Consider the following 71,883-nt stretch of genomic DNA (forward strand, 5'->3'; position numbering starts at 1 on the left):
CAAGTGTTTTTCTTCTTGCCTATCTTGAATAAAGCCTGTCCCTTATTTATTTATTTAAAGTGATAAGGTCTTACTCTGTTGCCCAGGATGAAGTGCAGCAGCATCATCATAGTTCACTGTAACCTTGAACTCCTGACCTCAGGTGATCTTCCCACCTCAGCCTCTGAATAGCTGGGACTACAGGTACATACCACCAGGCCCAGCTAATTAAAAAGAACAATTTTTTTTAAAAAAGAGATGGGGTCTTGTGCTGCTGCCCAGGCTGTTGTCCAACTCCTAGTCTCCCAAAGTGCTGAAGCTACAGACGTAAACCTCTGCGCCTGGCCTGAAATCCGTTGTTTGTCTCCTTTACCAAAACAGCCTGCATAACTTGGGGTTGGAGAGCAGCCCACTGTGCTTATTTCTCCCTGTTCTGCCCTTACCTCCCAGCAACCCGAGTAGGATTCTCTGCAACCTCAGTTGCTACTGGTGGCTGCTTTTCTTGCCTGTGACTCTACCTTCTGGCCCATCCTTCCCATTTCCCTTCTATGAGAGGTCAGAAGTGACCTGCTGCTGGCCCTGGCTTTCAGAGAATTTAAATGTAAACATTTAGGTATTATTCACAAGTACAGTTGTATGAGGCAATATGTAAAGTATATATAAAAAAAAAGTATATATAAAAAAGCCCTCCACAGCACAGAATAATATGAGTTTATCACCCAGGATCTGAGAAGCTGAAAAGAAATGCAAGTGCTTTCCCATGCTTGGTTTCCTGTCCCTCAGATGGGGCATTCCCACTGGGTAATGCCTTGTTGGCTAATTGGTACATTCTGGGGTTTCATAGATAAGGGTAGAAACAATCTTCTCTAAGCTCCTATGTACTCTGCACCGTGAAGATTAACATATCTGGAGTCAGATTGAGACCAAACACGCAAACACAAATATAGTAGCTATTTGTATTTTAATCGAGAATTACTAGTAGCCCTTGGGTAAGTATATCTGTAGTACAGACAGTTTTAATTTGGAAGACAAAATCCCTCCTAAGGAAGTCAAGAATTTCAAATGCAACTTTTAATTTACATCTTCTAAGAGCACCCATGTTCAAGTTTTCCTAGAAAAGGAAAGCTCTTTTTATTTCTAAGTATGAGAAACTGTTAATGTTCCTTCCTTTGGCTTCCTACACCCCTCACCACAAACAAAAAAAGCTAGAAAGAGGGCAGCAAGTGCAAGATAAAAAAGAAAACCTAAATAGTATGAAATTAGCTTTTATTTTTACCTCAAAATAAATGCTTAACATTTTTCCAAAATCAAAACTGAAGGTGAACACTTAGCAACAAGGGTAGAAGGATATTTTTCCCTTTTCCGGGTAAACCAGTAAGGGAGATGTCTACTGTGGCTTGGTGTCTTCCATGGGACTAGTCTTCACAAACAAAACAAAACAAAATCTCTTCTCATCTTTATTGTCAGTTCTATCTACCGGAACTGTGTCTGGTAAGAAAACCCCCCAAATAACCCTTCCCCTGAAACACAACACAAAATAAGGGATTTAAAAAGCTGGGAAAAATCTTGTAACTCGTTCATGTAAAATCCTCTGAGGAGATTTAGTGAAGGTTCTACTCATCAGCAACTGAGGCGAGCTTTCTGCCTGTGAGTCGGTGTGCGAGCACAGTAGGTGAACTGACACCGGAGTCACTGGGTACCTGAGCCTTGGTCACAATTCACCAGAGGGATGTCTTAAAATTGAACTTCAGTTTCAGCAGATACTTCAGATTTACCTGAGCAATATCATAGACAATGTACCTGAGGGGAAGCTGGTCAAGGAGCCAATGGTGCACAATGTTAAGTACACGTTCCCACACGTTCCCCCAGCTAAAGGATGCTCAGGGCCTGCCCCAAAGTTACTCTCAGGGCTACTTCATGGGGCTGTCTTGGTGCCCCTCAGTAGATAAAGGAGAAGAGATAAGACTCGGAAATTAGGAAAAGCTCATGCCCACATGAGCAATTAAGTCTTCTCACTCTATACAAGGAGAGACTGCTAAGGGCAGTCACCAAGACACACTACAGGACAGTCCCTACTCACTGTCCCAAGTCACCTGGCTGCATTGAAGCAGCTCTGCACATTCCTTCATACTCACACAGCACACTCATGAAAGGATACTCGTTATACAGTAGACATGTGTCGTTAATGCCGGATGAGATCCCAGTTCCCAGGGGAACCTCCACACCATCCAGAGTAATACTAGCTGAGGGGTCAGGGGTAGTTTTGCCCAAACCTACAAGACAAAAGGCACAAGCAAAATGAACCACGAGGACAGACGCTGAAACTGTCCCAGGGAGATGACGTCCATTTTATGTTGCGTCTATGTGCTCATTTAAATTAGCAATAATCGTACCTCAGATGATAAACCTCATTGGTTATGATGCTGCCGCTGTCCAAAGCCACATGCTCTTTTTACGGATATACAAATCCCATATTCTATTCTCCTTCAGATACTTGTATAAAACTCCAGGATACCAATTAAGGTTCCCAGGGCAACCTTAATCAGTTAAAACCTTAACTGATTTTTATGAGAATAGTAGCAGATTCCTATGGGCATCACATGTATACTGAACAGAATCCCAAAGCAGTTACTTCAACCAGACAGATGAAGGCCCTAAATCATGCTGCAAATCCTGCTATCCATGATGCTCCAGGTGCCACCATGTCCCAAGAGCCCCGCTCACCGCTGTAGCTTAGAGAGCTACTTGAACTTAGTGGTATCCACACACTCACACTCTTGTATAGCATTTGTGATCCTGGCTGCAGCCACAGAGTGAAATTTAAAAAATTGGACCTCCACCTGTTTAACAACCAGCCATAAGGGGATAGCATTCTGACAAAAGAAAAGCCCCCTTCCATGTTGTCCAGGGTACTTGGGGCTGTAGCAGCAGCTTTGGAAACACATTACCTTTGACACTGTGCTTGCCCTTGGGCAACTTGCTGATGTGTGAAGCATGCTTCAGTTCATACCTAGTCAAGAGAAGGCAGTCTCAGAAGAGGGCAGTTACCTTGGAGGACACTGGGTTCTCAAAATCACCAGTCTAATTAGCAGAACATGGTCACTTACAGAAATGAGATAACTAACAGCTCACAGAATCCAGCCCATCTTCATGGCTAGAAGTTCCCTCCCATTTCTCGAACTGCTCCAGAACCTGATGATGCAGTTCTTTTTAAACATAATTTGTTTCCATTAATCACTTCTATGGGCCATTTTCAGTTTCTGCCCACCTTCCACAGCCTCTGGACCCATGGCCTGTTATACAACCTCCTGTTTTTGGTTATAGTTTACAGGACCAGGAACCAGAACCAACCTAGACTAATCAGAATTTTTTCTGTGGAGAATGTAGAACTGAGACTAAGATTCCAGTTCCATCTGGGCTGGTCTCATAAAATCTAAACATTTTAGATGTTTAGGAAGCCATGAGGTGACCATCTTTTATGCAACTAAATCTCTGCTTCCCACTCCACAGTAGGAACAGACACTGCCAGCTCCTGAGTCCTGGCTGTGTTCCTTTCCTTGTGTTTTGTGAAGTCTCTCTCTACCTGCCTTATTTCCTTAAATTCAATTTCTTCCTGCTACTTATAAGCTAAGAGTCTTTACTGGGGGTCCAGTAACCATGGTGGAGAATTTCAGTGATTATCTTGTAGTCAAAGGAGCATTCTCCTGCCTACAACCCACTCCACCTGTCCCCATTTTGCCACCAGCTCCAGAGCCAGATGTACTCACATGTTTCCAAGGGCAACTTCTCCCAACAAGATCAAGCCTATTGGGTCTCCCTGAGATGTATGGCAGTAGTTGGCACTCTTGGAGACCATGTCAGCAAAATAGATCCCTTTACCAAACATGTAGCCTGTCTGGAGGGTTGGAAAAGGGTTAGTTGAAAACCTTCTAATAGGGAGTTAAGAACAGTTATTTACTGAGTGCTGACTTGAGCCCCCAACAAAGTGCCACAATCCACCATTTCTACTTCTCACAGTGCCTCTGGTGAGGAAACACTAAAGTTTGAGCTCATAAGCCAGGATTTTCAGACCTGAGGGGCTGCAACTAAGTTTCTTTAACTTCCCTGGACTCTTCTATCTACTGGGGGAAAATAACTCCCAGGGGGCTGCTGTGAAGATGAAACGAGAAAAGAGACATTACTCAGACTAGTGCCTGGTACATGTAATCATCCAGCGAATGCTGGCTACTGTTTTTCTTTCATTTTGTAAGTGAAACATTAGGTTCAGAGAGGTGAGATGACACACACTAGGGCCTGGCACTAGTGACGTCCTTAAACCTCGCTCTTTACAATCAAAATGAGGAGCTTAGAAGTCCATCTCTCAGGTCTAGTCCAGCTGGACACTTCTATAATCCAGCAGGTGACCCAACACTCCTCGTGTCTGGGTAAGGCTTTGCTCATTTATCACATTTCACTGATGAAGACACCTATGCTAATGGAGGTCACCTGGCTGGGAAGCGGTAGAGCCTACACTTAGCTTGGACTGTGGCCAATGCACCCACTTAGATTCATAGCAACCGCCAGCCTGGACACTTTACTTCCTTTGTCCCAGCATCTATGTCTGATCACATGCAGCTGACCCTCTGATGGGATTAAGGCTGGGAGGCTGAAGGTGAAAGTACCACTTGAGGGCTGTAACCCAGCGACTAAAGTAAGGATGTGGTGGATTCCCCTCTTTAGCCACAGCCAACACCCACATCTCACACAAGGCCTCTTTTCAGAACTCTTTTTTTTTTTTTTTGTAGAGACAGAGTCTCACTTTATGGCCCTCGGTAGAGTGCCGTAGCCTCACACAGCTCACAGCAACCTCCAGCTCCTGGGCCTAAGCGATTCTCTTGCCTCAGCCTCCCCAGTAGCTGGGACCACAGGTGCCCGCCACAACGCCCGGCTATTTTTTGGTTGCAGTTCGGCCGGGGCCGGGCTTGAACCCGCCACCCTCGGTATATGGGGCCGGCGCCCTACCGACTGAGCCACAGGCGCCGCCCCTTTTCAGAACTCTTTACGCAGACACCTGCAGAGACAGGCACATACCACGGGTGCTTCAGGAGGGGCTATCCGTAGACCCTGGGACAAGATTCCAGCAAAGTTGGTAGTCCTGGAGCCGTGCCACAGCAATCTTCGGTTATGAAGCTGCTTAAAAGGTTTGTAGCGCTGGCTTTCCCCTTCACGCTCTATCTTAAAGATCTGGTTGGGGTATTAAAGCAGAGGGGCAAAAAAAGTCATTTGTTATTCTGGTTGACTGAAGGATCAGAAAGGATACAGGAGAACTGACCAGCTGTTCCCATAGCTAGAAAACTCAAGAGTTTGCTCCACTATGAAGATATTTTCCATCCAGCCAGGATGGAGTTCTCTACCTTGTCAAGGTCCCACCAGGCAGAGACCAGCTATTATAATCAGTTTTACTGTACAGATGTACGCTAGAGAAACTTTATCTTGGACCTCTGACAATCATGTTTTCTGATTCTAAAACCAGGTTTGGTCTGGGCACAGTAGCTCATGCCTGTAATTCCAGCACTCTCGAAGGCTGAGGCTGGTGGATTGTTTAAGCTCAGGAGTTTGAGACCAGCCTGAACAAGAGAGACTCCCATCTCTACTAAAAACAGAAAAAACTAGGTAGGCATTGTGGCAGACACCTATAGTCCCAGCTACATGGGACATGGGAGTTTGAGGCAAGAGGATTGCTGGAGCCCGAGAGTTTGCGGTTGCTGTACGCTATGATGATGCCGCGGCACTCTACCCAGGGCAATAGACTGAGACTCTGTCCCAAAAACAAACCAGTTTAAAGACAGGAAATGTCCTTTAAAACAGAACAAAAAGCCATCCCTAAACTACCATGAGATCACTTATTTTTCTGTTCAATAAATGAGTCATTTCCTCTACTTGTTTAAAATAAACTATTCTCTCCTACTCAGGCCCAGGCTGGAGGAGTGGGCAGAGGAAAGTTGGCAGGACACAGAAGAGGGTGGGACAGAAGGATTCTTACATCAACAACCTGCAAGTCATACGCATTGTGTGTGGTGGCGTGAGTGTTCTTAACGTATTTCCTGATGATCTCGGCTTCTTCAGAATCTTTGTCAACCACCTAGGTAAAAGACATCTTGGGATTAGAGTGAGGGAGAGCCCACGAAGACCATCACACAGGCTCAGCTGATGCACAGATCAGTACCACACTCCTCAACGGAGCCTCAGACAGGACCCAGAGCCAGTGCTTCCACTTCCCTGCCTCTTAACCTACTTGGGTTGCTAGTATCAGGGTTGCCTTCTGTCTTAAAATTCTATGCTTTGGGGGTCTTAAGAAAGGTAAAATGTGGGGCTCACTGTCAGTGAACAAGGAATCTTTAGAACAGGGAACGGGCTCTGGAGTAAGAGTCTAACTCATCACAAATTAAAACATAATAGGCCCGAAGATGTTACACAGCGAAGAATTGCAATTAAAAGCAATAAGGACCAACTGTTTTGAAGACAGACAAATGCTATTTTTTTTTGAATCTTTAGGGTCATTCATTTTCTGGCGGGCTCAAAACACACACTCAACAACCATCAAGTAGTTAATAAAATATATGCTAAATAAACCCTGTATTAGAGTGAAAGCTATCCATATTCTCTTATATATATATTTATTTAGCATGCATATATATATATTTTTAGCATGCATACATATATATATATATATATAAAGACTTACCATGTCACCCTCGGTAGAGTGCTGTAATGTCACAGCTCACAGCAACCTCTAACTCTGGGCTTAAGCGATTCTCTTGCCTCAGCCTCCTGAGTAGCAGGGATTTTCAGGCACCCGCCACAATGCCCGGCTATTTTTTGTTGTAGTCAATTGTTGTTTAGCAGGCCCAGGCTGGGTTTGAACCCGCAGCCTCAGTGTATGTGGCCGGTGCCCTAGTCACTGAGGTAAGGGCACTGAGCCATGTTTTCTCTTATATAATTTTTACATTCTTATTCAAAGTTTAGATATCTAAGAATTCGGGTCTATCTCACTGCCTCTTAATTAAAAGTCTTCAGAATTGTAAACCAAGAGATTAAGAATCCCTTAAGGTACCCCAGAAACAAAACAAATGACTTTTGGTGTTTCATCTTGCTTGGACTCATAGATCTATGCAGTGTCCCAGGCAAGGAGCCAAGGCTTTTCTTTGTGATGTACACACAGTACCATGCTCAACAGACTGTGGTGGACTGTAACCCTTGGAATACTGCAGGGAAGGAATAGGGGCTGAGGAAAGGTGGGGAACATGGGTGATGAGATGAGGCTCAAAGGCAGGGCAACTTAGAAGCTGAGGCAAACATCACCCTGATGGCTTACCTAGGTGTCCAACAAACCCAAATTCAGGGAGTTATGTGTGCTGATATGCACAACTTCAGCTCTAGAGAAAAACTCAAGCATTGTGTTTTCATCCAGCATTTCTACTTCTCAAGTGGGTGCGGATAATAAGTTTTTTAAAAGTTCATGCCTGGCCGGAAGCAGTGGCTCACGTCTGTAATCCCAACCCTTTGTGAAGCCAAAATGGGCAGATTGCTTGAGCTCAGGAGTTGGAGACCAACCTGAGCAAGAGTGAGACTCCATCTCTAAAAACAGCCAGGGGTTGTGGTGGGTGTCTGTAGTTCCATGTACTTGAGACAAGAGAATCACTTGAGCCCCACTGCACTCTACTGAGGGCAACATAGTGAGATTCTGTCTCAAAAAAAGAAAAAGAAAGGTTCATGCCTCAAGAATCTTAAAAATCAGAGGTCCTCTTTAAACTGAGGAGAAAAAAAGGGAACTTTTAGTAAGATCCCTCAAAAACCAATATTTACACCAACCCAAGGTGCTGGCTTGGAAGGTTGCCTTGCAAACGAAGTGCATTATGCATAGGTGAGATTCTCAGAAGTTCTCAAAGACCACCAGCAACACTAGGCAGAGGTTTATTAGAAAGGCAAATTCTTAGGCCCAGCTATCTGTGTTTAATAAGCTTTCCAGGAGATCTGGACATACACTCAAGTTCAGGATTATTACTCTTGGGATGAGTGATTAGTCATACCTGAGGAAGGGCCAACCCAGTTACCTTAAAATTTTTTTTTTTAATGAGACAGAGCCTCAAGCTGTCGCCCTGGGTAGAATGCCGTAGCATCACAGCTCACAGCAACCTCCAACTTCTGCAAGTGATTCTCCTGCCTCCACCTCCCAAGTAGCTGGGACTACAGGCACCCACCACAATGCCTGGCTGTTTTTTTTTTGGTTGCAGCCGTCATTGTTGTTTGGGAGGCCCAGGCTGGATTTGAACCTGCTGGCTCAGGTGTATATGGCTGGCGCCTTAGCCGCTTGAGCCACAGGCACCGAGCCAGTTACCTTAATGTTGGTTTTGAGCTTCTCATAGTTGACATCGATGGGGTCCTTGCTGCTATCATCAGACCCACCCCTGAGCAGACTGTAGGCCACCTCAATGTCTAGCAGGTTGTCCAGCATTTCTACCTTGGCCTGGAAGAATATAGAAAAAGCCCTTAAGTACCACAGTTCAGGAGACAAACTCACCCAGTTTTGGCAAAGAAACACTACGTGAATATAGTGTTCGCTACAATAAAAGGGGGAATCTCCCCTCCAGAGGAGGACACTCTGTCACCTGTTGCACACAATGAACATTCACAAGTTGTTCCTGGAATACTAATGAGGCCTCCCTTAGTGCCTGCGAGGAGGTGGAGGTTAAGGGGTGGAAGTAAGAACCATCCTTCCTCTCATACACTCTGATAATTGGGGACTTAGGTCAAAGAAACTACCAACAAACCATTCCTGAACCACCGGCTTTTCTAGGCTGCCTTATGAGGCATGGTGGGAGGCGAGGGGGAAATGGGGAGGAAAATGCTATTATAAGGAAAGGGATTCTTCCTCCCCAATAGCTTTTCCCTACTAGCTTGGTAGAACAGGAACAGGAAAAACAGTTCTGCCTCACCAATGTGGATAGAAGTCCCACTTCAAAACAAGGCTGGGCAGTGGGCCTGGCCTTAGGGCTCATGATTTGGAAGGATGGTGGCAAGGGGGTAATGTCCCAGCCTAGCAGATTTGTGGCTCCCTTCTGAACCTCTGTGCTACCTGCACGCTGCCTGCGTTGTTCAAGAGTGGAGGTTTCTTCATCCCAAAGTCATGGGGGATCAGGGTGTAGAAGCGATTTGACAGATCCAGAATCTGGGAGTCACTGCTGCCCTGGGACACTGCCTGGAGAAGAAAGGAAGGAAGGAACACAAGAGTGAGGCGGCAGCTCTAAGTATCCCTCATGTGGCCCTTTCTCCTAGAAGGTGGATGCTGCAGCCAAGTCAAGAGGCAGCTTGCTGTGTAAGACACGTAAGAAATGACCAGAAGCCTACTTTTCTCTTGATGTTCCATCACCAAACAGAGGCAGGACCCCCTGTCCTCCAGGATCACAGCTCATATGAATTTTCATCTGTACAAAGAACTGAGCAGTTACAGATACACAATCCCCCCAATTACTATACAAAATATTAATTGTAAAATGTAGGTGGTAGGCTCCTGGCTAAAAAGTTCTTTCACTTTTTATATGTTTGAAAAATTTTCATAATAAAATGTTAAAGGGGTTAATCTTTGCAATAAAATTCAGGCAGGCTCCCTTTATCCACTGACATTCATCTTTGAGGAGGGGAATTACTTTTTACTGCATCTGGAGATCCAGGTGGCCAGGCAAAGATGCTCCTATTGCCATAGTGCCTCTTGGTGCTTGCTGTATAAATGCAGAAAGAGATAGGACAGCCTGACCACTGGGACAACGTGTATTTTGGCAGAGAGCCTAGGCGACCATAGAAGGGTCACCCTGCAGGCCCAGAGCCCCAGCGTCTGCCTCTCACTGTGGTGTAGACTTCACCCTCTGGTAGGACTTCTACCTGTGCTGCAGCTGGCTCTGTGCAATGGAGTAGGATGGTATTCTAGCTCTTCCACACAGGGATTCCAGAACAGAAAGAAGACCTTAGGCTGAAGAAACGCTTGCAAGTTCTCAGCCAGTTGGAAACAAGGAAAAGTCACGGCTTAGAACCAGCTGTAACTGGACTTAACTTGGTACTCTTCCTCAGCATCAGCCAGAAAGTCTGGTTCCTGGCTTTGCTTTTTGTGTGCTTTAAAGCCAAGCCTACATCTCACCTATAAATACAGGGGAATCCAATAGCTCCTCCAGGTAGTAGCTTAAAGGCCAAGACTGGGAGACCTTGAAAGACGCTCAAAGAACATTGTATGAACATGAATACCAGGAAAAAGTTTTCCATTTGATGACTTCCTAGTAACTATGTGACTTAAGTTCACATAAAATAACAGTATAGTTGACCCTTGAACAACAAGGGCCCACTTATAGATTTTTTTTCAATAAATACCGTCAGCTTTTTGTGTCTGCTGAGTCAACGAAAGGCAGATTGAAAATACAGTATTCTTGGGATTTGAAACTGGTGGACGCAGAGTGGTGGCTTTTTGTACCCATGGGTTTCATAGGGCCAACTATGGGACTCAAGCATATGTGAATTTTGGTATCCATGGAAAGTCCTGGATTTACCTAGAGATGACTGTATTTTAAAGAGATATGGTAACCAAATTCCTAAGTACACAGGAGTTTACTACATACCTGATAACTGAAAGCAGCATGCACTAGCCAGTCACATTTCTTGAACTGGAAAAACCTGAGTTCTCATGAATAGCAGTTCAGCACTGTGTTTCATTAACCTTGAACATCTCCTAGGTGAGAAGTCAGCCAGGCCCCTTGCTTACCTGCTGGACCTCACTGAGAATGGAGTACGCGGCCTGGATCTGCCTCTTGCTCAGCTTCCCCAAGGGCATCTTCTGGAGGTCAATCTGAAGAGACAGGGGGTTTCCCCCTTTGTAAGCTGGGCACTGTGCAGCATGATGACAGGAGAGTGGGGCCAAACACCCCTCAGGCCCCCAGGGGAAGCCGTCATAAGCCTCTCCAGTTTCCTGAAGAGACCCCTGACCCCACTTCAGAGTCTGTAACCCCACCTGCCCCACAAGGAATAGGGGTGTACCTGGAAGAAGACTCTGGCTCAACTTGTATTAGCCACTATATGGCTCCTTTGCCCCTAGGCTCCATTTCAAATAGCCCAGCCCTTCTGGAAGAAGGTACAGTACAATTCCCAAGTGAGGATGAGGGCCCCTCATTCCTCGTTCCCCACATCAGCACACCTGTATACCTCCTATCCCTCTTTGGAGACTCAGAGCCAATGCAATAATGCACCCCTCCTTGAGCTCCCAGTTGGATAATACTCCAGTAGCAAACATAATTTATTTATTTATTTATTTATTTATTTATTTTTAGCAGGAGAGATAGAGAAAGATAAACAGGTTTTATTATCATATTATTATTTTTAGAGACAGAGTCTTACTTTGTCGCCCTCGGTAGAGTGCTGTGGTGTCACAGCTCACAGCAACTTCCAGCTCTTGGGCTTAGGTGATTCTCTTGCCTCAGTCTCCCAAGTAGCTGGGACTATAGGCACCCGCCACAACGCCTGGCTATTTTTTGTTGCAGTTTGGCTGGGGCCAGTTTTGAACCTGCCACCCTCGGTATATGGGGCTGGTGCCCTACTCACTGAGCCACAGGCGCCGCCCAGCAAACATTTATTTTATTTATTTATTTTTTTGTAGAGACAGAGTCTCACTGTACCGCCCTCGGGTAGAGTGCCATGGCGTCACACGGCTCACAGCAACCTCTAACTCTTGGGCTTACACGATTCTCTTGCCTCAGCCTCCCGAGCAGCTGGGACTACAGGCGCCTGCCACAACGCCCGGCTATTTTTTGGTTGCAGTTTGGCCAGGGCTGGGTTTGAACCTGCCACCCTCGGCATATGGGGCCGGCGCCCTACTCACTGAGCCACAGGCGTTTGAACCTGCCACCCTCGGTATATGGGGCTGGTGCCCTACTCACTGAGCCACAGGCGCCGCCCAGCAAACATTTTTTTTAAAAGGACACACTCCTGAACTTATGTACTTATATTCAAATCAATGCCGTCCCTTTGAACGAGTCACCACAAAAAGCTTAACATTTGTTACAATGATATTGCTACCACACGTTACCTTGGGTATTGCCATCAAGAAAGGCTGCACGCTGCAGTGGAAGCAGCAGACTTGTGGCCAGAGGAAGACCTGATCACTACTTAGCCAGTGCGGCAGCCCCTTTCAGCCTTAGTTTTCTTTTCTTTTTAATTGAGACAAAGTCCTATTTTGTCCTCCTCGGTAGAGTGCTATGGTGTCATAGCTCACAGTAATCTCAAACTCCTGGGCTCAAGCAATTCTCTTGCCTCAGCCTTCCTAGTAGCTGGGACTACAGGCACCTGCCACAATGCCTGGCTATTTTTTTTTGTTTTGTTTGTTTAGCAAGCCCAGGCTGGGTTTGAACCCACCAGCCCCGAAATGTGTGGCTGATGCCCTAACCACTAAGCATAGGCACTCAGACAGCCTTAGTTTTCTATTTATAAAATGGGGCTACCTCCCTTAAAAGGTACCCCACTTACTTCTGAGAGTGACCCTATCTGTGCTGCTTACTTAGCCCCAAGTTGGAGACACCAGTGTATCAGGTGACCCCATGCTCCATCCCAAGGCATGTGCCTGTGGGACTTTCCCAGGAGATCCTTCCGAGCTCCCATCTTTGCCTGCCTAGTACTTCCTACAGTGCCTGGAACAAAGATGGAGCTGAACAAGAATTTCAAAAATGGAACTGCTGGCTTGGCGTGTGTAGCTCAGTGAGTAGGGCACCAGCCACATACACGGAAGGTGGTGGGTTTGAGCCCAGCCCAGGCCTGCTAAAACAATGACAATTGCAACTAAAAAATAGCTGGGCATTGTGGCAGGCACCTGTAGTCCCAGCTACTTGGGAAGCTGAGGCAAGAGAATCGCTTAAGCCCAAGAGTTTGAGGTTGCTGTGAGCTGTGACGCCACAGCACTCTACCGAGGGCAACAGTGAGACTCAAAAAAAAAAAAAGGAACTGCTATGGTGCTAAAACTAAATAAAGAAGAGGATATGAAAAGTGCTCATAGCTCCATTAGGAACCAGTAACAATAATTTCTAACTCTCAATACTGCAAACTCTCCATCCTGAGGGAAGATCTGATTTCTGGCAAGAGTTAAATAGTTGCAGTCATATCTGCGGAAGAAGGTGTATAACTTATTTTAAGTCAAGAACAAAGTATAACAAAACAGCAGTGTGACTACAGGCACCCACCACAATGTCCGGCTAATTTTAGAGACAGGGTCTCAATCTAGCTCAGTCTGGTCTTGAACTTGTGAGCTCAGGAAATCCACCTGCTTTGGCCTCCCAGAGTGCTGGGATTACAGGTATGAGCCACAGAGTGACTTTAGTATAGCTTATCCATTGGCTCTGAAAACAATTCTAAGAAGGAACTCTAAAAGATGTTCTGACCAAGGGCAGTGTGACCAGAGTGACAGCAGAACTCTGAAGGGAGAGAACTCTGAAACAGCAGAATTCCACACACCCGTGAAAACGTAAGCATGGGCTATGAGAATGAGAGATGGGCTCCATTAACATAGGACATTTTCATTCCCAGAATCTGGCAGGGCACCGGACTGTGGCTCCTCAGTAGCCTGGTTTAGGGAAAAAGGGACAAGGGGGAAAAGAGGCCTCACAGTCAGGGGCCCCTGAACCACAGCAGTAGCCAGAAGGGGGGCACCTATGGCTAGAGCTTGGCTCCCCCATCCCCCCACAACCCTGTGTGGTGTGAGCAATGGGACCCCACTCTTCCCAGAGTAGGAATGCGCCTCAGCAATGGGACCCTACTCTTCACAGGTAGAGTTAGGGTTCCCTGGTGCTTGGGTGAAGCCCCCAGGGTCATCATCACACATGGCTGGGTGTGGGCACTCCACTTTCCACTGGCTGCCTTCCAGCCTGTTTCAGTAGCAAGGCCCCTGTCTCTTCCCTTCCTGCTAAACTAGTTACTTGTCTGAGTGAAAAACAACATAAAAATGTCATTTCAGAGGAAAGGACTTCTGAGAGCAGCTGAGAACTTACTTGAGTCATAAATAAATCAGAGTACATAGTATAGAGTTCCAGGAGGCTGGAAATGATGTGTGGGACATCGAAACATTAACGAAAGAGACCCTCTTCTCCCTTACCCTGGCACCTCTTTCCCTCTACCCTTTGCTCCTCTCATTCTGGTGAGCCAGAACAAGCTGTTCAAACTAGTGGACCTCCCAAGCAGAAGTAAGGTTACATACTGACTTGAACAAGAACAGTGAACAAGCCCCGGCCCTTTTCAAACCGGTTACAGGATGTATGCTAACACTCCATTGTCTAATAACAGCTGGGCTGTGAACAGTCTTGCCAGGTGAGCTCCCGGTAGGGAGATGCTGAGGCTGGTCCTCGTGTCTATGGAGTTGGGAAGAAAAAGGCTGCTGGAGGTTTACAACGCTCAGCTTTGATCCTATATCCTTGTTCCAAGGCTGGCAAGTAGGGCCTAGGAGGAAGGACGTGGGTAGATACATGACATTAGTGTGAGGGAAGCAACCCCCATGGAGAAGGGGAGGAATTTTTGGGAAGATCTCAGACTCTCGCTCTCTGGGTTTCCAGGACAAAGGGAACCATCAGTGTCCTGCTCATTTGCAGATGGGGAAGAGGAGAGCAACTGTGTTTGCTTCCAAGGATCGTCTCTGCTCTGAAGGCTCCCGGGTTCAGCACTCAAGAGTCCTGATGCCTGGGGCAGCAAGAACAAAGAGGTCTTCTGCACTCACCTCCCAGGCAAAGAGCAGAGAACAGAGAAGATGGAGAACAGAGAGGATGAGCCTGACCTCTGCCTACAGTCCTGGCCATTTCTGTCCTGGGCAGGAGGCATGACTTACCCAACAACCACCAGCCCCATCCAACTCCCAACCTTTTCTTGAGAACAGCTGGTATGAAGTTTATCTAATGAAGCAAGTGCCAGCAGCTCTCTGCACCTTTGACAGTGCTGGGTATAGTGGTTTTCTTTTTCTGTAAGTGGGCTAAATCTTGGACTTTCCATAACTCCAGTTGGCTAATTTGGTTGGGCCACAAAAGAACTATGACAAACACCCTATCATGGCGACAAGAAGGGGAAAAGTTCAAAGGGGACTGCAGACCAGTGGACGGCTCTCTACAACACACCACACATTGCATAGTAAGTCAAAAGGACCCTTTGCAAGAGAACAAGAACTCCAGGCAGCAGCATTTATAAGATCTAAGACTGAAGGACAGGCATAAGGAGCTGACAGCCAACCAACATTTTCTTTCTTTTTTGGAGATAGAGTGTCATTATGTTGCCCTTGGTAGAGTGCCATGGCATCACAGCTCACAGCAACCTCAAACTCTTGGGTATAAGTGATTCTCTTGCCTCAGCCTCCTGAGTAGCTGGGACTACAGGCGCCCACCACAACATCCGGCTATTTTTAATTGCAGTTGTCATTGTTGTTTAGCAGGTCTGGGCCAGGCTCGAACCCGCCAGACCAGCCTTGGTATATTTGGCCGGTACCCTACTCACTGAGCTATGGGCGCCGAGCCCGATCAACATTCTCTGTGAAAGAGAAACAAGAAAATAAGAACAGCCAGAGAGATCTTCACCAGTTCAGTACACAGATCACTGCCCTCGGCAAATGCTCACAGATAAAATAATGAAGTGCAGTCACCTCATATTCCACCATGGCTTTCTTCATACTTTCCACATCAAAGATCATCTTAATAAGCTCCTGAACTGGCCTGGGGAGCTTAGACTTGGTCCCTGGGTTTACTGTCAACTTCTTCACCGCCTCTTCATCCTTCAGGGAAATAAACAAACCCAACAGTAAAGACCCAATTCACGAAGCCATGCAGGTAGTATCTCTGAAGGGTGGGAATGCGGATAGAAGACACAGAATGGAGTGCTACCATTAAGAAAAAGCTGAATGTTAACTGAAAATGTTTGGCTATCAGTGGCCAGGAGGAGCATGTGTCATTTAGTGCATGGGTCAGACATTTCCTTTGCACCCCTAAGTCTTCTCGGCTGCTCCAGATTCTTATTCCAGCTACACTGCAACACTGGCACAGACTGTCGCACCACAGGAGGCTGGTGTTGCCTAGGAACCTGCCCAGTGCCCACTCATGGCCAACCTGGAGAAGCTGGGCAGCTTCAAAGGTGAACCTGGGAGCAACGGGACATGAGACTGATGGAGAAATTCTCCCCCCCTTTCTTTTACATTTACTCACCCAGAGGCCAGCTCTGAGTTTACACAGCCTTCTTTGTACTCCCAAAGGATTAAGATAACAGTCCCATTTCCTGTCGGCCAACTTGAAGTGTTAAAGTGTATCCTAGCATTAATCTTCCCTCTTTCCCTACAACATTGTCCCCACCCCTCCTGAGTGCCAACCCCCATCACACTACCCAATAAAATGATAACACATGGGACTTTACTCCTGCTATCTGAAGCACCTAGGCTATCGATTACACTGTCTTGGCTGGGCAGAGGCTCACATCTATAATCCCAGCACTTTGGGAGGCTGAGGCAGAAGGACTGCTTGAGGCCAGGAGTTTGAGAACCAGACTGTTTAACACAGCAAGACCCTATTCCTACCAAAAAATATATATGTGTATTAGTCAGGCATGGTGGTGTGCACCTGCATGAAGCTGAGATGGGAACATCACCTGAGCCCAGGAGTTTAAGGTTACATATACAGTGAGCTATGATTGTATCACTGCATTCTCGCCTGGGTGAAAGAGTGAGACCCTGTGTCCAAAATAAATAAATAAAATCACACCATCTCCATCTATATTGTAACTGTTTTAACTCTTTTTCATTTTTTTTTTTGGCTGGGGCTGGGTTTGAACCCGCCACCTCTGGCATATGGGACCGGCGCCCTACTCCTTGAGCCACAGGGGCCGCCCTCTTTTTCATTTTTTTTGAGACAGTCTCACTATGTCAGACTCAGTAGAGTGCTGGAGCATCAAAGCTCACAGCAACCTCAAACTCTTGGGCTTAAGTGATTCTTTTGCCTCAGCCATTTTTTGGGCTGCAGCTGTCACTGTTGTTTGGCAGGCTCTGGGCCAGGTTCGAACATCCCAGCTCCACATGCTGGCACCCTAGCTGCTGAGCTACAGGCGCAGAGCCTGCTTTAACTTTTGTTGCTTGTAGTCTTTGAACTGAAGCAACTAATACAAATGCTTGGTATTTATTTGGTGCTGGGCTTTGAATAAGGAAACTGCCTGGCGTCACAGAGCTCACAGCAATCTCCAACTCCTGGGCTTGGGCTATTCTCTTACCCCAGCCTCCCGAGTAGCTGGGACTACAGGTGCCCGTCACAACGCCTGGCTATTTTATTTTGTTGCAGTTTGGCCAGGGATGGATTCGAACCTGCCACCCTCAGTATATGGGTCCAGTGCCCTAACCACTGAGCCACAGGTGCTGCCCCTGTAGGCTAACTTTTAATGTTGAAATATTGAGTCTTCAATGTACTCTTTTATCTTGAGGGTGTAAGTTCATTGGAGGGCAAATTATCAACGTGTTTAAAAGTCTTATTTATGCCCATATATGTTATGAACCTGTAACTACTTGTAAGGGCCATAATTATAGGGCACACAAGTATTTATATATGTATCAGCATCATTATAGCAAATGCCTGGAAATAATCTAAATGCCTAAGAGGATTTTTTTGTTGTTGTTGTTTGAGACAGAGCCTCAAGCCCTGGGTAGAGTGCTGTGGAATCACAGCTCACAGCAACCTCCAAGTCCTGGGCTCAAGCAATTTTCCTGCCTCAGCCTCCCAAATAGCTGGGACTACAGGCACCTGCCACAACACCTGGCTACTTTTTTTTTTTTTGGTTGCAGCCGTCATTGTTGTTTGGCAGGCATGGGCTAGATTTGAATCTGCCAGCTCAGGTGTATGTGGCCGGCGCCTTAGCTGCTTGAGCTACAGGTGCTGAGTCAAGGATTGCTTTGATAAATTTTGAATTCTGCTCCACCTCACATATGGGATTCAATGCAGCCTTAAGAAATGATACTCTCAGGGCGGCACCTGTGGCTCAATGGGTTAGGGCGCTGGCCCCATATGCCAGAGGTGGTGGGTTCAAACCCAGCCCCGGCCAAAAACTGCAAAAAAAAAAAAAAAAAAGAAATGATACTCTCTGGCTCAGCACCTATAGCACAGTGGTTATGGTGCCAGCCACATACACGGGGGTGGGGGCGGGGCCGAGTTTAAACCTAGCCTGGACCAGCTAAATAACAATGACAACTACAACAAAAAAACAGCCAGATGTTGTGGCAGGCACCTGTAGTCCCAGCTACTTGGAAGGCTGAGGCAAGACAATTGCTTAAGCCCAAGAGTTTGAGGTGCTGTGAGCTGTGAAGCCACAGCACTCTACCAAGGGCGACACAGTGAGACTGTCTCAAAAAAAAAAAAAAAAATACTCTGGCAAAGTAAACATGAGCATTTTTTTTTTTTTGTAGAGACAGAGTCTCACTGTACCGCCCTCGGTAGAGTGCCGTGGCGTCACACAGCTCACAGCAACTTATAATTCTTGTGCTTAGCGATTCTCTTGCCTCAGCCTCCCGAGCAGCTGGGACTATAGGTACCCGCCACAACTCCTGGCTATTTTGTTGTTGCAGTTTGGCTGGGTCTGGGGCTGGGTCTGAACCCGCCACCCTCGGCATATGGGGCCGGCGCCCTACTCACTGAGCCACAGGCGCCGCCCAACATAAGCATGTTTTAACAGGTTTTTCATTTCGTTTGTTATGTTTTATTTATTTAACCCTCCAATGTATGTTTTCTTTTTTTTTTTTTTGTAGAGACAGAGTCTCACTGTACCGCCCTCGGGTAGAGTGCCGTGGCGTCACACGGCTCACAGCAACCTCTAACTCTTGGGCTTACGCGATTCTCTTGCCTCAGCCTTCCGAGCAGCTGGGACTACAGGCGCCTGCCACAACGCCCGGCTATTTTTTTGTTGCAGTTTTGGCCGGGGCTGGGTTTGAACCCACCACCCTCGGCATATGGGGCCGGCGCCCTACTCATTGAGCCACAGGCGCCGCCCTAAAATGACAGACCTGGATTGTTGTTCTTTTTTGGCCGGGGCTGGCTTTGAACTTGCCACCCTTGGTATATGAGGCTGGCACCCTACTCCTTGAGCCACAGGTGCCACCCCCAATGTATGTTTTCAGTATTTCTTTTTGTTTTGTTAGGGAAAGGGAAAGCTTGTCACAATCTAACAGGCTATATTATTGTTAAATTTATGTTGTTTTGCAACTTAGAAACCAGCTACAATATGGCCCACTTAATAAAACACCTGAAAGAAAACAAAACAAAAAGGCTGGGTGCAGTGGCTCACACCTATAATTCTAGCACTTTGGGAGGTCAAGGTGGGTGGATTGCTTGAACTCAGGAGTTCAAGACCAGCCTGAGCAAAACTGAGACCCTTTCTCTACTAAAAATAGAAAAGCTGAGGCAAGAGGATCGCTTGGAGGTTGCTGTGAGCTATGTGCCATGGCATTCTACGCAGGGCAACAGGTAGAGACTCTGGATTGGTACAGTTTAACACAGTAGCCACTGGTCAAACAAATGTGCTGTAAGTGCAAAACATACCCTGGATTTCAAAGATAGGCACCTGCAGTCCTAGCTACTTGGGAGGCTGAGGCAGGAGGATCCCTTGAACCCAGGAGTTTGATATTGTTGTGAGCTAGGCTGACACCATGGCACTCTAGCCTGGGCAATAGAGTGAGACTGTCTCCAAAAAAATAAAAAGAAAAGAATAACCAATATTAATTTCATTGATTTTTTTTTGTTTGTTTTTTAAAATGTGGTTACTAAAAACTTTAACATATTTTAGCAGTTTACATTATAATTTCTATTAGATGGTGCTGCTGTTGGAAGACATAGGGAAATCCTCCTGGAACATTAGGCCAAAAAACAGATGGATACAACATTGCATATAAGGCAGGATTCTAATTTTATGGTGGTGGGGAAATACACATACAATAAAAGAAGACCGAAAAAGACCTGTGCCTTGACTTTAACTGTGGTTAATTCCATGCTATGGTAGTTCTAGAAATTTCCTAAAAAAAATTTATCTCAGTAGGGGGCACTACTGAGTCAGACTAAGTCTATCTTGAAAGTCCAGCTGCAATCTTAGCATTATAGAAGAAATAAATTCTATTTTTGTCGTGGAGAGATCATGACACCTCTTTGAACTTAAGAATTCCCCTGTTGAGATACACTATAACCCAAAGATATGGAATTAAAATCTCTACCTGTCTATAAGTCTCTTATTTTATAAAATAAATGTATATTTCTCCCCAATTAAAGTAATAGATTCTCATTTTTCAAAAGGCAAGTATTTTCATCAAGAAAAACAAAAACAGCTGGGCAAGGTGGCTCACGCCTGCAATCCCAGCATTGTGGGAGGCTGAGGAGGAAGAATTGCTTGAGCTCAGGTGTTCAAGACTCGCCTGAGTAAGAGTGAGATCCCCCCCGCCACCCCCCCCCCCCCCGCGACTTGTGAAAAAAATGAAAAAACCCAGTTGGGCGCTGTGGTGAGCGCCTGTAATCACAGTGGCTTCTGGAGGCTGAGGCAGCGGGATGCCCACAGGTGGAGTCTGAAGTTGCAGTGAGCTATGACGCCACTGCGCTCTGCTCAGGGGCATAGGGTGGGCTCTGTCTCAACAACAACAACAACAAAAAAAAAATAGCCAAAATTTTCAACCAAGGACATATATAGACAGACTCTCAAAACTCAGATAAAAATATTATTAGGAAATATGGCTTGGCACCTGTAGCTCAGCAGCTAGGGAGCTGGAGGGTTTGAACCTGGCCTGGGCCTGCCAAATAATGATGACAACTACAAACAAAAAATAGCTGGCACTGTGGTGGGTGCCTGTAGTCCCAGCTACTTAGGAGGCTGAGGCAAGAGAATAGCTTAAGCCCAGGAGTTGGAGGTTGCTGTGAGCTGTGATGCCACAGCATTCTACTGAGTGACATAGTGAGACTGTCTCAAAAAAATTATTAGGAAATAATCTGAGACTAAAACCTGTGACCTAGAATACGTCGTTATTATAATTCTATCCTGATGACAAACCAAGTCACACGATTCAATGTTGAACAGAAATTCAGATAAAAAGGCTTCTCCAGGGCGGCGCCTGTGGCTCAGTCAGTAAGGCGCCGGCCCCATATACCAAGGGTGGCGGGTTCAAACCCGGCACCGGCCAAACTGCAACCAAAAAAATAGCCGGGCGTTGTGGCGGGCGCCTGTAGTCCCAGCTACTCGGGAGGCTGAGGTAGGAGAATCACCTAAGCCCAGGAGTTGGAGGTGGCTGTGAGCTGTGTGAGGCCACGGCACTCTACCGAGGGCCATAAAGTGAGACTCTGTCTCTACAAAAAAAAAAAAAAAAGGCTTCTCCAGAATCTATGAATTACCCCCTATGAAGTGTCAGGAGCGAATTCCGACTATTTCTCAAAAATGCTACCACTGTTCTCATCTAAACTCTACCTTCACAGTATAGATTTCATTACATGCTTTTTCTACATCTACTGAGGTGGCCATGTGATTTTTGTCTTGTATTCACATGGTCCACTACACTGATTGTTTAAAGTTGGACCAAACTTACATACTACTGGATTCAGTTTGTCTCTTTTCACAGGGATTTTGCAAGTTTTCTTGTGATGTCTTTGGCTTTGACATTAAAAGTTGTACTGGCTGGGTGTGGTGGCTGATGCCTGTAATCCTAGCACTTTGGGAGGCCGAGATGGGCAGACTGCTTCAGCTCAAGAATTTGAGACCAGCCTGAGCAAGAGTGAGACCCCATCTCTAAAAATAGCCAGGCACTGTGGCGGGCTCCTATAGTCCCAGCTACTTAGGAGGCTAAGACAAGAGAATCACTTGAGCCCACGAGTTTGAGGTCACTGTGAGCTATGATGTCATAGCATTCTACCGAGGGCAACACAGACTGTCTCAGAAAAAAAAAAAAGTTGTACTGGCCTCATGTAATAAGTTGTGAAGTATTTTCTTCTATATTTTGGCAAGAATTTGTGAAGGACTGTATTCTTTGAACACTTGGTAATATTCATAATGATACCATCTGATTCACAATGTAAATTTTAAAGAATAAGGTGTTTCTTCCTTTCACTAGAAGTAGATGGTGTAAGGGCATGACATGATTACCTGGCCGTAGTCAATCTCCAGAGGGTAGAACTTTTTGGGATACTTGGTGAAATTTTTGGAGTGCCAGGCGTTCCCAGTTTTTTCTTCATATAATTTCATGAAGTGCTCAATGGCATCCTCTTTGGACGGCATTTGCTCCAGTTTGTTGCTACCAATCACTGTACCCACACGGCCCCACGACCGAAATATCCAATACCTACAAGGGGTGTTGGAACAGAGGGTGTCAGATATAACAATGTGAGTCAGCTGGTCACATTTCAGGAGGAGTTTCCCTTCCCTGCCATTCCACTGGGTGGGGAAGAATTTTAAACATCCTGAAAAGACGTTGATTAACACAAAAGAAATTGCTACTACAATCAGGACCTTTACTTTATATTTCATTTAACTAAAGGTTATAAGAACTTTACATTAGGGCCGGGCATGGTGGCTCATGCCTGTAATCCTAGCACTCTGGGAGGCCAAGGTGGGTGGACTGCCTGAGCTCACAGGTTCAAGACTAGCCTGAGCCAGAGTGAGACTGTAAGGACCAAGTTAACTCCATTTTGTTAAAATTAACTTCATCTTGTCTCTCAGCCTTCATTTTGCAGCTGTATACCAAAGGCATTAGGCAACCTGCTTCCTCCCAGTCCCCTGTCCTTGCCCCATGATCCGTGCCCTTGCACGTCTGCTCCGAGTGATAGCAACACTCTCCCAGACAGCCAAGGACAAGTACTGCTCAGTCCCCTAGACACCCTATCAGCTTGCCCCAGGGGCTCACCTCACACGGCCTCCCTTTTTTTTCCTTTCTGTACCCTTAAAAACCTCCCTCCTTTTTGAGATGGGGGATTTTCTGCTCTCCTGCTGCACCAGGACCAGGAAGCCCAGGCTCGAGCTTGTAAATAAACAACCTCTTGCTTTTGCATTGGACTTGGTCTCCGGGTGATTTATGTGGGGGATCCCGCGACTTGGACACAACAAGACCCTGTCTCTAAAAATAGCCGGGTGTTGTGGCGGGTGCCTGGAGTCCCAGTTAATTGGGAGGCTAAGGCCCCAGCCACATACACCTGAGCTGGCAAGTTCCAATCCAGCCCAGGCCCGCCAAACAATGACGGCTGCAACCAAAAAATAGCCGGGCCTTGTGGTGGGCACCTGTAGTCCCAGCTACTTGGGAGGCGGAGGCAGGAGAATTGCTTGAGCCCAGGAGTTACCCAGGGCGACAGCTTGAGGCTCTGTCTCAAAAAAAAAAAAAAAAAAAAGTCTTTCCAAATCATATTGGCAAGTGGACAAAATTGCCAATGAACAGATTAAGCTCAAATCTGGCAGCTTGAGGAGTGAATCTTGGAGTTAGTAGGCCTTTACATAAAAAACAGCAACAACAACAACAACAAAAAACCCTCTGGGCTGGGCAAAGCAGTTCACACTGGTAATCCTAGCACTCTGGTAGACCAAAAGCAAGAGAACCAGCCTAAGCAAAAGTGATACCCCCATCATTACAAAAAATAGAAAAATTAGCTGGGTTTCGTGGTGCATGTCTGTAGCCCTAGCTACTCAGGAGGCTGAGGCAGGACCATCACTTGTGCCCAGGAGTGGGAGGTTGCAGTGAGCTGTAATGATGCCACTGCACTCTAGCCTGGGTGACAGAGCAAGACCCTATCTCAAGAAAGAAACAAAATGAAAAACCCCAATGTTATTCTTCTCCCCAAATATAGCAAAGTAATGCTCCAAGTGTTATTCAGAAGTCACATGTTCAGAGAGAAATAATGCAAAGATATACACTAAAAATAAAGAACTTTCGACTCACATCAGAGGCCAAGATGAAACAAATGAGGGGGTTAGCAAGAGTTCTTCAACTCTGGAGGTGTAGGTTATCATTCTTTTTTTTTTTTTTTTTTGTAGAGACAGAGTCTCACTGTACCGCCCTCAGGTAGAGTGCCGTGGCGTCACACGGCTCACAGCAACCTCTAACTCCTGGGCTTACGCGATTCTCTTGCCTCAGCCTCCCAAGCAGCTGGGACTACAGGCGCCCGCCACAATGCCCGGCTATTTTTTTTTTTTGGTTGCAGTTTGGCCGGGGCTGGGTTTGAACCCGCCACCCTCGGCATATGGGGCTGGCGCCCTACTCACTGAGCCACAGGCGCCGCCCGGTTATCATTCTTAATTTCTATTTCAACCGAGTACACATCACATATGCTATGCTGCTTCATTAGGTTTAACTGAGTTCGTTTTTCTCAGCAGAAGTAATGCAAAACCTAATTTTCATATCACAGATATGCCATAAACTGACATAGAAGGCTTTTTTAAGATGAAACCATAGACGTCAAAGAAAATTTGGGGTCTTGCTGAGGGGTGTGTAAATTCATTCTCCTCTGGCCTTTTCTCGTGAAAATGTTCGGGAAGCAACACCCTAACCTGTGCTGAAAAGGTTTTCTTTCTTTCTTTTTTTTCTTTTTTTTTTGCAGTTTTTGGCCAGGGCTGGATTTGAACCCACCACCTCACGTATACGGGGCTGCCACCCTACTCCTTTGAGCCATAGGCGCTGCCCTGAAAAGGTTTTCTGACCCTGAAAGACCATACTACCTTTTCACTCTAAAAACCTAGCACGTCTTAAGCCATCAGAAAAATACCTATGTCTACCATCAATTATTAGAATTTAGTTGAGTTCCTTTCACATGCCTTTCTACTGGAACACAGATCCTGATCTGGGTTGGCTCTAGCAAGGGGTACGGAACATACTAGATGAGGACCACTCTGCCTAGAAATGTACCCCAAATCCAAACTCTGCCCTTGCTTGTATGTACCGCATTAAAAAATAAAATAAAACAAACCCAAGCTTTTCAGTAACTAGGGAGCCTGAAATAACTGTTAAAGAGTAAGTTCAGTGCTTGTCAAACTTAATTTGCTTCTAAAATTTTGAAACACATGTAAAAATCAGAAAATCTAGGTTTGAGTGCCTAAAAGAAAAACCAGTTGGGAAAATATGGGAAACTACATCCTGGGGTGAGTGGTCGCAAGGATAGCAACACTACTGGTGGTAAGCGGTTTCTTTTCCTTTAACCAAGACTTTATGATACAGTTTTATTCTTTGTGATTAGATTTCATCCCCACTCTGAGATTAACTTCAGTTTCATGAGGCTGACAGCACAGCACTAAGAGCTGCAGGATAGGCCTGCATCTCTATGTGACACTCGAGGTCCCCAAAACTCACCTGTTCTCCTTGTCATCCTCCAGAAGCTGAAGCTTGTAATAGGAGTTGGTTCCTTTAACAATATCTACCAGGCCAAGAGTGGCGCTGAAGACCTTCCCGCCTTTTTCCAGGACGTGTGCAGAGTGCTCCAGACCTGTCCCAGAGGTAAAACTCCTCCAGTTTCCTCTTCCCCAGAGATGGGTACTCTCCAGGAGAAGGGGTCTATAGGCTTAGGGGTCACACCTGCTTGGCTATGTTAACTTCACCTTTAAGAGGTTCCCCACAAAAGACATGTATTCTCAGGACTAGGAGAGCCTAAGATGGAGTCCTCAGGTCAAAGGTACTGCCTACCTCCCCCGCTCCCCCAGCTCGCTATGGGCATTCATGTTTTCTGCTCATATTCCTGTTCGCTTACCAGAATCAGGATCGACAGCTGCCCCTCCTTTAAGCGTTAATTTCATTTTCTTTTCAGATTTGTTGATACCTTGAAAAGAGATAGAAAAATGTCAACATGCAATTAAGCACAAAAAGGGGAAGGTGGAAGGCAAGTGAGTAGTTTCCACCGTGTCACCTGCTAAAATAGCATCTATGCATTACCTCCCACCACCCCGAAGTCCTGTCATTCTGTACCCACAGAAAACAAGTGAGGAAATTGGTCTGGGCAGCAGATCACTCACTGCAGGGACACAAAGGGAGAAGCTCCACGCAGACAGAACTGGCAAAGACTTCAAGGATCTCCAAGACATATCTCGTCAGCAGCAGCGTGGGGCCCTTACCTTCCTCCTTGACGGGGCCCTTGCTTTTCTTAGAGAGCGCAGACCCTGACTTCCCTTTTGGGACTGCTACTTCAACAGGCTCTGCCTTCACCTCTGCCCCCCAGGGAGACAAAATGTATGCTGAGAACAACTCTGGAAGGCTCTTGGTGGAGGCGGAAACATCTTGGAGGAAATCCTCAGACACAACACAAATGTTGGCTTCTTTTACTTCCTCCATTTTCTTATTCATCTTTTCTATTTCTTCTGCTCAAATCAGAAGAGAGGGGGAAAAAAACTAAATGTAAGTTTTAATTGTTTTTTGAGTCAGAGTCCCACTTTCTTGCCCTGGAAGAGCGCCATGGTGTCAGTTCACAGCAACCTCAAACTCTTGGGCTCAAGCGATCTTCTTGCTTCATCCTCCCAAGTAGCTGGGGACTACAGGAACCTGTCACAATGCCCAGCTATTTCTAGAGACAGGGTCTCGTTCTTGCTCAGGCTGGTCTCAAACTCCTGAGCTCAAGCAATTCTCCAGCCTGGGCCTCCCAGAGTGCTAGGATTACAGGTGTGAGCCACTGTGCCCAGCTAAACTTAAGTTTAAAACATAAGTTTAAATCTCAAATTAATGGAGTCACATTCACTGTGTACTTCTAAACGCTCATCATCCGCAGCTCTTGTCTCCAACACCAATGCCCACAGAGTTGTTTTGTATTCTAACCATTGCCTTTTATCAGCAGCATTTTCCCTTTTCCAAGGTATGAGAAGTTAGGGGAGCCTTCTCTAAACCACTCTATTGAATGAGATGTTAACAGGCAGCCCACAGAAAAAAGATGCTCAAATCAAATACATATGGGAAATGCTGTCTTGGAGATCTGCAATGGTCATCCATATAATAAACCTGAAAAGACATCTGTTTATCTTTCCCCACATTTCCAAACTCTATTGGAGCTGTGAACTTTTGTTTTGGCAGTGAACCTACATATACACATCAGTTCAAAGTGATGAGAATACACATACACCTTGAGCATCCCTTATATGAGATGCTTAGGGTCAGAAATGTTTAAGATTTAGATTTTTTTTTTGCAGTTTTTGGCCAGGGCAGGGTTTGAACCTACCACCTCCGGTATATGGGGCCAGCGCCCTACTCTTTTGAGCCACAGGCACCACCCAATTTAGACTTTTTTTTTTAAGATTTTGAAACATTTGCATCATACTTACTGGTTGAGCATTACTAATCCGAAAATCTACATGAACCAAAAATCTAAAATGAAATGGTCCAATGAGCATATCCTTTGAGTGTCATGTTGGCCCTCAGAAAGTTTCAAATTTTGGAGCATTTTGGATTTTGGAATGAAGTATAAACTACAGCAGCTTATAGTGTTTAGCTGGGACAGTAAGACACGTGTGAATGTGCACACTAGACACGTGTGAATGTGCACACTACAGACACAGAGATCCTCTGTGTTAGTGAATGTAACTTGTGAGAGACAGTTTTCCTATTTCACAATAAATTTAAACTCACTTTTCGTACTGATGCACAGAGAGGCCTTGTTGGTCGTCCCTGTCAATCTCCCCCCAAGTTTTTCAATCATGGCCTTCACTTCATCCTTGTTCCGGGACAGCTTCCCAAGAGTCAGGATCTTCATGTTAGATAAAGGCTTATCTGGAATGGGAGAACAGAATCATTCAGCAGGGCCTACTCTGGTGCTACTCCCTAGAAAAACCCAGAGTGGGCTGCAGGGTCCCGGCCTCAGTGCTCTTCTTTCATTAGCTTGTCCTTGGGAAAAGCTATTGAGAAAGCAGAGGACAGGATGATAAACCGCCACCTGAACATCTTCCTTTACAGAGAAAGGGGACAAGCCATGAAATGCTGCTCCACGAAGAGGCCAGCTTTGCTGGCTGTGAGCCAGGGGTTACCCCTGGTCTGCTCCACGGGCAGAATAGGAAGAGTGCATCTGGGGTTGAGGGGAGAGAGAGCTGGAGTGGGACAGGAAAGAGGAACAGTTTGTGTGAACTCCCAGATCCTATTAAAAATAAACTACTGTTCTTATTAATTAACCCCATTTAAATATTAGATATGTTCATGACAGTCCCGCAGAGCTTTGGTCAGCACGACCACACGAGCTGACTCCAGGCAGAAAGTAACAGTCTGGCATTTCATGCATCCAGCAGTGCCCCAGGCGGGAAAGGCCTGAGCAGGGGTGTGTCTTCTGTGTGTTGACATTAAGACCGCTGCAATGGTGACACATTTTTAAAACAGAAAGTGCAGCAGGGAAAAGTCCGCCATGCCCTTCTGTGAAAGCATACAACTAGGGACATGAATAGTTTGAACTGAAACCTGGGGAGGACTCCACAGAGAACCAAATCGTTGGTCTGTGTTATGAAATACAGGTGAGGGGAAAGCAGAGAGGACCCTCAAAGAGGGGGCTGGAACGCCATCCCCTACCTGGCCCATCGTATGTGCCTCAGACCCAGGCCGTAAACAGCAGAGTGGACTTGGGATGACACATAATGTAGTGACTACTGGTCCCATCCTGGGCATGGGAAGGAGGTCACCAATGGGTTCACGTTCAGGGACAGAACCCTCATCCCCTCTACCCACCAAACTGGGGCCTTCACTGTTAGACTATCATGTGTTCTGAATAAATAAGCAGCAGGTCTCTTCGGGTAAAACACACACATGGTTCTCACTGTCTTTGTTGGCTTGGAGTGTTTCTCACTAATGCTGATCAGTAACTTTCTCTGCATACAACAGAGACCCAAGCATCATGCTAGGCTCAGGAAAACTAGTGGGTGCAGGGAAGCAGGAAAGTGAGGCCTCGTGAGACCTTGAACATGTTCTTGCAGTGCAGAGACCTCAAATGCTACTCCAGGTAAGGCTGCCTACCAGGACTTTCTTAGGAGCCCTTTTCTAGCCTTGCAGGATAAGAAAGTCATGTGTCCCTTCCTGACGTTTACTTCCTTTATGCTACTGAGGGGTGTGTCAAGGGAAGGGAAGAGGCCCAGTGCCTACAGGGCAGGGCTTACCAACAGAATCAGCAAAGACACCCCGGAAGGAAACCCTCTTCACCAACCCCATGTACCAGCAAACCGTGGGCAAACTAGTCCCAGCAAATGGCTCTAGCTCTAAGATCAGTACCCCAAGAGCTGTACCTGCAGGAGCAGAGGCGTTCATAGAAGCAGGCGCTGAAGCTGTGGAGGGTGGAGGTGCTGCCGCCACTGGCGTGCTGGTTTCTGAGGGGAATATACGGTCTTGCTTTTTGACCTTCAATTTCTTGAGGTAAGAGATTTCTTGAAATTCCTAAAAAGTGTAAGTTTTTGTTAAGAAATTAACTTTCCCTTACAATAATCCCCCCATAGATAAAAAGTTAATTTAGCTTATACAAATTAAAGAATATCTTTTCTTCTTAAAATTAAAGAATGGCATGAAATAGAAAAATGAGAGGCTTCTAGGATGAAAGACAGTGTTACTATCGGTACAGTATTTATTTCTAGTACTTTTTACTAGAAATTTATAACAGAGCTGTCATTAGGGTTCCTTTAAGAGAAAAATCTTTTTATTTTCTTTTTTACATCAGTTGACAATCTAGTCAGAGAACCATCCTTAGACTCTCTGATTGCAACATCTCAGCCCCATTTTTTTTTTTTTGAGACAGAGTCTCACTGAGTCACTCTCGGTAGAGTGTCAGGGTGTCATAGCTCACAGCAACCTCAAACTCTTGGGCTCAAGTGATCTCTTGCTTCAGCCTCCCAAACAGCTGAGATTATAGGCGCCTGCCACAATGCCCAGCTCAATGCCCAGCTATTTTTTAGAGAAGGGGTCTCACTCTTGTGCAGGCTGGTCTTGAACCTGTGAGCTTAGGCAATCCACCTGCCTCATCTTCCCAGAGTGCTGGGATTACAGGTGTGAACCACCACACCCAGAACCCCAGCCCCATTCTTAAGCGTTCCCTTCAAGAGTCAAGAGGTCTTTCTAGGGTCACAAGGCTATGACTCAAAGCTCCCCCAACCTATATATACTGGGAGAGAGATTATTACCCAAAAGGAAATCCGGGTAATCCCCTTCCCTATGTGAAAGGGAAAACGGCTGAAGAATATTCACAACAAATCTTTCCATCAGCACAGTTCATTCTTCATCCCAAGTGATTTAACAATGGATTTTGCTATAAATGGTCACTCAATAAATGTCAAATTTGTGAAGCTCAAGGAAAAACCACAGTTTCTATACTCTTAAGTCTTTATCTAATCAAAAAACTGTCTCTCCCAGCTGTGCCCATGTTCAATGAGAATCCGGTGGGAAAAGGAGTTTATAGACTGTTCCCAACATCCACCTAGTATGTATGTGCGAAGAGTTTTTGCCCTTGAGAAAGCCTGTTGGTCCTGATCGAGAGTCACATATGTAGTAAACAGAGGAGGCAAGAAATAATGTGCCAAGGGCCAGTAGGAAATATAGTTTAGTTTTGAGTGAGTGCTGCCAATGGGACACCCCAAGTAATAGTTCCTGGGCACCTATCATGTGCCACTGTTCCAAGTGCTCCATACCCAGAGAGGCAAGGGTGGTCAAGGGAGTGGCAGAGCTCCTCCACAACCAGGCTGCCAGGCCCCAGTTCCTGCTGAGGGCATAAGTGAGGTCCTTGCAACAGCCGGCCCCTCAAATACCCTGCTGCAACCCCATCAGCACAGCTCCAACGGAGGCTCCTCAACTGAGGTTGTGTGCACTGAGAATTCTATATGTAATATAGTTACATTAAGAAAGGGAGAACGCACAACATTAGGGAGATAAGTGAACTCCGGATCCAATTGTCTCTTTAGCACTAAGGCAAGGAAATGCCCTTGAAAAAAAATCCTCATACCATACAGGTAGAAATTACTACCTATTCATAATATGTTTCCTCAAGCCCAGAACAGTGCCTGACACACAGAAAGCCCTTAATGAACAGAAACAAAAATAATTCATGGTCTTTGCAAACAAGAGGATTTTAGACAAAACAGACAAACCTACACTCTATACTTAGAGATGCTTTAGTTCTGTTTAGTTTGCAACCATAAAGAATCAAAATATAATTTTGTGTTGTCAGTATGAGGACAGCCTACATGTAAAGAAGTTTGAGGAATACAGCAGTGCCATCTTCGGGACCTAGAGTGTGTACAAGCCCAAAAAGGGGCCAGTTTTCCTGCCACCAGATTCCCTGATGCCTTACCTTTGGGGTCACCCATTCTTTCCGGCTGGGTGTCTGTGTCTTGAACATACACTTGGTCCAGGCAGTGATGTCTCCAGTACAGTAATAAGCATCACTCTTGAAGACCAGCTGGCCCGAGCATTCCTTGCAGGGAAGGAGGGCACCAAATGCTATGCCGTCAGCTACTCGGTCCAAAATCTGAAGCCAATAGAGAGATACATCAGCGAGAAAAGGAGGGACGACAGAAAAGGACATTTACCAAGTGGGATGAAAGAGCTTATAGACTTGCCCAGGTAACTGGTATGAAACAGAGTGTGGATTCTTACACCTTAAGAGACCTTATTTCCAACTGATGTATTCCTATCACTCCCCTTCAGTGATTTAAACATAAAGGCAAGCCCAGAGTATATCACATAAGGTATAATGTGCCAAGCTCAACCCCAGAGAATGATGGCAGGGAAGGGCCAGCTGTGGACAACAGTAGGACGCTGGGATACTAGCGTGGGACACTCTACTCCCTCAGGCCGGGCAGCCCTTGGGGAGCTTAAGCAGAAGGCAGTAGAGAGAGAGCCTCAGGCCAAAGTACACAGCATCAACATGTGGGGCAAATAAATGGTCCACCAAAGCCCTCTCCAAATTTTCAGAGGAAGCATTAACCTGGTGGACATGTTTAGGGGGCTGTGAAAGCCTGCCCTGCCTACCCCAGGGTAATGGTGACCACGATGGCAGCAATCACCGTGCAACACAACTACGAATTCTGATTTTTCGCAGTTAAAACCACCAGGTGTTCAAACGGAGGACCTCCCATACTCCATTGGGACAGTTACTTCATGAAGACTGGGTTGGCCTTACATGTGTGTCCCACTTAACACAAAGATAGCTCACCGCTGACTCCCCAGAAGGCACTTGCTGCTTGTTGAAGATGAGTAGCTCTTTCAGGTCATTGGTCGAACACGCTTTCTTTAGCTCATCCTTGATGTTCCAGATCAGGTTGTTCTGGGCCTAAGGACAAGACCCAGCAACTGAGAGACCAACTCTTTCCAAAGAAAGAAATTCAACTGGAAGAAAAGCCCTGGCCTTGCTGACCCTCCAATTATACTTGTGTACAAGCTGAGCTGCCCCTCCAAAGGTGGGCTGATATTTTACCTAGCCATGCTCCTGTGAACACAAAATTAAACATGGAGCACGGTCTCTCAGAGAACACTGTGGAAGGTCGGGAGGAAACCACCTAGGGAAATGGGGAAGGCTCAGTCAAGACACCAAGGCCCCAGGAACTGATCCTGAGAGATATAGGTTAACAACCCAGAAGCAGTAGGCTGGGGCCAGGGCTCATGTTTATCAGCAACTAAAGGAGGTAGGGGATGACTGTTCTTAACCAATGTTAAGAGGAAGTAGGAATGATTCCTAAATACCGATTTCCTTACTAGTATATTATATTCAGTGGCATGCAGGACTACACTTAAGCTTTTCTGAAAATGAAATATTCCGTCTTTAATACTAAGTGTGCAACTCTTTGTTGGACACTTTTACACGTTCTCTTATTTATTCTCCCAATAATAAACCTTGCTGAGGAAGGTGGTAACCTCCCCACTTTAGAGAACGGGGTAAGACTCCTCCTTCTCCAGGACAGTGGGCAAGTTATTTACCACCTTAGCCTCAGACCCTACACCTCTGTAAAATGAAGATGAAAACGCCAACTCTACCATATCACAAAGGGTTGCTTATCAGCACCAAAAGAGGATTTTAACCTGACTGCCAAAGTGCAGGCACACTTTTTTTTTTTTAGAGACAGAGTTTCACTTCATCACTCTCGGTAGAGTGCCATGGCATCACAGCTCACAGCAACTTCCAGCTCCTGGGCTTAGGCGATTCTCTTGCCTCAGCCTCCTGAGTAGTTGGGACTACAGGCACTTGCCACAATGCCTGGCTATTTTTTGTAACAGTTTGGCCGGAACCAGGTTTGAACCTGCCACCCTTGGTATATGGGGCCGGTGCCCTACCCAACTGAGCCACAGGCACCGCCCAGGCACACATATTTGTACTTGTTTCTCAGTTTCAAGTTTAAGGGCCCTTTCAGTAATATTCCCTCCCTGGTTCCTTCCTGTAGCACACAGCACAGTTACAGAGACACGAGATCACGAGGACTAAGTCTGGTGGTGAAGATTAAATGGAAGCAGAACTATGTCACCTGCGTGATAACCAAGCATGGGGAGCTAGCAGAACCATTTTAATTTTCTGACTTTCTTTAAATCTCTTGAGAAAATTGAAGAGAAGGAACACCAAAGCCACTAAGTGGCAAGTGCAAGTGGCACTCTGGTCCTACCGCAGCCAGATTTGGCATTCAATGGATTTTCTTACCATCAGATGATGGTATCAAACTTGTGATTCTTATTTAGCAACTGGAAATTGCTAAGTAAGAAATTGCTTCTAATTTTTTTTTTTTTTTGCAGTTTTGTCTGGGGCTGGGCTTGAACCTGCCACCCCTGGTACAGTGGGCTGGCGTCCTACTCCTTGAGCCACAGGTGCCACCTAGAAATTGCTTCTAATTTTTATACCACCACCAAAAACTGCATACTCATGTAAGAGACTCAAGCAGATGGCTCATGGAAATCACATTCTCAAGAATAGACTATTCTCTCCTAACTTCCCATTTTCTGATTAGTAATTTTTACTTTGCTTCAACACAATGTAACCAACAAAGTGATGCTAATTACATGTATGTTACAGTCAATGATCACCGACTTAATGGGTAGTTTTCTCCTGCTACTACCCGCCTTCTGTTCCTTTTTATAATGAGATGTTCATTTTAAAAATGTGAGAAACTTTTTCTTCAAGTCACTTGTCTATGCTAGATCTCTGGCATCCTTGCATTTAATATTCAGTTTCCAATGTTTTCAAGTGGGTGCAGGATGTACAGTGATACATGATGTGGCTGAAGCACGACTCTCTACCACCCAGTGTCAGAATGTTGAGTGGGAACAGAGATTGGAAATCTGTAGTCTAAACTGGGTTTTCTTCCAAGTAAGAATTGGTTTCTTTGGGAAGAGGGAAGAAAATAATCTGGGGAAAAAGTCATGCTACTTAACGATAGATATCAATTTCAGAATTCTTAAAAGTCTTGGGAAGTAAGACACAACTCCCGAATTCTTTCTAGAGTGTGGAAGAGAACACAGAATGCTGAAAGGAGGCACAAAGCTCTGAGCTCACCTTGAGGGCCTTTTCAAGCTTACTATCCTTGTCTTTTTCTTTTTTAGATTTCTTCTTGGCCACTTCATCCATTCCATCTATTTCATCACCTTTTCTCTTTCTGAAAAGACACAAGGACATAAAAGAAAGAACTAGAGCCATTAAAATTCTGGCACTCTGGCTGGGCATGGTGGCTCGCGTCTGTGGAGGCCGAGGAGAGTGGATTGCCCTGAGCTCAGAGGTTTGAGACCAGCCTGAGCCAGACTGAGAGCCCATCTGTACCAAACAAAACAAAACAAACCAAAGCTGGGCGTTGTGGCGAGTGGCTGTAGTCCCAGCTACTTGGGAGGCTGAGGCAAGAGAATCACTTAAGCCCAAGAGTTAGAGGTTGCTGTGAGCTGTGATGCCACGGCACTGTGCCGTGGGCCACAAAGTGAGACTCTGTCTCAAATAAATAAATAATAAAAATTTGGCACCCAGTGACTTGGGGTGTTCTAGCACCTTAATGTCATTTTAAAGTCTCTCTACAGGCCCTGCTCCTATTTGTCACCCCCCCCCCCGAAATTTTAGATGTTCATTGTGCACACAGGCAATATTTGCAACTGAGAAGGCAAGAGACTTCATCCATGTCAGTTCTGCCAGCTAAGGAGGAGGGCTGGGGCTGCTCCAAGGCTCTGGAACAACTTACTGCAGGCTCCAAAGCTCAGGCCCTATCTGATGTCAAAAACCTCATGTATTTCCTGGCACAAATGAGATAGCCTGGAACATTCTGGCAGTGACTGTGCTAAAGATAAGCCCATAGCTGACGAGCAGGGTTTATAAAACAAACTGCCAGAGGCTAAGTCTCTCTAGCTAAACCATGAGGCTGCCCCCAAAGCCAAGAGGCTGTTTGCAGAGCTGTGCTGCCATGTAAAGCCCAGACAAGAAGTGGCAGCCAAACCACTGCTGATCAGTCCACTCAGCTGGTTCTGCAAACACAGCAACGAGTTGTCCCTAAAACTTGGGGGCAGGAGAGCTACAGTAGTTTAGGAGTCTCAGCTGTCACAAAGACCTGAGTTCAAATCCTTGCCTTTTCCCCTCATCCATTAAATAAGGAAAAGAATACCATCTTCTTCACAGAACTGTGGTGATGGTCAAATAAAACAGTTCAAGTACAGCATCTAGCACACAGCCTGGCGTATCAAAAGTGCTCAATACACTCTGGCTGTTGTTATGGTATGAACTCCTACATCTTTATTACATGCTTCAGTGCTCCCAGGAGTTTTGGTAACTTTTTATAGAGACAGGCCTGACCATGTTGCCCAGGTTGATCTTGAACTCCTGGGCTCAAGCAATCCTCCTTCCCAAAATGTTAGGATTACAGACATAAGCCACTGTATCCAGCTCCTGAGGACTTTTTGATTTATAAACCTAATATTCCAATTTGCTTGCATTCGTTCCAGAGCCTGCTGCCGTAATCAACAAATGTAGGTGTTACAAAGAGAAATAATGTATGATAGCTACTCTATAATGGCCCCCACTGTTTAAGGAGCAGGTGCACACCAGGCCCTGCGACAGGGCCCTCGGCATGGTTGTTAAAGAGTTCTTGGCTGGGCACAGTAGATCATGCCTGTAATCCTAGCACTCTGGGAGGCTGAGGTGGGTGGACTGCTTGAGCTCAGGAGTTTGAGATGAGCCTACTAAAATAGAGAAAATAGCTGGGTGTTGTGGCAGGTGCCTGTAGTCTCCCAGCTACCTGGAGGTTGAGGCAGGAAGAATGTCAGGAAGATTGCTTGAGCCCAGGAGTCTGAGGTTGATGGGAGCCAGGCAGAGGCTGTGGTACTCTAGACCAGGTGATAGAATAAGATTCTGTCTCAAAAAAAAAAAAAGAAAAAAAAGAAAAAGAAAAAAGAAATTCTCTCTTTTTTTTTTTTTTGGTAGAGACAGAGTCTCACTTTATGGCCCTCAGTAGAGTGCCGTGGCCTCACACAGCTCACAGCAACCTCCAACTCCTGGGCTTAAGCAATTCTCTTGCCTTAGCCTCCCGAGTAGCTGGGACTACAGGCGCCCGCCACAACGCCTGGCTAGAAAAAAGAAATTCTCTAGACCAAGACTGAAGTCTAGGCAAGAGCAGGAGGTATCAGATAGATCTTCATATCCTAACACCAAGTGAAACTCAAATTTTGAACTCTAAGTCGGGAAACTGATTATCCACTGCCCACCCCCCATCTAAAAATGGTCACTATTTTCCTAACACCATTCTTAGAAACCCAGACATACAGGAGCATGCTAACCTATCTATGACAATGTCAAGGGGATGTGATAGAAGATCATGTGGGGTTCAGAGGAAATGTGGTAGATGACCCAGGCAAGGAGCACACTCAGGATGGGGCAAGAGGGTGGTCTTCACAGTCTGAAGGGCTGCCATGGGAAAGCAAAACCCGCTTGTCCCTGGAGATCAGGTACTGGAATGGGGGAAAGACAACCGGGAAGCAGCTGTCACCCAGCAGCGGGCTGCAGGAATGAGCCCTTGGAGCCCTGCAGTCCTTCCCTCCTGTGTATGTCCTCTGCTGCCACAGCTCTGCTGCTGTTGTCCCTCAGGCTACATCTCCCTGGCTTTCTAACAGTTAACAAAACGAAACCCAAGAGTTGGACGGAATCTTTAGGGTTTTTGAGCCTCCCTTAAGCCCCTCTCTGAACCCAAGAGAACCCCCAGGGCACTCTACCCACCCTTCACTCTTGACTCCCGGGAGCTGCTTCCTCAAGGCTTCCTTATCCTCTGCAGTGAGGAGGCTGAAGCCCTTGAGCTGGCTCGCGTTGTACTCTGGCCGGAAACCCAGCTCCTCCCTGTTCATGACAAAGCAGTTTGGGTGGTACCAGCGATCAATCATGCCCAGTTGTGGCTTCTCTGGGTCCAGCATCTTCTTGGACAGGCGCATCTGGCCCTGCAGGAAAAACTGTATGTGGTACCCAGGGAGTGACAGGTCCCAGCCAAGGCCTATCTGGCAGCTAGAGGATTCAAGGTTGCTGGGATGCTCTGGCTCTCTCTGGCCACCAGGGATTGTGTGTTACCTTCCAGTCTCAGTGCTTTTTTTTTTTTTTTTTTGCAGTTTTTGGCCGGGGCTGGGTTTGAACCCACCATCTCTGGCATATGGGGCTGGTGCCCTATTCCTTTGAGCCATAGGCGCCGCCCTGTTTTTTAAATCCCAAATGGCTGGCTACCTACCCACCTACCTGGACAAGTGAGGAAATGGCAATGCTTCCTTGAAGATTTTTCTGTTGACCTGGGGCAGGTGTAAGAACAGCAGGTGTGAGAAAACCTGGGCAGCTTGCAGAACACCTGGGAGGGCCTCCAAGGCAGCACATTCCTACTAGCAGGGATTTCTTGCCACTCCCACACTGCTATGGTCTCTTTAGTTTGTTTTCATATATAAAACCCCCATAAGAAGGGATAATAAAGCTATAGGCAAGACCTAGTCCTGGCTCAGCGCCTGTGGCTCAAGCTGCTAAAGCGCCAGCCACATACACGTGAGCTGGCGGGTTTGAATCCAGCCCAGGCCCGCCAAGCAACAATGACAGCTGCAACCAAAAAATAGCCGGGCGTTGTGGCGGGCACCTGTAGTGCCAGCTACTTGGGAGGTGGAGGCAAGAGAATCCCTTGAGCCCAGGAGTTGAGGCTGCTGTGAGCTATGATGCCACGGCACCCTACCCAGGGTGACAGCTTGAGGCTCTGTCACAAAAAACAAAAACAAAAACAAACAAACAAAAAAAACCAAACCTAGTTCTACCAGCTTGCCCAGGTTTACTGTTCCCAGGCTGTTGACATACCTGGGAGAGTTCATTACATGCCTGCGAGGTCCAGACTCAGAGAATACAGCATGAGGGAATCCATGTCAGGCCAAGTCACCCAATAGCACATAGCTTCTGGCACTCCCCTTGAAAAAGACCTTAATTTTTGCCTCAAAGTTTCAGTGGTTGAAGGTAGCTGAAGAAAATCTAGCCATCTCATGTTTTTTCTTTCTTTCTTTTTTTTTTTTGTGGTGGTTTTTGGCCAGGGCTGGGTTTGAATCCGCCACCTCCGGCATATGGGGCTGGCGCCCTACTCCCTTGAGCCACAGGTGCCGTCCGATGTTTTTCCTTTCTAAACACTCAGTGGCTCACCTCACTTTCCTGTACAACACCTCAAGGTGGCAGAAACCTTAAATCAGCGGTTCTCAACTTGTGGGTAACGACCCCTTTTTAACAGTGAAAATACATTGCGGCATTAGGAAGGTTGAGAACCACTGCCTTAAGTTAATCAAGTTAATTAATGTTAATACATGCAGGTCACACAGAGAAGGGTAATAAGGCTGGAGGGCATAAGCCTCCCCCACCCCTCTCCTGCTATCTATCTACTCCAGCTGACTGGCTGTCAGCCTTCAGGAACTAGAACTGGTGGAAAAGGCTGGTTAATGAAGTTCCTCTGATTAAACAGAAGAAAACTGGAGGCTCACACTAGGGAAAAACACATTCTTTCAACTTAATCCTACTATTAAACACAAACAGCCTCCCCACAGCCACTGCTGAGTCCATTAGAGACTTCTGTGTTAACACCTTCCAAATGCTCCCAGGTATCCTGAGAGCAGATGCAGCCACAAACACGAGTACTGAACCAACAATGACTAAGTAGGGCCAGAACCGTGTGGAACAAAAAGTGGCATTTCTGGTCTATGCTAACACTTCAATTTATTTTCAACCACTGGTGCTGAACTAACATCTTAAAGCCCCTATTTCTTCTTGAGACAGCCAATGGCACCCGCTGCAAGCAATTCATGAAGACCAACTAGCTACCTGAGCCTACACACACTCACCTTCTCTATCTTCTCCAGACACCCCTTGCAGGTGCTTCTGTTGGACTTGGCATATTCTGCTGCAAAGTCTCCCAAGGTCTTTTCCGTCTTGCTGCCACCTCCGGCCTGGCCTTTGCCTGAAGAATCAAACACATGGCAACACTCATCGCAGCAGCCTCGCGGTGTAGCTACACAAAGTCCCCTGCTCACCTCCTTCACCTCCCCAGGACCCTTACCCCCAGATACCTTGAATATGGGGAGACTATAACTGGCCCACTCATCTCCATCTATGACTAGTGTGGCTGATTAACAGAGCTTAGTTTCTGGCCATAAAGTGACCTTTCTCAGACAAATGCTTTGAAATAGCACCATGTTAGTTGGCAGTGGGCTGTCTGACCTTCCACCTCTCTCCATTTCCTCCGAATCCTTCCCCACACTTGGGAAAGTACTAAGTGCTACCTTAAAAGCCTGGAACCATACTAAATTCTAACTCAGCCTTCTAATTTCCATTAGACTTTATCAAAGTTAAATATTAAAGAGACTATCTTGCTGTACGTCAGACATAAGCATATGTAAGAATTAAATGTGTGATAAAGGTATAATTTTAAACTAGTGAGGAAAGGCTGAATTATTTAATTTGGGACAAAAGCTATATTCTTTTGTTGCATAAAAATAAATTCCCAGGCTGAATGTCTTCCCACTAACGCCACAAGTAAAACAAGGCGACTGGGTGTGGTGGCTCACACCTATACCCCTAGCACTCCGGGAAGCTGAGGTGGATGGACTGCTTGAGCTCAGGAGTTTATGAGACCAGCATGAGCAAAAGTGAGACCCTGTCTCTACTAAAAATAGAAAAATTAACCAGGTGTGGTGGTGGCCGCCTATAGTCCCAGCTACTCTGGAGGCTGGGGCAAGAGGATTGCTTAAGCCCAAGAGTTTGAGGTTGCTGTGAGGTAGGAAGCTATGACACTGTACCCAGGGCCACAGAGTGAAACCCTGGCTCCAAAAAACCTCCAACGTTTCTAAATATGAGCAATAAACCTGTTGGAAAAGGAAAAAACACTGCTATTGAAATAACACTAAAATACATTAAATACTTGGGAGAAATTTAGCAAAAGACACATAAGATCTCTAATTCCAGCAAAATCTTACCACTTTCATGTAGAGATACATCACGTCTATAGATTGGAAGAATCAATCCATTAAGATGTTCATTATCTGCAACTTGATGTAGATTTGATGAGATGCCAATCAAATTCCTAGCAGTAGTGTGGGTGGCGCCTGTGGCTCAGTGAGTAGGGTGCCGGCCCCATATATGGAGGGTGGTGGGTTTGAACCAGGCCCTGGCCCAACTGCAACAAAAAATAGCCGGGCGTTGTGGCAGGTGCCTGTAGTCCCAGCTACTTGGGAGGCTGAGGCAAAAGAATCACCTAAGCCCAAGAGCTGGAGATTGCTGTGAGCTGTGATATCAGCGTACTCTACAGAGAGGGAGACAAAGTGAGACTCTGTCTCTTAAAAAGGAAAAAAAAAAAAAATTCCTAGCAGCTGTAATTTTAATAGCTCCAAACTGGCAACAACCCAAAACTCACCAATAGGAAAATGGATAAACAAATTCAAGATAAACCCCCAAAAGGACTATTGCTCAGCAATAAAAAAGAATGAATGACACACAAGATGACCTGGCTGAGTTTTCACTGACATTATGCTCAGCGAAAAAAGTGTATGAGAGGGCTCACACAATTCCTTTTTTCCCCTGTATCAGGCAAAATTAATCTGGGGGAAGGAGGGAGCAGAGAGAAGGAAGGAGGGAGGGGAGTCACAGTGTGTGACACACCTCTTGGGGGAGGGACGTAATTATAAGGGAGACTTTACCTAACAAATATAATCAGTGTGACCTGGTTCTCTGTACCTTCAATGAACCCTCGACAACAAAAAATTAATATAAGGGACAGAAAACAGAACAGTGGTTACTTGAGTTGGGGAAAGAGGATTTTCTGGGCTGACAGAAATGTCTATAACTCGAAGTTATGTTAGATATATGTACAAATTTGTCAAAAATCACTTACTGTGTATATAACTATACGTAAATTATTTTTAAAATTCCACATACACTATCAAAGACATACCACAAATGAGAAGACAGGTATGACCACATCAACATTAGTCAAAAATAAAATTTTAATGTGGGAAAACAGACAAAGCTAAAACGAAAATACCAAACTAGGAAAAGTATTTATAAAATGTTATGATGGAGAATTATCTTTTACATTAAGACAAAATATTCCCAAAGAAAAATAAGGGAAGGACACAGGCAAACATCAAAGTGATATAAATGGCCTAACAGAAAAGGCTGAGAACCATATGACACGTGTTCCACCGTACTAGGAGTGAAGTGAGAAAGAAAGAAAACACTAAGAAACAGTGTGCTAGCAGAGAAACGGATATAGGATATAATGCCACTGATACAACCTTGCTAAAGGCAATTTGGATATATATAGGTTTTAAAACTATTCATCCCTCTGAGCAATAATTTCACTTCTTGGAATAAAGGAAATAACTAGACAGGTGCCCAAGTTATACAAGAAGTTTACAGCAAGTCTGTTTATAATATAATGAGGTTGAAATCCTGTTCTCCAAGGCAAGAGTTTGGATTTGAATCCCAGCTCAGGCATTTACTACTGGTTATAACCTAACTTCTTTGTGCTTGAATTTCCTCATCTCTAAAAACAACTGCAAGAACACAATGAAATTAGTATGTCAACTGCTTGGAATGGCACAGGAACTTCAGCAAGTTCTCATAAAATGAATACTATGTATCTTTTAAAAATAATGACAGGGGCAGCACCCATACCTCAGAGAGTAGGGCATTGGCTACATACATGGGGGCTGGCAGGTTCGAACGGGGCCAGGCCTGCTAAAACAACAATGACAACAGAAGCAAAAAAATAGCTGGGTGCTGTGGCAGGGGCCTATAAACCCAGTTACTTGGGAGGCTGAGGCAAGAAAGAGTTAAAGGTTGCTGTGAGCTGCGACACTCTACCTAGGGCGACATCTTGAGACTCTGTCTCAAAATAAATAAATAAAAATGGGGAAATCTGTAACTTTTGCATTTTTTTTTCTTTTTTTTTTGTGGAGACAGAGTCTCACTTCATGGCCCTCGGTAGAGTGCTGTGGCCTCACACAGCTCACAGCAACCTCCAACTCCTGGTCTTAAGGGATTCTCTTGCCTCAGCCTCCCAAGTAGCTGGGACTACAGGTGCCCGCCACAACACCCAGCTATTTTTTTTTTTGGTTGCAGTTCAGCGGGGGCCAGGTTTGAACCCGCCACCCTCAGTACATGGGGCCGGCGCCTTACCAACTGAGCCACAGGCGCCGCCCTGGAAATCTGTAACTTTTAACACAGAAAGTGTGAATATCAAGCTTTAAAAGCAATGCACAGGCTAATGCTACTCAACATTAGGGAAATGTAAATCAAAACCACAATAAGGGGCACAGGCCCCATATACCAAGGGTGGCGGGTTCAAACCCAGCCCCGGCCAAACTGCAACAGAAAAATAACGGGGTGTTGTGGTGGGCGCCTGTCGTCCCAGCTGCTTGGGATCTGAGGCAAGAGAATCGCCTGGGCCCAAGAGCTGGAGGTTGCTGAGTGCTTGATGCCACAGCACTCTACCGAGGGCAACAAAGTGAGATTCTGTCTCTAAGGAAAAAAAAAAAAAAGTATTTCCTTACAAAAACCATAATAAGAGACCACTTCACACACATCGAGATGGCTACCAAAAATAAATAAATAAAATAAACGCATGTTGGCTAGGCATGGTGGCTCACACTTACAATCTTTGTTACTCTGGGAAGCTGAAGCAGGTATATCACTTGAGTTCACCAGGGGCCCGAGACCAGCCTGAGCAAGAGCAAAACCCTGTCTTGACTAGAAATAGAATACTCTAAATAGAAAACTAGCTGGGCATTGTGGTGGGTACCTATAGTCCCAGCTACTCAGGAGGCTGAGGCAAAAGGATCCCTTGAGCCCAAGAGTTTGGACTGCTGTGAACTATGATGATGCCACATCACTCTACCCAGGGCAACAGAGTGAGACTCTATCTCAAAAACAAAAGGCTTGGTGCCTGTAGCCCAGTGGGTAAGGAGCTGGTCACATACACTGGGGCTGGCAGGTTTAAAGCCAGCCCGGGCCTGTTAAACAAAAGTGACAATTACAACAAAAAAATAGCCGGGTGTTGTGGTGGGTGCCTATAGTCCCAGCTACTTCGGAGGCTAAGTAAGGCAAGAGAATCGCTTCAGCCCAAAAGTTTGAGGTTGCTATGAGCTGTGATGTCATAGTCTACTGAGGGTAAAATAGTGAGTCTGTTTCAAAAAAAAAAAAAAAAAAGAAATGAAAGGAAGAGAAGAGCGTTTGTAAGAAGGTGGAGAAATTAGCACTGCATCTTGCTGGTGGGATGTAAAATGGTAGCTGCTGTGGAAAACAGTGTGAAAGTTCCTCAAAAATAAAACACAGGTGCCTGGCATGGTGGCTCATGCCTGTAATGCTGGCACTCTGGGAGGCCGAGGTGGGTAGACAGGTTGAGCTTATGAGTTTGAGACCAGCCTGAGCAAGAATGAGAGCCCGTCTCTACTAAAAATGAAAAACCAAGGCAAGAGGATTGCTTGAGCCCAAGAGTTTGAGGTTGCTGTGAGCTATGATGCCAACAGCACTCTGCCAAGTGTGACAAAGTGAGATTCTGTCTTGGAAAAAAAAAAAATTAAACACAGAATTACCATATGATTCAGCAACTTCAATTCTGGGTATAAACACTGAAGTGAAAGAAGTGTCTCTAACATGTATTTGTATACCCAAGTTCACAGAAGCATCATTCACAATAGACAAAATGTGGAATCTACCCAACTGTCCCCTGATGTGTGACTGGGTAAACCTAAATGTGGTATATACATAAGACGAATGGATTATTACCGTGCCTTTGAAAAGGAAAATCTGACACATGCTACAGTATGTATGAACCTAGAAGAACTATGCCAAATCAAATAAGCCAGATACAAAAGGACAGATATTTCATAATTCTACTCAGATGAGGTATCTTGAGTCATTATCAGGGGTTGGGAGTGGAGAAGAATGGAAAGTTATTGTATAATGGTCATGGAGTTTCAGTTTGGGAAGATGAAAAATTCTGGAGATGGGGCGGCGCCTATAGCTCAGCGGGTAGGGTGCCGGCCCCATATACCGAGGATGGCGGGTTCCAACCTGGCCCCAACAAACTGCAACAAAAAACAGCTGAGTGTGGTGGCTGCCTCATACCACACAGGCAGGCAGGTTCCAACCTGGCCCAGGCCAGCTAAACAACAATGACAACTGCAACAAAAAAATAGCCAGGCGTTATGGCAGGCGCCTGTAGTCCCAGCTGCTTGGGAGGCTGAGGCAGGAGAATTTCTTGAGCCCAAGAGTTGGAGGTTGCTATAAGCTGTTACGCCACAGCACTCTACCGAGGGTGACACAGACCTTATACCTTTCACAAAAAGTTAACTCAAAAGGGACTATCAACCTAAATAAAAAGCACAAAACTATAAAATTAGAAAATAACATAGAAAACCTAGATGACTTTGGGTCTGGTGATGACTTTTTAGAAACAATATCAAAGACACCATCTGTGAAAGGAGTAACTGGCTCTCATCACCAGGATATGGAGGCAAAAAACAAAACAAAAGAACTCCTACACTTCATTAAAATTAAAACTTTTCTGTGAGGCCGGGCACAGTGGCTCAACGACTATAATCCTAGCACTCTGAGGCCAAGGCTGCTGGACTGTTTGAGCTCAGAAGCTTGGGACCAGCCTGAGCAAGAGTGAGACCTCATCTCTACTAAACATAGAAAACTAGCTGATGGGAGCCTGTAGTCCCAGCTACTCGGGAGGCTGAGGTGAGAGATCGCCTGAGCCCAGAGTTTGAGGCTGCTGTGAGCCGTGATGTGACAGCACTCTACCAAGGGTGACAAAATGAGTCTCTGTCTCAAAAAGAAAAAATTCAGGTTTGTTTTGATACCTGTATTTATTAAAAACAAATAAAGGGGCACAGATGCCACAGCACTCTACCCCGGGCGACAGAGTGAGACTGTCTCAAGAAACAAAACAAAACAAAAAGAACTTTTTAGTGAAAGACTCTTGTTAAGAAAATGGGAAAGAAGACCAGCCACACAATGGGAGAAATTATTTGCAAAAGACATATGTGATAAAGGGCTGTTACTCAAAATACACAAAGAACTCAACAATAAGAAAACAAATAGTCCAATTAATAAATGGACAAAAGGTCTAAACAGACACCTCACCAAAGAAGATATACAGATAGCAAATAAGCATATAATAGAGATGTTCAATATAATTATGGTATTAAGGAAATGGAAATTAAAATCCAGAAGTTGGAGGTTGCTGTGAGCTGTGATGTCATGGCATCTACCCAGGGCAACAGTTGGAGGCTCTGTCTCAAAAAAAGGGAAAACTGCATACCTATTAGAATAGCCAAAATCCATAACTCTAACACACAAATGCTAGCAAAGATGTAGAACATGGGAACTCTCATTCAATGCTGGTGGGCAATTTATGACAAAACTAAATGCACCCTGACCATATGATCCAGCAATTGTGCTCCTTTGGATTTACCCAAATGTGTTGAAAAATTATGTCTACACAAAAACCTGCACATGGGGACTGGGCATGGTGGCTCACATCTGCAATCCTAGCACTCTGGGAGGCTGAGTGGGTGGACTGTCTGACTCAGGAGTTAGAGACTAACCTGACCAAGAGTGAGACCCGTCTCTACTAAAAATAGGAAAATAAGATGGGGGTTTGTGGTAGGTGCCTGTAGTCCCAGCTACTTGGGGGGCTGAGGCAACAGGATCCCTTGAACCTAAGAGTTTGAGGTTGCTGTGAGCTATGACACCATGGCACTCTACCCTGGGCAACAGAGTTGAGATTCTGTCTTTTTTTTTTTTTTTTGTAGAGACACAGTCTCACTGTACCTCCCTCGGTAGAGTGCCATGACGTCACACGGCTCACAGCAACCTCCAACTCCTGGGCTTACGCGATTCTCTTGCCTCAGCCTCCCGAGCAGCTGGGACTACAGGCGCCCACCACAGTGCCAGCTATTTTTTTGTTGCAGTTTGGCCAGGGCTGGGTTTGAACCCACCACCCTCGGCATATGGGGCCAGCGCCCTACTCACTGAGCCACAGGTGCTGCCCGAGATTCTGTCTTAATAAGAAAGAATAAAAAAGAAAAATAGAAAAACTAGCTGCCCATGGTGGGTGGGCACTTGAAGCCCCAGCTACTTGGGAGGCTGAGGCAAGAGAGGTTGCTGTGAAATATGAAACCACAGCGCTCTACCCAGGATGACAGAATGAGACCCTGTCTCAAACTAATAAATATTTAAATGTTAAAATAAAAGGAAGAACCACAAAACTGTGTGTATTGATTCAGTCAATCCTCCTCCCAAGGTCTACGCTACGTGTTCCAGGAACAGTGGCTGCTGGTGCCACTACATCAGGGTCCCCCCAGTCAACACCGCACCCTGACCAATAGGCCAACCCTGTCAAACAAGGAGTCTCTTGATTGTTCCTGCTTCTTTATGCTCTGTTCTCTCAATCATGAAAAAAGATATAAAAGAGGAAACTATGGACAATAAAAAGATCACTGATGGCTAGGGATCGAGGAGAGAGATTTAATAGAGCACAGAGGATTTTCAGGGCAGTGAATCTACTCTGTATGATGTTCTGATGATGGATGCACCTTCACTACAGCACTTGCCCGAACCCACAGAATGTGCAGTACCGGGAGTGAACTACGAACTCTGGTTGATAATGATGTGCGCATGTAGGTTCATCAATTATAACAAATGTACTGCTCTGGCATGGCTGGGGTGGGTGGCACTGACAGTGGGGAGTCTGTGTGTGTTTGTAGGAACCTCCAGGGAGTACTTGGAACTCACTATACTTTGCTTCATTTTGCTGTGAACCTAAAACTGCTCTGAAAAAAGTATTAAGAACAAAAACAAAACAAATTTAAAAGCTACATTCCAAGCATCTGGAAAAATAAGACAAAAAATCTCATGCAACTAACAAGGCCAAGTCAATGAGGTGCTGTTGAAGTAATACCCATACCATGTTTTTGGTCAGCACTTGTGGGAGACACGGAGGCTAAGCTAGGGCGCTTTTCCTTTGCCCTCTCAACTAAAGGGTTTGAACCCACCACTTCCCTAGTTTGTACACACCAGTCACTCCTCCAGCCTCCGAGGTCTTCTTGACTTTCTGCTGGTCGTCCCACCGTAGCTCAGAGAACCCATCCACCTCCACGTCAGGATGCCGGATAGAGTGGCCCACCTTCCAGAAGCAGGAGAAATGGTACCAATGTGGGACTTTCCCATCGAACATGGGTGACTAGAAGGAAAGGTATCAGAAGGAGGCACGTTAGCGGTTAACCTCAGACCCACTAGACCCCCTACCCCAGCTCCACCTCCCAGGAGCAAAGCAACACAGTAAACACTGTTCTTCCATCTGTGAAAGGAGGACCTCACACAGGGAGCTGCAAGAGGATGACAAGCAGCATTCTTTCTCCATCTTCCCCCTTAGCTTGGAAGACTGCTGCCCATTGTTCCTGAGCCCATTCCCTTAGGACACCAAACACAGCCACAGGAACAGCAGGTGGCCTTTTATAACCGAGCTCTGCCCGTGTCTCTTTTAACCACACACAGTTACGTTCAGTGATGATCTGTCTCATCACTTTAGGGAACCACACGCGAGACTCCACGGCCTCTACCAGGAGAGGCCAGACCACGCCAGGCATGCCAGGACCCAAAGGGCCTGTGTGGCCCAGAAAGGGCTCCTTAAGTACCTCTGCAGTTAAGAATGACAAGGAACAAGACCCAGATAATGAGCAAGGCAGAGAAAATTGTGTCAGTAAAAGAGTGTCAAGCTTGCAGCAGCTGTGGAATGAATCAGCGTCTGTGAGAGAAGCGTAAACAAGGGCAGCAGACCCGCAGCTAGACTGTCAGCTGCTCTGGCCTGTCCTACAGGAGGCACTGTTTCCCAGGTGCAAGAACTAGAAGTCTGGCTAGGGGAAGGCGGTTTTCCCTCTCAGGTGGCTTTCTTTCACATGCTTCACACCGGTAAATAACTTAACAGCTCCAGGTCTTATATTGTGACAAGGCCAGGCTCTGCTCCCAGGTTGGTCTGGCTTTACTGAGTGGTGGTGACAGTAAGTGGGAAGATGAGCAGGACACTGGCATTTACTTGGTACCTACTTTTTTTTTTTAAGATAGAGCTTCACTTTGCCCTGAGTAGAGGGCTATAGCAATTATAGCTCACAGCAACTTCAAATTGCTGGGCTCAGGTGATCCTCCTGCCTCAGTTTTTCTATTTTCAGTAGAGATGGGGGTCTCACTCTTGCTCGGCCTGGTCTCAAACTCCTGAGCTCAAGCAATCCACTCACCCTGGACTCCCCGAGTGCTAGGATTACAGGCGTTTTAGCCACTGAGCCTAGCTTCTACTATTCTTTGCAAGTCCTCCTTGTAACCCAGTGATTTTTCAACCAGTGTGTGTGAGAGGATCTTAGGTGTGCTGTGAAAAAAAAATTTTTTTTGCAGTTTTTGGCTGGGGCTGGGTTTGAACCCGCCACCTCCAGCATATGGGGCCAGCGCCCTACACAGTTGCTGCCCTGAAAAATTTTAAAAGATCGTTAACTAAATTATTTTTGTTCTTTTTTTTTTTTTTGTGCAGTTTTTGGCAGGGGCTGGGTTTCAACCTCAGGGTATGGGGCCAGCACCCTACCCCTTTGAGCCACAGGCACCGTGCACCTAAATTATTTTTGAAAGAAGTTCAAAGCACAGTAAGTATATTCTTTTTTTCATTCTTTGTTTTTGATCAACGTAACTTTTAAGTGTGCCACAGAAGTTGAACTAAAAGTTCAAACATGTCGTGAGATACTGTCCTGAGTCCCACCCATAATCCCCTCCCATTTGGAAAGAGGAATAATCTTGTCCCTCAGGGTAGCCCCAAAGCACAACAGCTAAAGTAGCAGGTATTTGATACTCAAGAGAACAATCCTCCCATACAAATGTGAAAGTATTTAAATTCAAACAAGGGGAAGAAAGGCTTCTTTCTTTCCACCTTCACCAGCTCAGCCTGTAAGATCAACCTTAAACATTTGAATACAGCATCAATCACAATTACAGAAAAACCACATTTATAATACTACTACTACTACTAATAAAAGTTCTTTTCACTGGCCAACTATGCCAAGCGAGGGCCAACAGTGTTAAACTTTATCCGGTTCAGGATCTTCAATAGCGCCATCTCCCCAGAGCCAACGCTCCTCTCCATCTCCCAGTATGGGCTGGCCATGGGTTTTCTGCCCATCCTTCCTACTAGAACAGGGTCCTTCTTTGCTTACCCGGTGAAGCCTATAGAAGTCCCTTTCCTGGCATAACATTTAAAATGCATAACAACAGGGTCACAAAGGGTAATTTTGGGGTACAGTACCCCTCTAGTAACAACTGTAATTTTTAAGTGATGTGTGGTAAATGATATTTTGAGAAATCCCAAAGTGATAAGACAGTATCTCTAATTACCTACCATTAATAACAAAAATCACAGGTATGCTAATACGTCTCGACTTTGTTGCTTATATTCATTAAGCATTTAAAAGCAATACTGCATTTTATCTGGAGGTTAGCGAAGACAAATATTTTTTCTTATCTAAACCAAGGACTTCCTGAGTTCTAGCCACCATCCCACAGATCCCAGGTTAAGAATCCCTACTCTGGGAGTGGGAACTTCCTAAAAGCAGGCTGCTGGGCATATTCAGGGTGAAGTTCAAAGGACCCTTAGTGGGAAATAAGGCTTTTCAAAATGGAGGCCTTGTCTAGTTCTCTTCCTGACCCACTTCAGTGAATAACAATTTCTAATCTAGCTCCCACACTTGGCTTAGTTCACATCTCAGACTCCTAGGCACACAATGCTTGGTGCCTAGCTCCATCGGGTGGCATGTAACCCTGTACAGCAACGTTTCCCAAGGGCTGGATCTCTTTGTGTCCTTAGTACCTAACACAGCATCTGGAACTTAATAGTCATTACATAAATGTCTACTGATAAGTACTTCGTGGCAGGTACTGAGCTAGGCAGGCCCTGAGGACAACAAGATGAAAGCCCCAGTCCCGGCCATACTAGGAAACCAGATAACAGAAGTACACCTGGCTCTTGGGTACCCACTAGTAAATGTTTCCCTCCCATCTAACCCCTAAATACTGAACATCCATTGTGGGTTATCTGGTCATTCCTAAAACCCATTATGGCTTCATGGCAAGGAAGGAAATTAAGTTACCTTGATCAGGAACACTAAACTTAGGTAACAGACAAGCGTATGTTGGACGTGGGGGAGGAACAGGGCAGGTGAGAACCAGAATTACAAAAGCACATTATCACCACATTGAAAGTTGGAGGTAGCAGGAACCCCTCCACATTGATGAGGGCTTTCAAGGGCCACCACCTCACAGTACATTCCAATACTCCTTATGGTGCTCCCCAACACGCCTTCGGTCATCTCAGATGCCTTAGGAAACCTAAGAGGGGGATACCCAATGTAGCAAAATGCTTAGATGAGAAACTCATTGGAACCACTCTCTTACTCAACCCAGGCAGCTGCAAATGCAACAAGAGAACGCATCGATGAACAAGGAAAGTTTGGGGGAAATTACTTCAAACCACAAATTAAGTCCAAAATGAACGCTCTGTACCAAAATGACACCGCCTTGCAGTTTTGCCTAATTAAAATTAAAAGAATGAGTACGCGGGTGCTGATGTAACAGCTAAAAATAGGTTAAAAAAAGATCCTCACAAGCCAGTCGCCATCATACACGTAGGACAAAAATCTCCCACACCAAGCAAAGTAGGTCAAAATCAGACAAGCTTGGAGAAACCATGCACAATTTTCCTCCCCCTGAGGCTCACGGCAAAAAATTAAAAAGAACTCTTCCGCCACCCAGAAATAAGGAGAAGCGGCTCCTTATTTTTACAAAGCGAAAGGCGCACACCAGCTGCAGACTGTATTTCCCCGGCATTTCCCGCTAGTTCAGCAAAACCTCCCGGAAGGGTCGGCCGGCGGGGCCGCACCGGGGAGGAGGGGCAGCCGCGGCGCCCGCAGGCCCGGCCGGCGGCCAGTAGCGGCCGTCCGCCCTCCCCCATCTTCCCGCCGCCCACAAAGCGGCCCTCCGCGGCCGCACCTGCACCATGATGGCCATCCGGAGCGAGTCCTTGGGGATGCTCTCGCTGCATTTCTTGCAGGAAGCGCGCCCGCTCTTGGCGTACTCGGCTCGGTAGAGCTTATCCGAGGACTCCGCCATCGTCGCCCTCGTGCCGTTGCAGCTCCTGGAGCCTAGGAACTCGCGCTGCCGACTGGCTGCCCTGCCCGCCCACAGGCGCCCGACCGCCCACACTCACCGCTCGCAGATGGATTGCTGATGCCTGGCGGCGGGAACGCCCCCGGCGCTCGGGTTCGTGGGGCGGGGCCGGGCGCGCGCGCCCCCTGCCGGCCCGGGGTGGAGCGGCGCTTCCCGGGCTCCTGCGGCCGTGCCGGGAGGTCCAGCCCCGGAAGCCGTGGCTGCGGTGCCCTTTTAACCACTTTGTGCCCGCGGCTGAATCTTCTTCGCCCGCTCAGGATGAGTGTGTCTTCTCTCCCGCGAGCGTGCCGCGTCTGACCCGCCCTGGTGGACCCGGCGGGAGCGGGTGACCGAACCGGCCCGGGCGGGCGGACTCCCAGCCGCAGCCTGCATCTTCCTCGTCGGAAATTTTAAATGAATTGAACACAAATCCCAGGAGTGTTAGCAGTGCCTGTGACTTTGTTGGTAATAGCAATCACAGATGATTTCATTTTACTTTAAAGTTTTTGGAGAGAACTCAAAACATTGTTAAGCTTACCCGCTATTTGCTACTAGATTTTGTTATTTAACGTACAACTCTATTGTTTCAGTATAACTGGTTTCTTTTTTAATTCTATATTTTGTTTCATTCATTTCAAACATTGAGTGTGATGTGTTTCAAAATATGATAGAACCTTGGTGGCGCCTGTGGCTCAGTGAGTAGGGCGCCAGCCCCATATGCCAAGGGTGGCGGGTTCAAACCCAGCCCCGGCCAAACTGCAACAAAAAAATAGCCCGGCCTTGTGGCGGGCGCCTGTAGTCCCAGCTGCTCGGGAGGCTGAGGCAAGAGAATCGCGTAAGCTCAAGAGTTAGAGGTTGCTGTGAGCCGTGTGACGCCACAGCACTCTACCCGAGGGCGGTACAGTGAGACTCTGTCTCTACAAAAAAAAAAAAAAAAAAGAAAATATGATAGAACCTCTGTAGGTTGGTCACAGACTCCTTTTGTTCCTCTCTGTAGAGTTCCTTGGCGTCACAGCTCACAGCAACCTCCAGCTCTTGGGCTTAGGCAATTCTCTTGCCTCAGTCTCCCAAGTAGCTGGGACTACAGGCACCCGCCACAACGCCCGGCTATTTTTTTGTTGCAGTTTGGCCCTGGGAGTGGGGGGGGTTCGAACCCGCCATCCTCCGTATATGGGGCCGGCGCCCTACTCACTGAGCCACAGGCACCACCCTTTTTTAATTTTTTTTTTTTTTTTTTGAGGCAGAGTCTCATTATGGAACCCTGGGTAGAGTCTGGTGGCATCACAGCTCACAGCAACCTCCAAACTGTTGGGCTTAAGTGATTGTCTTGTCTCAGCCTCCCAAGTAGCTGAGACTACAGGCGGCTGCTACAACGCCCAGATATTTTTGTTGTTGTTGTCATTGTTTAGCAGGCCTGGGCTGGTTTGAACCTGCCAGCTCTGGTGTATGTGGCCGGCGCCCTAACCACTGAGATACGGGTGCAAGCCAGGTTTAAGCTTTTTAAAAGCTATCTGTCAACATTTCAAAACCCAAATATTTTTCACAAAAGTCTACATTTCTGTTCTGCTTGGAACTGTGGAATGTGGAAACATTGGGCTCTTGCATTCTCACATGGCAACTGGCTGGGGCTGAACAGATACTCATTTAAATGGAATGCTTAGTTGTTCCTGTCCTCCAACTTCTTGCTACTTTCCTTGTTGTAGTTATCTATTGCTGCGTAATAAACCTCTCAAAACTAAGTGATGAAAACAATAGGAATTGTTGATGGTTATTTCTTGTAGAGTTTCTGGGGCTCGTCTGTGCTGAGCCAGGTGGTGCTCCCGCGGAGTTTCAGGGGGTTTCAGTCAGAGATCTGGAGGGTGGAGTCATCTCAAAGGCTGCCTTTGAAGGTGGAGGCTGGCTAGGATCTCAGCTGGGATTGTTACCGGGGTGTTTACCTATGGCCTGTCCATGTGGTCTGGGAAGCCAGACCTCACAGCTTCCTCACAGCATGGCTGCTGTTCTTTCCTTCCTCACCTTGCAGGATAGAATTGATCTCTGTGCCCTGTGCTCTCACTTCACTTTTCAAGTATATCCTTTCCAGGAACTTTTTATTTTCTGATAAGGAAATGGAGACAGAGGAGAACTGACATGCACAAGGTCACCCAGTATTAAAGCCAGGTGAGAACCAAGCCTGGGCCTTCCCCTTGTCCACTCTCTGTGTTCTCTGTGGTGGACGCTACGTCAGCTGTGTGGAGTCAGCATATCTGGCCCTTTCACTAGGTTTAATCTTTTCCTTGGCGGAAACTTAAAGTTCACTCAGTTTTTTCTCTGTGTCAGCTTATTGCTTGGCATTTCATTAACCCTCAGAAAATGTTAGTTTCACTAAATCTCAGTCTTTCAAGCATCCTCATTTTCTCTGGATTTTTTTGGCATCTATTGCTCCAAAAGAAACCTCAGTTCCCGATGTGCTAGGGGAATGGGGGACTGAGCAGGAGCAAGGAAATGTGTCCCTGTAAGTCACTGTCCCTCAGGACCTTCAGAGATCTCTCAGGGAAATCCTGAGCCCAAATACTGTTGTTTTGGGATGTGTGTGTGAGAGAGACAGAGACTCTGAACTTAAGGGATTTATTATGGTTTTCCTTCAAAAAAGCTAAAAAACAAAAACAAAAAAATAACAGGCATAAGTGAAAGCCTTCCTCTCCTTCATCCCTCCCTGTTTCCAGACCTGGAGGTCATTACTCATTACTGTTTATATTATAGTTTGGCTTATATATTTCCAGATTCTTTCTCTACATGCTCACACATACACGCACAGTTTGAGATCATGTTAGGTACATGTTGTACCCTAAGTTTTTTTTTTTAATTATCTAGAAGATAATCTATTCCTGATAGAATATGGGACATTTCATTACTTTTAATAGCTGTGTACAAATTCATAATATAGATGAACCATACTTTTATTGGTCTGATGGTTTGTTTAGAGGGATGGTAATGTTATTTATATTTATTTTACCTATACTGATTTTACCAATTATTTTTAACCTGAACATCTATTTCATACAGGACACTGCTGGTCAGGCCCTAACGAGGCTGGATGAGCCCACCTGCTGACATCTGGAGATTGTTTATTCACTTCCAAGTCCTGATGTCATAGATAAGTTGGGAAATTGGACTCCATGGTACTAGTCAAGGACCCAGGGCAGTATGTGCACCCAGTAAAGTAGTGACTAACTATAAATTTAGTCTAGAGTGAAAATGCTTTGAAGATATAAACCACTTAAAGATAGGAAGATATTGTGTAACTTTGTAACCTCTGAGGAGGAATCTGTTTAATATATACTATGATGATTAATAACATTGTTGATGTTTACTTTATTTTTATTTATTTATTTTTTTTTGAGACAGTCTCATTATGTCATGTCGCCCTTGGTGGAGTGCTATGGCATCACAGCTCACAGCAACCTCCAACTCTTGGGCTTAAGTGATTCTCTTGCCTCAGCCTCCCAAGTAGCTGGGACTACAGGCACCCGTCACAACACCTGGCTATTTTTTTTGTTGCAGTTGTCGTTGTTTAGCTGGCCTGGTCTGGGTTCAAACCTGCCAGCCTGGGTATACATGGCCAGCACCATAACCACTGTGCTACGGGTGCCGAGCCATACTCTTATTGTGAGGATAAAATTATCAAAGACTAACAGAAGGGAAGAACAGCTCTTTGGGGATATATCTGTGCTATGCTCTGGAACCGCTGGCTCTTCTGTAAATAAAGTGAAACTGTTAATCTCTTATCCACTTCTCCACTGATTGGCTTGAGTGACAGGTGGACCGACTCCTTGGTCCGACAACACTGAGTTTTCATATTTCATGTGATACACAAATACACCCTCTTTGTGAAAGATGTAGGTCTGTGCTATTTCATACAGTAGCTACTGGACACATGTGACTATTAAACACTTGAAATGTGGCTTGTCTGAATTGAGATGTGTTGTAAGGTTAAAATGCACACTGAATTTCAGAAACTTAGGATGAAAAGAAGAAAGCAAAATGTCTCATTACTAATTTGCTTATGTTGATTACATGTTGAAATAATATTTTGTAAATACTGGATAAAATAAAATATTAAAATTAATTTTACCTAGGGTTTTTTTTTTTTTTTTTACTTTTTAAATGTGGCTATTAGACAATTTTATCTTGGGTGGTGCCTGTGGCTCAAAGGAGTAGGGTGCCGGCCCCATATGCTGGAGGTGGTGGGTTCAAACCCAGCCCCAGCCAAAAACTGCAAAAAAAAAAAAAGAAAGAAAATTTTATCTTACATATACGTTTTGCATTATATTTCTTTTAGGCAGAGTGATTTCGGTAATCGTATACAACGCAAAAGGTGAAAGTTCTACTTTATTATTCACCTATGCATCCCTTCCTGAGTTGTCACTTACTTTTATTTTTTCTGATATGTGTATTTAAGATTATATTCTTTATCGTGAGTTCTGTTTTATCTATATTCTTCAGATTTTGTGTGTATGTGTACTTTTGCTTATTTTTGAAAACGTTTTTAAAAAATTATTTTCCTGGCTCAGTGCCTGTGGCTCAAGCAGCCAAGGTGCCAGCCACATACACCTGAGCTGGCGGGTTCGAATCCAACCCCGGCCCGCCAAACAACAATGATGGCTGCAATCAAAAAATAGGGCGTTGTGGTGGGCGCCTGTAGTCCCAGCTACTTGAGAGGTGAAGGCAGGAGAATCCTTGAGCCCAGGAGTTGGAGGTAGCTGTGAACTGTGATGTCATGGCACTTTACCCAGGGCGACAGCTTGAGGCTCTGTCTCAAAAAAAAAAAAAATTATTTTCCATATATAGTTTAATTCCACATAAAATTATAATTAAATAAATGATCCATGATTATATTTTAGTTATTAAAATAAAGACAATGACCTTTTTCTGTTTCTCTATAACCACAATCATTCTCCAATATCCATTACTTTGTATATTGGTATTGTTACATACCCACTTGAGGGTAGAAATGAAAATGCTAACATATGAATGTGAGAATTCCAGAAAGAGAAAAATATATATGGAGAAATGAAAATGCTAACATATGAATGTGAGAATTCCAGAAAGAGAAAAATATATATGGAGAGAATGAAAAATATTTCAAGAAATAATGGAGATATGTTTCTCAAAAAAAAAAAAAAAAAAAGGAGGAAAGGCTTCCAGTTAGAAGGTCCATAGAATTTTAGACAGAAAAGAAAAAAACCTACCCATAGACTCATATAGAATTGTAAGAATTCTAAAGGTAAACAGAAAATTATAAAAACCTACAGAGAGAAAGTACAGATCACAAAGAGGTACAAGAATCAATTTGACATTGAAGTTTTTAACAGCAAAATTGGGTAATACAGATCAGAGAGACTTCAGAGGTACATTCAGAAATACATCTTTTATAGAAGAAGAAAAAGACCTCATTATTGGCTAGTAAATTAGCACATTCTGGAGAAACTACAGAGGTCAATCAGACCGAAGGGGAGAAAGAAAAAAAATATGGAGAAAGAAACAAAATAATGGAGTTCAAGCGACCCTCCTGCCTCATCCTCCTGAGTAGCTGGGACGAGCGGCGCCCACCACAATGCCCAGCTAATTTTTTCTATTTTTAGTAGAGACAAAGGGTCTCATTCTTGCTGGGGCTCATCTCAAACTCCTGAGCTCAAGGGATCCTCCCACCTTGGCCCCTCAGAGTGCTGGAATTACAGGCAGGAGCCAACTTGCTAGGCTCACAAAATTCTTTGACTGGATGTCTATTCACATTTTTTTTTTTTTTTGAGACAGAGTCTTACTCTGTTGCCCTAGGTAGAGTGCCATGGTGTCAGCTCACAGCAACCTCAATTTCTTGGGCTCTAGAGATCCTCTTGCTTCAGTCCTAAGTAGCTGGGACTACAGGTGCCCGCCAAAACACTTGGTTAGGTTTTCTGTTTTTGGTAGAGATGGGGTCTTGCTCTTGCTCACACTGGTCTCAAACTCCTGAGCTCAAGCAATCTGCCTGCCTCAGCCTCCCAGAGCGCTAGGATTACAATTGTGAGCTAGTATGCCCAGTGACAATGCCAGATGTTGGTGAGGATGTGAAAGAATTGGAAGGCTTCTACATTGCCAGTAGAATTATAAAACAGTACACCTACTTTGGAGAACTACAGGGTGTCCTTAAAGTCATCATGCAAAGGGAAAATGGGAAATTGTAGCTAAATCTACCTTTATTTGCAAAATATTCATTACAAAATTTTACTGAGGTGGCCAACATGTACAGAATATTTTGTAAAATTTTTTTTTTTTTGTAGAGACAGTCTCACTGTACTGCCCTCGGGTAGAGTGCCGTGGTGTCACACGGCTCACAGCAACCTCTAACTCTTGGGCTTACGCGATTCTCTTGCCTCAGCCTCCTGAGCAGCTGGGACCACAGGCACCCGCCACAATGCCCGGCTATTTTTTTTTTGTTGTTGTTGCAGTTTGGCCAGGGCTGGGTTTGAACCCACCACCCTCGGCATATGGGGCCAGCGCCCTACTCACTGAGCCACAGGTGCCACCCTTTGTAAAATGTTTTAATGAACATTTTGTAAATAAGGGTACAGTTAGCTACAATTTCCCTTTTCCCTATGTAATGGCAACTTTAGGAGTGACTTTTGGGACACCCTGTATTTGGCAGTTTGTTATAAAGTTACATATATAGCTATTCTATGATTCAGGAAGTCCATTCCTAAGGTGCTGAAGAGGAATGAAAACATATTCCATAAAAAGACTAAAGAATTCTAGCAAATTTATTTACAGTAGCCAAATGCTGGAAATAAATATCCATTAGTAAGATAAAGGATAAACAAACTGTAGTATATTTTTATGATGGGCTATATACCTCAGCAATAGAAAGAAATGCTGTGCTTGGCGCCCATCACACAGTGGTTACAGTGCCAGCCACATACATTGAGGCTGACGGGTTCGAACCTGGCCTGGGCCAGCTAAACAACAACAAAATAGCCAGCCATCATGGCGGGTGCCTGTACTCCCAGCTACTTGGGAGGCTGAGGCAAGAGAACAACGTCAGCCCAAGAGTTTGAGGTTGTTGTGAGCTGCGATGCCGTGGCTCTCAAAAGAAAAGAAGAAAGAAATGCTGATACATGCTGTAACGTGGACAAATATATTGAGTAAAAGAAGCCAAATACGAAACATTAATGGGATGTGATTCTAGTGATAGAATCCAGACCAGCATTGGGGACTGGGGAGGGAAGACAGACCGGAAAAGGCATGTAAAAACTTTCTGGGAGAATGTAAATATCTTGTTTGGGGTTATGGTCACTCCAGCATTTATAATTACTAAAACTCACCAAACTGAACACTTCCTTTCCGTTTTTTTTGGTTGTTATTGTCGTCGTTGAGACAGAGTCTCACTCTGTGCCCTGAGCGGAGTGCAGTGGGGATCCTGCCACCTCAGCCTCTGGAAGCTGCGGAGGTTACAGGGCCTTGCCACGGCACCCGGCTGGGTTTTTCATTTTTTTTTTAAGAGTTGGGGTCTCTGTCTTGCTCAGGCAAGTCTCCAACTCCTGAGCTCAAACATTCTCCCTCCTCAGCCTCCCACAGTGCAGTGGGATTATAGGTGTGAGCCACTGTGCCAGGCCCTATCTGGGTATTTTATTGTATATAAATTGTACTCTGATTTTTTAAATAAGATACTCCTTAAAAAATAAGAATTAAAAAATTAAAATACCTAGAACTAAACAATGATAAAACATTTTGTTTTAAACTTGTGGGATGTGCCAAAATTGGTCCTTTCAGGGTAGTTTATAGTCTTAAATATTTATACTAGAAAAGAGCCTCAGAATGAGTAAGCTAATATTCATAGTAAAGAAGTTATGCAAACCAATAGAATTAACCCAAAGAAAGTATAAGAACAGAGATAATACAAATAGGAGCAGAAAGTGGAATAAAAAATGAAGATAAAATATAAAAGATCAGCTATCTAGGCTTGGTGCCTGTGGCTCAAGCAGCTAAGGCACCAACCACCTACACCTGAGCTGGTGGGTTCGAATCCAGCCTAGGCCCACCAAACAACAATGACGGCTACAAAAAAAAAAAAAAATAGCCAGGTGTTGTGGTGGGCACCTGTAGTAACAGCTACTTGGGAGGCAGAGGCAGGAGAATTGCTTGAGCCCAGGAGTTTGAGGTTGCTGTGGGCTATGATGCCACAGCTCTCTACCCAGTTTCTACTTCCTCCAGAAACACTTGAGACTAAAGAAATCTACTCTTGTGAATGTGTGGGGAAATGTACAATCCTTCACTTTTTGAGAAGCAAATGGTTTTCTAATTTTATTTGTAATGTTAACGAGGAACATATAGTGAAGTGCACTGTACATTGCACACAACTGATGAATTTTTACTGTGTGAATCCACCTGCATGACCACCAGCCAGGTCAGAATGTAGAATATTCCCAGCTCTTTACAAGCATCCCTCTTGCCTTTTCCAGCTATTACCTCCCACCGACCATAGATCTGACTTCTACCATTATAGTTTTACTTGCTTTTGGACTTCGTACAAATGGAATTATACACTGAGTGTTTTCTTTTTTTTGTAGAGACAGAGTCTCACTTTATGGCCCTCGGTAGAGTGCCATGGCATCACACAGTTCACAGCAACCTCCAACTCCTGGGCTTAAGCGATTCTCTTGCCTCAGCCTCCCAAGTATCTGGGACTACAGGCACCCGCCACAACGCCCAGCTATTTTTTGGTTGCAGTTCAGCCAGGGCCGGGTTTGAACCCGCCACCCTTGGTATATGGGGCCGGCGCCTTACTGACTGAGCCACAGGCGCCGCTCTACACTGAGTATTTTCAAACTCTTGGGCTTAAGCGATTCTCTTGCCTCAGCCTCCTAAGCAGATGGGACTACAGGCGCTTGCCACAATGCCCAGGTATTTTTTGGTTGTAAATATCATTGTTGTTTAGCAGGCCCCGGGCTGGGCTCAAACCTGCCGCCCTGCGGCCATTGCCTGTCCTACTCACTGAGCTACGGGTGCCAAGCCTTCATAATTTTTTTAAAGTGATATAAACGTGTCTTATGTTATTTCCCTTGTTTGCTCTTAACTTCCAGATGCTCTTTGCCATACATTATGTTGTCTGGTTTATTAAAAGAAGGAGAATAGAGGGGAAAAAAATGTTCTTCTATGATGAAGGAAGAAAGAAACACTTAAGGGAGAGTGTGGTGGGTGGATGAAGCCAGAAGCCTGTGAGATGTGCGAGGCAGAGGGGGCTCTGTTTCCATGGCTGCCTCCACCACACACTGCCTCCCCTTCTTTCCTTTTTTTCCCCTTAAAAAAAACCCCATAATATAAACAGCTTTGGCGTCTCTTTTTCTGGTTATACAAATAATGCACACAGCCTGTGAAAACAAAAGACAACTACACTACTTTAAAGTATAAGGAAGATTGTACATCACCTACAACCCCACTCCCTTAATGCTTTGGTGACTACCCCAGTAGGCAGGCGTCCTGCGGGTGGGAGCCCTGTGTCTCCTCGTTCATCACTGTAACCCTGATGCCAGGAGCAGCGCATGTGGATGACTCAAAGGTGACGACTGCCCCCCAAGCCTCTCTGCAAGAGGGAGATGTGTGCTTTACACTGCAGGAGCCCCCTGAGTACGAAGACTTCATGGGGCTCAGGGTAGGCAAGAGGGAATAGCCAGGAGGTTCTAGCTGTTGAGTTCAAAATACAAGCCAAAAGTTGTGCTGAAACAGTACCCACCCAACAATCTGAGCCCTCCGGAGCCCTCACGTCCACTGAGGTTCATGGAGCCCAGAAAGAACCATCTTTATCAGTAAGTTTTGGTGCCTGGGCAGGGGAGGCTGGAGTCCTGCCCTTTCCCCCCATATGTCTCCTTGGCCTCCCAGCAAGTTTTATTTTTTTCTATATTCCAGTACCAACTCTATGTGCCGAGGAGTAGTGGGTGGTGGTGGGTGGGTGCCCCATGGAGCTACCCCTCCAGCAGGGGTAATGGGGCTCCAGCAGGGTTAAGTGACTGACAATACTTGAACATAGATCTACTCTAAATGGGCACCTGAGATAGGCAGCTTAGAAAAAATGGTTTTTCCAGATAAGAAATAAATAATAGATAAATTAAGAGCAGACCCGTACAATGGCCCTTATCATGACAATTATATTTCCTACTCCACTATAAATTCTTTTTTTCTTTTTTTTTTTTGTAGAGACAGAGTTTCACTTTATGGCTCTCGGGTAGGGTGCCGTGGCCTCACACAGCTCACAGCAACCTCCAACTCCTGGGCTTAAGCGATTCTCTTGCCCCAGCCTCCCGAGTAGCTGGGACTACAGGCACCCGCCACAATGCCCAGCTATGTTTTGGTTGCAGTTTGGCCGGGGCCAGGTTTGAACCCGTCACCCTCGGTATATGGGGCCGGCGCCCTACCGACTGAGCCACAGGTGCCGCCCCACTATAAATTCTTTAAAGACTGACACCTTCTCCTCCCATTGCCTGGTGAACGAATAGAGAAATGAAAAAAAAAAAAAATGAATGGATAGCACAGCCCTCCTACTTGGCAATACAGGTTAAGTTTTAAAGTGTGAATTCTTTCGTATTCTTAACACTTAGTCTAGTACCTGGCACTTGGTAGGTACTTACTAAAACACTTGTTATGTGAATAACGAATGATTGAATAAGCATATAAATCTGAAAAAATAATTTCTTGACTTGTTTTTAGAAAAAGCAGGGACAAGTCCAAAAGGGTATGATGAAGAGCGGAGCCCATCATGAGACATGATTGAGGTAACTCCATCCAGCCACCGAGGTCTTTGCCATGTGCACAGTGCTCAGCTGAGCACCGCTGTCACAGCTCTGCCCACATGGACCAGTTTCTACTGAGCACACTTCCCACAGAGCCAATAAACCCAGTTATTTTAAAACAAGAGGCCAGCATAAAGGAACTTACAATTGCCTCTGAAAATCATGTTCCCTTCTGAGCCCACACAGTTGTCCTGGTTGCTGATTTTCTGTCAAGAATGGAGCTTTGTTGTGATGGAATGAGACACCACGGAAAGAAATACCAGGAAATCACAGCTTGATCTATAAGTCTGAGGCTAATGCAGGAACTTAAGTGGTCATAGCAAGCTTGTTTCTCAAATGAAAGCAAAGCTGTGAGAAATATAGATTTTTAATTCTTTACTTCTAGTTTGAAAATCTTACACCACACAGAAGGAAAGGAAATAAAATAAAGCTACAGATAGTTTACCAATCCAAGAGGGAAATAGCTTCACTAAACCAGCTACATTACAACCCCGCTGGGTGCCTTTGCAGTTTATGAAAGAGAGCTGCATTGGAAATTGTTACATAATTCCAATCAGAGTGCAGATTTCCTAATTGTATTCACAGGGAGGCACTTTTCAATTGTTATGATTTATTTTTCAATAAACTCTTCTTTTAAAAAAATAGCATAAAATTTCTATGAATCTCTAATTTTAGAGGGCAGAAAATTCAGCTAGAAGGCAACACAAATAATTTAATGTTTTAAGATTTGAGTTTTTGAATTACAGTAGAATCCTATTGTGATGTGATTTGTTATTTGATATACTGAGAAATAAACGAGTTGAATTTACTTCCTTACAAGGTAATTACATGTGACAAAACCCCCAGACTTTTAAAACTGGGGGAGATCTTGGAGACATGCCTGGTCTCCTAGACTTGTGGCTGAGGCCGGAGGTAACTGATTTTCCGAAGGTCACCCGACTGGTGGGTGGCAGAGTGGAGAGGGCATGGCTGTGGCCCATGCCTTCCCCACACTGCTCCAGTAGGAACATAATCAATTCCTAAGTTGAGGGCTAATGTTCTGGAAAGAGGCACTCTATAATTGTGAGATGAGGAAGTGGGCAGGGGTGTAAGGAAGCAGCATCGAGCAAATATGTGATGATCCAGGCTCAGTAAGCCAGATCAACCCAACACAGGCATGGGCACCTTGATGAAGAGCGGAGCCCATTATGGCACAGAGAGCAAGGTCCCTGCCCAGAATCAGGAGTGGGCCTGAGCCCTGGGGACACATCCCAAGAGGCCCTTCTCTCAAGCTGATTGACCAACTATAGATGAGAACCCGACCGAGACAGGAGCCCGGTCTAGTCTAAAGTTGTGGCTCTTTCTCTGCCATGTGCTGAATCCTTTTTTTACAATACTCTGCTCGCATATCTGGCTTTCCCATCTGTCTTGGTCCATTTGGGCTGTAATAACAAAATACCATAGACCAGGTGGCTTGTGAACAACAGAAGTGTATTTCTCTCTGTCTGGAGTCTGGGCAGTCCAAGATGAAGGTGCTGGCAGATTTGGTGTCTGGTGAGGGTTTGCTTCCTCACTGATAGAACCTTCTCACTGTAAGTTCTCATAATGGAAGAGACAAGGGAGTCTCTGGAGTCGAGGAAGGCATGTGACCCCACTCTCATGACCTAATCACCTCTCAAAGACTCTACTTCCTAATATCATCACCTTGGTGGTTAGGATTTAGGGGGAACATAAACATTCAGTTCATTATACCAGCTGACTTGTGAATTCTTTGAGGACAAAGGCAGTATCTTGCTCATCTTTGAAATCCTAATATATACCCCAGTGATCGGCACAAAAAGAACTCAATAAATGTTTGCAAAAGAAATGAGCAATGGCCTTCCCCCACATAGAGTCAACCCCAGGGGAATATAAAATCATAGCCAGCCACTGCATAATACACTTGAACTTAATCATCCCCTCATAATTCCAGTCCTAAGTGTACCCCTGGAAAACTCTGTTTTCCATGGAGGGTGGAAAGATTACAAAAGTGTTGATATCAGAATTGTCCATAATAGCTTCTAAAGAAAACAAGGTAAATATTGGCAAATGGTAGCATAGATAAGTATATTGTAGTATAGTAATTCAATAGAATATCATAGAGCAATGTAAATGAATAAGCCACAGCTCAAAATATAGTGCTAAGTGAATAATTAAGTCAGAGAATAATTCATTTAGTGTAGGTTCATTTACATAAAATTCAAAGTCAGGAAAAACTAAACAATACACTGTTTAAAGTTGCACCAGGCATAGCTCACACTTGTAATTCCAGTGCTTTGAGAGGCTGATGAAAGGATCACTTGGTGCCAGAAGTTAGAGAACAGCCTGGGCAAGAGTGAGACTCCATCTTTACTACAAATAGAAAAACTAGCTGGGTGTCCTGGCAGGCTGCTGGAGTCCCAGCTACCCAGTCCCAGGCTGAGGCAAGAGGATCGCTTAACCATGAGAGTTTGAGGTTGCTGTGAGCTATGATGATGCCATGGCACTTTACCTGGGTGACAGAGTGAAACTCTACCTTGAAATAAATGGATAAATAAATAAATAAATAAATAAAAATTAAAAAAATAAAACCATAAGAAAAATTGGCCAGGCATGATGGTACATGCCTGTAGTAACTCAGGAGGCTGAAGTGAGAGAATGTCTTGAACCCAGGAGTGTGAGGCTACACTGAGCTATGATTGCACCACTTTTAAAAAGTTATTTATAACATATACATTTATATATTTCATAATAAAAGTTTCAAACACTAAGCTACCACCACCAAACCCAGAGGCACTTCTTTTTTTTAATTAATTATTTTTTAAAATAATTTTTTTTATTGTTGAGGATTCATTGAGGGTACAAAGAATTAGGTCACACAGAATGCATTTGCTAGATAAAGTCCCTCTTATAATTGTCCTACCCACAAGAGATGTGCCATACACCGTGACCCTCCCCTCTCCCCACCTGTTCATTCCTCTACACCCCCCCCCCATTAGCTCATCTACTGCCTTCTTATTAGAATTGACTACATTGGATTCTTGCTTCTCTGTTCTTGTGATGCTTTACTAAGAATGTGTTCAACCTCTATCCAGGTTAATACAAAGGCTGTAAAGTTTCCATTTTTTAAAAATGGCTGAATAGTATTTCATGGTGTACATATACCACAGCTTGTTAATCCATTCCTGGATTGGTGGACATTTAGGCTGTTTCCACATTTTGGCGATTGTAAGTTGAGCTGTGTTAAACAGTCTAGTGCAAATGTCCTTATGATAAAAGGATTTTTTCTTCTGGGTAGATGCCTACTAATGGGATTGGAGGATCAAATGGGAAGTCTAATTTGAGTTCTTTGAGGACTCTCCATACTTCCTTCCAGAAAAGGTTGTATTAGGGCAGCACCTGTGGCTCAGTGAGTTAGGGCGCCAGCCCATATACTGAGAGTGGCAAGTTCAAACCCGGTCCTGGCCAAACTGTAACAAAAAAATAGCCGGGCCTGTGGCAGGCACCTCTAGTCCCAGCTACTCGGGAGGCTGAGGCAAGAGAATTGCCTAAGCCCAGGAGTTGGAGGTTGCTGTGAGCTGTGATGCCACAGCACTCTACCAAGGGCGACAGAGTGAGACTCTGTCTCTAAAAAACACCCCCCCAAAATCAAAAAGGTTGTATTACTTTGCAGTCCCACCAAGCAGTGTAAAAGTGTTCCATTCTCTCCACATCCACGCTGGCATCTGCAGCTTTGAGACTTTGCAATGTGGGCCATTCTTACTGAGGTTAGTTGATATCTCAGGGTAGTTTTGATTTGCATTTCTCTGATGATTAGGGACAATGAGCATTTTTTCATATGTCAATGAGCATTTATTCATTTGTCTTCTTTAGAGAAGGTTCTATTCATGTCCCTTGCCCATTGATATATGGGATTGTTGGGTCTTTTTTTGTTGATTAATTTGAGTTCTCCATAGATCCTAGTTATCAAGTTTTTGTTATCAAATATTTTCTCCCATTCTGAAGGTTGTCTGTTTGCTTTGGTTGTTGTTTCCTTAGCTGTACAGAAGATATTCAGTTCAATTAAGTTCCATTTATTTATTTGTTGTTGCGATTGCCATGGAAGTCTTCTTCATAAAATCTTTCCTGAGGCTGATACCGTCAAGTGTTTTTCCCACACTTTCTTTGAGGATTTTTATTGTTTCATGCCTTAGTTTTAAATCTTTTATCCATCTTGAATCAATGTTTGTAAATGGTGAGAGGTGCAGGTCCAGTTTCAGTCTTTTACATGTGGTTATCCAGTTTTCACAACACCATTTATTGACTAGGGATTCTTTTCCCCAGTGTATGTTCTTATTTGGTTATCAAAGATCAGGTGGCTATAAGATGTTAATTTCATCTCGTGGTTTTCTATCCGGTTCTAAATGTCAATGTCTTTATTTTTGTGCCAATACCATGGTGTTTTGATCACTATGGCCTTGTAGTATAGCTGAAAGTCTGGTAGGGTAATGCCCTGGCTTTGTTTTTATTACTAAGAATTGCCTTGGCTATACGGGGTTTCTTCTGGTTCCATACAAAATAAGGACTTATTTTTTCCAAATCTTGAAATTATAATGATGGTATGTTAATGGGGATTGCATTGAATCTGTAGAATGTTGATTCTTCCCAGCCATAAGCATGGTATGTTCTTCCATTTTTTTTTCTTTTTCTTTTTCAACCCTCCCCCCCCCAAAAAGGCCTCTAAATAATGAGGAGTATTATTTCTGGGAATACTCATTTTTTTTCCAAAGTCTCAAAAAATAGATGACTAATATTTATAAATAAAAATAGAAGATAATTTCAAAAAACCAAATCAGATGCCAAATCTGACATCTGATCATGACAATAGAAAAAGAAGAAATACTTCAAATTCATTCTACTTCATCTGGATATACCTGATATTAAAATTGTGAAAAATTTATTATTATAAAGGGAAATTACAAACATATTTCACTTATAAATGAGGATGCAATATCCTAAACAACATATTAAAAAGTTGAATTAAAAATTATTGTTCAAATAATGTACTTAGGTCAAAATTAAATCCAACTTATGGGAGAATTAGTCACTATTTTCTTTTCTTTTCCTTTCCCCCACCCCCTCCTTCCTTCTCTCTCTGTCTGCTCTCCCCTTCCCCCACCCCCACCATGTCATTAATTGTCATTAATTGTCCTCATATCAAAGTTGAATACATAGGATTCATACTTCTCCATTCCTGTGATGCTTCACTAAGAATAATGTGTTTCACCTCCATCCAGGTTAATACAAATGCTGCAAAATCACCTTTTTTTAAATGGCTGAATAGTATTCCATGGTAAGCTTGCCAATCCATTCCTGGGTTAAGGGGCATTTAGACTGTTTCCACATTTGGCAATTGTAAATTGAGCTGCAATAAACAGTCTAGTACAAGTGTCTTTATAATAAAAGTTTTTTTTTTCCTTCTGGATAGATGCCCAGTGATGGAATTACAGGATCAAACAGGAGGTCTAGGTTGAATTCTTTGAAGTTTCTCCATACTTCCTTCCAAAAAGGTTATACTAGTTTGCAGTCCCACCAGCAGTGTAAAAGTGTTCCTTTTTCTCCACATTCATGCCAGCATCTGCAGTTTTGAGATTTTGTGATATGGGCCATTCTCACTGGGGTTAGATGATATCTCAGGGTGGTTTTGATTTGCATTTCTCTAATAGCTAGGGATGATGAGCATTTTTTCATATGTTTGCTAGCCATTCGTCTGTCTTCTTTAGAGAAGGTTCTGTTCATCTCTGTTCCCCATCGATGTATGGGATTGTTGGTTTTTTTCATGTGGATTAATTTGAGTTCTCTATTGATACTAGTTATTAAGCTTTTGTCTGATTCAAAATATGCAAATATCCTTTCCTATTCTGTAGGTTGTCTATTTGCTTTGGTTGTTGTCTCCTTAGCTGTACAGAAGCTTTTCAGTTTAATTAAATCTCATTTGTTTATTTTTGTTGTTGCAATTGCCACGGCAGTCTTCTTTATAAGTCTGAGGAAAGACTTTATGTTCTTCCATTTGTTACTATCTTTTGCTATTTTTTTCTTAGGTTTTTGTAATTTTTTTTTGTAAAAGTCCTTCACCTCTTTTGTTAAGTGTATTCTTAGGTATTTCTTTTTTTTGAAGTTACTATGAAGGGAATTATGTCCTTGATTAGCTTTTCATCTTGGCTGTTATTGGCATATACAAAAGCTATTGATTTTTGGACGTTGCTTTTATATCCTGAGACATTGCTGTATTTTTTGATCGCTTCCAGGAGTCTGTGGTTGAGTCTTTGGGGTTCTCCAAGTATAAGATCATATTGTTGGCAAAGAGGAAATGCTTAACAACTTCTGCCCCCATTTGGATGCCCTTTATTTCCTTCTCTGCCTGATTGTATTGGCTAAAGCTTCCAGCACTATACTGAATAGTAGTGGTGATAGAGGACAACTTTGGTTCCAGTTCTAAGTGGAAAAGCTTTGGTTTTATTCCATTCGGTAAAATATTAGCTGTGGGTTTCTTGTAGATGGCTTTGATCAGATTAAGAAATGTGCCACCTATGCCTATATTCTTCAGTGTTCTAATTAGAAAAGAATGCTGAATTTTATTGAATGCTTTTTCTGCATCTATTGAGAGCATCACGTGTTCTTTGTTTTTGCTTCTGTTGATATGGTGAATTATGTTTATGGACTTGTGTATGTTAAAGTAGCTGTGCATCCCTGGGATGAAACCTACTTGATGATGATGAATGACTTTTTAAATGTTTAGCTGAAATCCATTTGCTAGGATTTTATTGAGAATTTTTGCATCTATATTCATTAGTGAAATTGGTCTGAAGTTCTCTCTGAAGATCTTTAGTTGGATCTTTTCCTAGTTTAGGTATCAGTATGATGTTTGCTTTGTTGAACGTGTTGGAAAAGTTGCCTTCTTTCTCAATTTTTTGAGTAATTTCTGCAGTAAGGGTATAAGCTCTTCTTTGAAGGTTTGATAGAATTCTTGTGTGAAGCCATCTGAACCAGGGCATTTTTTGGTTGGGAATTTTTTTTTTTTTTTTGTGGTTTTTGGCCGGGGCTGGGTTTGAACCTGCCACCTCCGGCATTTGGGACTGGTGCCCTACTCCTTGAGCCACAGGGGAAATTTTTTAGTGTTTCTTCAATCTCAGTTCTTGAAATCAGTCTGTTCAAGAGATCTATTTCTTCTTCTCCTTCTTCTTTTAGACAGAGTCTCAGTATGTCACCCTCAGTAGAGTGCCACGGCATCACAGCTCACAGCAACCTCAGACTCCTGGGCTTCAGCAATTCTCTTGCCTCAGCCTCCCAAGTACCTGGGACTCAGTACCTGGTGCCTCAGCCACCACCAGTACCAGTACCTGGTGCCTCAGCCACCACAATGCCTGGCTATTTTTCTTGTTGCAGTTGTCATTGTTGTTTAGCTGGCCCAGGTTGGACTCCAACCCACCAGCCTAGGTGCATGTGGCTGCTCTGTAACCACTTTGCCACAGGTGCCTAGCCTATTTCTTTTTGATTAAGTCTAGGGAGAGGGTGTGATTCCAGGTTTTGATCCATTTCCTCCATAATGTCAAATTTTTGGGCATAGAGTTTCTTGTAGCACTTAGAGATGATCTCTTGTATCTTGTTGGCATCTGTTGTTATTTCCCCTTTATCATTTATGATTGAGGTTATTTGGGATTTTACTTTTCTGTTTCTAGTTAATCTGGCCAAAGGTTTATTAATTTCATTTATTCTTTCAAAAAACAACTTTTTGGGGTCAATTTTCTGAATTATTCTTTTGTTTTCAATTTCATTAAACTCTGATTTAATTTTGGTTATTTCTTTTCTTCTGCTGAGTTTGGAATTAGGTTGTTCTTCTTTTTCTAATTCAACTCAGATGGTTCATGAGTTTGTTGATGCTCTCTTTCTGTTTTTCGAATGTAGGCATCTAAAGCAATAAATTTACCTTTTAAGACTGCTTTTGCTGTATCCCACGGGTTTTGTAACTTGTGTCTTCATTGTTGTTATGTTTGAGGAATTTAACAATTTCCTCTTTTATCTCTTCCTGAACCCAACTATCATTCAGCATAAGGTTGTTTAACTTACAAATCTTTGTGTGGGGATGAATGTTTTTGTTGGAGTTGAGTTCCTCCTTTATTGCTTTGTAGTCTGAGAAGACACAAGGTATAATTTCTCTTCTTTTAATTTTGCTGAGGTTTTATTTGTATCCTAGTATGTGGTTGATTTTGGAGTATGTACCATGGGCTGACAAGAAAGAAGTATATTCTTTTGCTTTGGAATGGTGTGTTTTGTACATGTCTGTTAATCCCATTTGTTCTAGGGTCACATTTAAGTCCTTTGTATCTTTGTTCAGTTTCTGTTTAGAGGATCTGTCCAGTTCTGTCAGAGGGGTGTTAAAGTCACTGACTATTATGGTGTTGTGGGATATCATATTGCTCAGACCCCTCAAGGTCTGTTTCATAAATCAAGAATTTAAGTTGGGTGCATAAATATTTAAAATTGACATTTTTTTTGTTGCATTGTTCCTTTGACCAATATAGTGTCCATCTTCGCCTTTCTTAACTTTAGTTGCTTTAAATACACTCGTAATTGAAAATAAGATTGCAACCCCTCCTTTCTTCTGATTTCCATTTGCTTAAAATACTGTTTTCCATTCCTTAACTCTGAGTCTTGATTTGTCCTTCAAGGCTAGGTGTGTCTCCTAGAGACAGCATAGGGATGGCTTGAGCCTCTTCAGTGGTGAATTCAGTCCATTGACATTTATTGAGAGAATTGATAAGTTGGTGGAGTTCTATTCATCTTATTTTGTGAAAGTCTGTTGTGTAGTTTTATCCTTTGCACCATTGTGGAAACTAAGTTTTGACCTTTAGCTTCTGGGTGTTTACTTTGCTGTAGTCCATTGTGATGGTCAGTGTTAAGACTAGGTCTACGTATCTTCTATAGAGCTGATCTTGTTGAGAATTTCCTCAGTGTTTGTATATCCTCAAAAGATTAGATTTCTCCATCAATTTTGAAGCTTAGTTTAATAAGATACAGAATTCTGGGCTGAAAATTGTTTTGTTTAAGAATGTTGAAGGTGGATAGCCATGCTCTTCTGGCTTGAAAGTTTTCAGTTGAAACGTCTTCTGTCATCCTAATGGCTCTGCCTCTGTAGGTCAGTTGGTTCTTACTCCTGGTTGCTTGCAGAATTTTTTCTTTCATCTTAACTTTGGACAGGTTCATTACAATGTGTCTTGGAGAGGCTCTGTTTGAGTTGAGATGACCTGGGGTTCGATATCCATCTGAAAGGTATGTATTGGAGTTTTTAGTAAAACTTGGGAAGTTTTCATTAATGATAGTCTCCAGTAGGGCTTCCATTCCTTTGAAACAATCTTCTTCCCCTTCAGGAATCCCTATTATTCATA

General features: G+C 44.6%; 1 protein-coding gene across 1 annotated transcript; it reads right to left on the minus strand.

Annotated features, from left to right (window-relative positions):
* Positions 1–921: 921 nt before the first annotated feature.
* PARP1 (poly(ADP-ribose) polymerase 1) lies at positions 922–51,726 on the minus strand. Its single transcript, XM_053604961.1, has 23 exons — positions 51,507–51,726; positions 47,502–47,667; positions 39,260–39,375; positions 37,140–37,354; positions 34,452–34,551; positions 32,130–32,246; positions 31,266–31,442; positions 29,218–29,365; positions 27,587–27,727; positions 26,089–26,331; positions 25,728–25,796; positions 25,334–25,466; positions 22,150–22,345; positions 15,659–15,787; positions 10,766–10,849; positions 9,095–9,217; positions 8,357–8,485; positions 6,002–6,100; positions 5,050–5,202; positions 3,747–3,874; positions 2,928–2,989; positions 2,138–2,252; positions 922–1,779 (listed from the first exon to the last, which is right to left on the minus strand). The coding sequence occupies exons 1-23, from the start codon at positions 51,624–51,626 to the stop codon at positions 1,698–1,700; spliced, it is 3,045 nt and encodes a 1,014-aa protein (XP_053460936.1). The 5' UTR covers positions 51,627–51,726; the 3' UTR covers positions 922–1,697.
* Between the last annotated feature and the right edge of the window lie 20,157 nt (positions 51,727–71,883).

This window comes from Nycticebus coucang, chromosome 10, assembly GCF_027406575.1.
Source record: "Nycticebus coucang isolate mNycCou1 chromosome 10, mNycCou1.pri, whole genome shotgun sequence".
NCBI classification, from domain to species: domain Eukaryota; kingdom Metazoa; phylum Chordata; class Mammalia; order Primates; family Lorisidae; genus Nycticebus; species Nycticebus coucang.

Excerpts from the sequence above, each read along its gene's own strand:
- PARP1 (XM_053604961.1), bottom strand. The coding sequence starts at position 51,626 with ATGGCGGAGTCCTCGGATAAGCTCTACCGAGCCGAGTACGCCAAGAGC. Across the intron at positions 15,788-22,149 it reads TGGAGATTGACTACGGCCAG|GATGAAGAGGCGGTGAAGAA; the intron begins GTAATCATGTCA and ends ATTTCCCTGAAG. Across the intron at positions 3,875-5,049 it reads CCCCTCCTGAAGCACCCGTG|ACAGGCTACATGTTTGGTAA; the intron begins GTATGTGCCTGT and ends CCAACCCTCCAG.